This window comes from Helianthus annuus, chromosome 15 (genome assembly GCF_002127325.2).
Source record: "Helianthus annuus cultivar XRQ/B chromosome 15, HanXRQr2.0-SUNRISE, whole genome shotgun sequence".
NCBI classification, from domain to species: domain Eukaryota; kingdom Viridiplantae; phylum Streptophyta; class Magnoliopsida; order Asterales; family Asteraceae; genus Helianthus; species Helianthus annuus.
The window spans coordinates 67,520,948-67,593,036 of record NC_035447.2 but is presented as its reverse complement, the minus strand read 5'-3'; the positions used below and the strand labels follow the sequence as shown (position 1 = coordinate 67,593,036).

The following is a 72,089-nucleotide window of genomic DNA, read 5'->3' as shown; positions in this document are numbered from 1 at the left end:
ACGAAAGACCGTGAGCCCAGACTCTTCAACAACTGGACTGCCACAACCCGAACCTCTCCGATCAGTCCCAGTTCAGTCACAACGCGCTTACAATGGATCTCATCCCCTGTGTTTCACATGCACGTATCATCACCCGCTAGAAGCAAAATGTCGTTATTGCGCAAATTGCAACTGGTATGGGCATTATACGTCGCAGTGCCGTACAAGACCGTAACCTGGAAGGAAGTCATCAACAACCGCCGTCTCCACAAGTATCCACAACAACGTTATTTTGATCTTAATGTTGTTGTAATAATCCGACTTATCGCTATCATTTCTGGAACTTATTTCATATATCATCGTGTGTGGATTCTATTTCTCTTACAATCGAGCACTATCTAGACGCTAGCACTATGTACTATATTATGTATTTTATCCCTATAACACTCTTAGAACGAGGTACGGTATACGTGCAAGGGACAACTAATCACGGGTGCACACGGGATTATCTTGGTCAGTGCACGAAGATCGTAGTGAAGTTCTAATGGTGCCATAACGTTTAAAAGCACGGTCAAGGCCGTGTCAACAAAGTGTGACACCAAAGCACGGGGCATAAGTAGTAGGGGTGACGCGGGGGTACGCTTTACCATACTACCGAAACTTCGTGAAGAAAGTGCCATGTGGAGTTGGACGTTATTAGACCTATTATACTATTATGGTTAATTTGACACTCTACCATCAATCACAAGGCGTAACAAAACTAAACCGCATCACTGCGAGGCTTCACGTAAGTCCGCGTACACAAATTGCCACATCGATGAACTTAGGTAAGTTCACCCCGAAGAGCAATTGGAGCAACGCGAGACTGGTCGTAAAGTCTAGAACGCAACTTAATCGCAGTTTTGCCGGATCAATCTCGCAATCAAATCATTCGATAAGTGGCTCGAAATCGCAATCGCATCATGTGTTTGTCTAGAAATCTCTAACGCTAGTTGTTGTCAATTGTGTGAACCTCTATCAGCTGGTGTGGATCGCCTATTGTGGATTCGCTAGACGAGTATCGAGAATCACTCGCCGCCTTCCACTCTTAACGCGCCTCGCACCTAATCCACCAACTCGATACTCTTATCATGGTTCGCTATTACTTATCAATGCACGCATTCTACGTGTCATGTTAGCGCACAAGACCTCGCTTCACGAGACGAAACTAACAAGGTTGAAACATGGTGATGTTTTGACCATATTAGTTGACTTTGTGGAAAAAGGCCGTGTGGGCTAGCCTTAGTACTATTCGTGGTGTAATCAGTTCAATCAATCGTCTATCACTCGCAACGCAACAATCGTCGCTTATCAATCTGTTGAAATCTATTGTCTATCGATGTTCGAATGTTACTTGGAAGTCATCGCAGGTGGTGTAATGTTAGGGTGCATGACATTGCTTCACAAGATAAAACTAATATGAAAACATGGTGTTTGTCATATTAGCAAGTCTTGTGGAAACGTGCCATGCGAACTTCGTGTGGAATTAAATCGAAATCTCATTTACCCGAATCAAAATCGTGTCATTCGTTGCCCAACCAAGCATACCATATCAGCGTTGTGCGACCGGACTACTCGCACCCGCTGCCTACGCTTGGTTTGCATCCAACTTATTTCTATTCAAAACTCGGTCTAGCACCTCATCGCTAGGATCAAGGGAATCGAAATTCTATCTGTGTCTTATCGGCACACATGACACTGCCTCATGAAACAGAGTTAATATGGGTAAAGCATGGTGGATACGCCGCTGGTACTTCCTATATATAAGTGTTTTAACCATATTAACGAACTTTTATGGGAAGGTGCCACGTGGGGCCCGATGTAAGTTATTTTTCCATAGTATTACGGATAACCTATTTTTATAAAATTTTTACTAAAACCGTTGGACAAATGAAATTCCTGACAACATGGAGAAAACATTGAATCAGTTTGGCTCCGTGCCCAATGAAAATTTCATAAGTCCAATTCTTTTCTTAAAAACCTTTGCAATGACCGACAGGAATCTTCCCGAGAACGAGGGTTCGGCAGTCGAGTTCCGCTCGAACCCACGTTGTAGGAAAGTTTTCTTAAAACTCATTTTGCCACCTGATTCTTTTAAAATGTAAAAACTCAAAACCTATTATCAACTAACAAAAACCCTCCCCATAGCGCTGGGGTGGACATCGATACAGTCAACGCCGCGCCATGAGGAGATTTTTCTTAATTAACTTCGGAAATTAATCGAGTATTGGTAAGTTTAAAACGCTATAAAAATTGCTTTTTGTATGTGTTATCACTTCTAAGTAATCGAATCGCATGCTCTCTCTATTTTCACTCGCCAAATCGTAATCGATCGCTCGTTATCTAGACGCTAATAAACTCTACTCTCAAACGCATCAACCCTTACGACCCTACTATTGGATTAATTTCGGGACGAAATTTCCTAAAGGAGGGGATACTGTAACAACCCGCACCTTCGTGCGTTGTTACTACTCGACACACTCGTTACGCCTAGCACCGGAGATTCGGATCATAATGAAATCATACCAATTTTATCGCTAAATCGAAGTATAATCGAATAATTACGCATATTCTATCGCTATTACAAACCTATTTTGCATAACACTCACGATGATGTCGAATATGGGCCTAAACTACCCTTCTCGATGAGCGTGAGGTGTCAAAATGTGAGTAATCAACGCTAACGAGGGTTATCGGGTGAGTACTATGACTCTAACCGTCATGACGATGATGGCAATATGAGTAAGTGGTGCCCCGATAATCATTGTGGCACATCACATCGAAGAACGCACTCGAAGGCACGCGTAACTCGATCACCGCACTGTGAATGATAGGAAGTAACAATGCAATAAAGCTAGTCAATCAATAATCAAGCTAATCAAATCAATCATCAAACTCAAGTGTGGGGATTTTAGTACTTTTTATACGTGTGTGTGTGCCTTATGTGTTACTTGTGCATGTTTACTTTTATGTTAAAGTGTGTGGTGAATCAATCAAAATCAATCAAGACTCAAAGGTGAATCAAATTCAATGGAAATCGAACCCGAAATGGTTGCAAGGATGCTCGTATGTTAGATATAGTAGTTGAGACTAAAAGTAATTTGATTAGGAATTCTATCATTCTCAAATCATCGTACATCGAAGTCGAAATATCAAAAATCGTCGCGAAACACTCAAAACCAGGCAAGCCGATCGAACAGGGCAACCTGATCGAACAGGCTAGCCGATCGAACAGGGCAACCTGATCGAACAGGCTAGCCGATCGAACAGGGCAACCTGATCGAACAGGCTAGCCGATCGAACAGGCTGTTCGATCGGGCAGCTGCTCGATCAGGGATGCTGTTCGATCAGCTGACCCTTCCTCTTTTGGAAGCCTATAAATAGGGCTGTCCTTGTCAAACTTTCCACTTTTGGAAAAGCTCTGACCGACCAGCCTCTTCTTCTCACTAAATCTCAGATTTCTCTCAAACCGGTAAGTATTACGCTCTAATCCTTGTACGTCTTTGTTCATTAATCGATTCTACATCTTTCTATCTTTCAAAACTTGGATTTCATCCATGAAATCACCAAGATCTAGGTGTTCTTGGGTGATGTCATCATGTGTTCTTCAAGAACACTAAGTTTTGGCATCACTCCACCATGAATAACTTAGATCTAACCGATTTCCACATAAATAACCTAAAATCTACCAAAGATCTTAACATTTCACGGTGGAAAAGGATTGGAAGATGGGTTTTCATCTATCTTTCAACTCTTTTACACTCAAAAAGGTGAAAACGAGACTTGAACCGATTTACAAATCAACCTAAACAAACACATGGTTCAAGGTTCGGGTTTTACCGAGAGATATACCGATTTCGGGTAGAACGTTAAACTTAAGTTTCAAACCGCCTCTGGCCGAGCTTGGGTGATTCCTGCTCGAGTCAGTAGACTAAGTAGGGACTTCAGCTTTGTGGTTCAACTCGTAGTCAAAATATCTCTAAAACATCAACAATTAACGGGAATAACCAAGTGTTAAGTGATAGGTTAACCGAATCGAGTAGCTGGCCGAACGGCTAGGCTGTTCGATCGAACAGCCCAACCGAACGACTATGCCAGCCGATCGACTAGGCTAACCGATCGACTAGCACTTAGTCCCACAAACTCATGAAGTGTAATATTGACAGAGTTCTATTCGATCGATCAAGCCACTCGATTGTGATCATTACTACTCGAATCATGAGATACTACACTTCAAAACACTTAGACTTTTCGAAACATTGGAATGTCACCCGATCGAGCATGCCAACCGATCGAGTGACATATTTGAAAACAATGAAGTGCTAGCCGATCGGTTGGGCTAACCGAGCGAACAGCTGTTCGATTGGCCAACTTGAAAGGTAGTACAAACCATCATACACGAACACATCCTTCACATCAAAGGAAGAAACAATCCACTTGAAGGAACCAGCCGATCGAGCCAGCCGACCGATCGAATGGATGTTCGAACGGACTTTCAAACCAATCGAACAGCCCACTCGATCGAACTGCCGTCCGATCGAATGGCCTACTCGATCCAAGTACATTGTTTACTTTTTCCGCGTTACTCATAGTTGTGTTATCGAACTATTCAGGCTAACCTATTCTCAGTGCTCCTTTCAATCCACGACCAACCACTGTGAGTATACTTGACCCCTTTTATCGAATTTTGGGTGTAACATACGTTCCATAAAAACCAAACTTATCAAACGAATGATTTAATCGGACTATTTATCACTTGCGAATAACTGTTTGCATAGATATACGTGATGCTAGTACATGTATGCTAGGACTTATACTCGTGACGTCCCACCAAGACTAGTATAGTACTATTTCGCCCGACGGGGTCTAGTTATGCCATCAAGAGTCGAGCATCGAGGACTTAGCTGGTAGTATCAGTTTTGTGAGTATATATGTCGTGTATTACGTTTATGCATGTGGAAATTCGCAGCACTTTTAATCTATCATACTACACATATCAAACCTGTATACTCGCCAATACTTTTGTATTGACAAAGTTTTAACGTATGTTGCAGGTTTAGCCGAAGTATACATCAAATCAAGCTAGGAAGTCTAGAAACTCATCTAAAATCTAGGTTGTCGGATTTGAATTGTTCGAGAGGACAAGAAATCTGTGATAACTTACGTGATTGTATTGTTTGTTAGTATGGGATGACAAATGTAATAAATATTATCGCAATATAGTTGTTATGGATTCTCTTGAGCAATCTGATTCGCCTAGTGCCGCGCCCCGATGATTCCGCCGTCGGTTGGGGTGTGACAAAATAGGTAACCACTCTCTTCACCCTTAGAAAACTTTTTTTTTTTTTTTTTGGGTGAGTTTAGGTTTATACTTCAGATTTTCTAGTCAGTTTTGGGTGAGTTTAGGTTTCGGGTTACAGAGAATTTTTAACCGTCCGAAATCATAAACAATGATTTCAAATCCAGTAAGAAAAGTTGCAAAGCCAGCAAAAATAAGTATTCAACCACTTGTATCTGAAGGAGATTGAACTGAGTTTAGGATATAGTTTTACAATAAAGATGCGAATGAAAATACTTAACGTCAAATCAAACATGACTCGTTGTGACCCTTGATGATCATGGTCACGGACCGCATATTCAAACTTTCTAAGCAGTGGCGAAGCTTGAGATTTCCGACTGGGGGCGGAAGTCACTAAACCTAAAAATTTCTACAAAACTGGGGGTCAAAAACGTATATACCCAAAAATTTCTATACGAAAACTACATACTCTCCACTATGGGGGGGGGCTCCCACCCCTTAAAAGTTTCGCCCATGTTTCTAAGGTGTTGTTTGTTTTTGAAAAGGTATGCAGCATGCGGACCATATCTGCAAACATCTATAGTAGAAGATGTGAACCAAACCTCTGCAGTCTGCTAGAAGAAGGTTGTTTGTTTTTTAATGTATGTAAACTTCAAAAATAAACTGGCGGTGGTGTACAGACAGTGGTTGTGGGTGGTGGTGGACGGTGGACGGTGGAGGTAGGTGGTGGTGGTGATGGACGGTGGTGGGTGGTGGACGGTGGTGGTGGTAGTGGCGATAGACGGTGGTGGGTGGTGGTGTTTAACACTTTGCGGACTTTAGAAGATCTTAGAAGTGCCTGGGTCAACTCTGTACCAAGAAGAGCTCGAGCAGACGTTTCTAATGAAACGTTTTCGGAAAAACAAACAGTCTGCAGATGGCATTGTCTGTGTGTGGTCTGCACGACACAGACAGAAGAGCCTACACAATTTTTTTTTAGAAAAGCAAACACCACCTAAATTTCTAGGGCTCGTTATGTCAATGTCGGGTATCCATCAATTATTCCTTTTACATGTTATCGAGAACTTAAGATGTATCAATCATGTTTTTCTACAATAAATCTTCAATAAGAGACCGTCATAACTTTGTGTTTATAAATTGCATATATGTTTTGGGGGAAAATCAGTTAAAGATAAAAGGAAGATAAAAACCAAGAATCAAAAGAAAAAGAAGCTTAAAGACCAATAATTTTCATCATTTCAAATGGGCCCTTAGAAGCCTTCGGTCTCAATTATGTCGGAAATGATTCAAAAATTAGTTGCAGACTTGCATAACTTCAATTGTGGGTTGGATTCCCCATGTTTTGCAAAGTTTAGAGATTCTTGAATTTTTATAGGGATTCTTGATATTTAGGCACATAAATTTAGGGATGCAATGGCCGGGTATTGGTAACTCTATACCCAAATCTGGTTGTAAAATCATGTCTCATTCCCGCCTCAAATTAGGTAATTACCCGTTGGATATCGGACATACCTAAGGATATCGGCTATACCCGTTAATTAGTTAAAAGATACCAATTGGGATTTTTAAATACATGTCTTTTCTACTAGTATAATTATTTGTATAATTTTTATTTATATAACAACTATTATAAATTAAAATATACATCGCATACATATAAGTTTTATCATAAATAAATAATAATATTATAACTTTTATTTAGCTTTTTTTTATACTTCACAACAAACAAAATATAAATAACGTTCTGAAATACAAATTCCAAAAGAATTTTTCTCATATGATATGAAACTACTAAAATAAGTCACTAACAGATAAGGGTTAAGGAAAACAAAAATATAAATAAAAAAAAAACTTGGGTATATGATAAGGTATATAGTTCGGGTAAATTGATATGTGGTTTCGTTAATTGGGATGGGTATCACATAATACCATACCCATCTAATTCCCGTGAAAGTTTTCAAAACTAGTCCCATGCCCGCCAGGCAGAGCCGTCCCCGAAAACTCTTGAAAAAATTTAGGCCTCAGGCGACGAAAAGAATCGGGCCCAAAATTATGGTTAAGGGTAAATGAATTACAAAAATAAAAACTTATTGATGGAGCAAAGACTTGAACTTGAGACCTTTGCATTATTTTGAGATAGTTTTTGCCACTACACCACCAATATTTTTTACATAATGGACAGATGAATATACTATATATATAATTTAATAATTATATAAAAGCTTATAAAGACAATTCGGGCCCTTTGAAATTTTGGGCCTCGGGCGTCGGCACGGGTTTTCCGGGCCCATAACCGGCCCTGCCGTCAGGCTTCGGGTATACCCATCCCATATGTGTCAGGTTTCAGGTATATCCGTCGGGCTCGGATTTTTTTGCCATCCCTACACATATAATCACTAAACTCAGATTCTTTTTTTCAATGCTAGTTAGAATCGATTAAAATAAAGGGTGGTTAAAATCTTTCAAAGAAAAATTGACAAGCCACAAAAACTAGAGTTTTGAGAGATTCTTGAAATTTAAGCACAAATTCAAGAAACACTAAAACATAATAATTCATATTTTTAACTTTCTTTGTTAGCAAAATTTGACCGTCGACAAAACATCCTCAATAGAGGTTTGTTAGCTCACAGACAGCATACGTGGAAAAGCGAGAGGCGGCAGTGTTGAAGGATAAAGGAGCTAGCAGCGTCCGTGTAGACAGGCGGCTTGTGCAGAAGCAAGCTCACTATGTGTGGGGAGAGAAAAGAGAAAGGTCCACGGGAGAAGAGAGGGCTACGGTGTTGTCCCTTCGTTCGTAAGGACTATTGATACAAACTGCGGAAAACTTTTTAGTCAACATGGTTAGAGTAATGGAGGGGTCACTGTTATACCGAAGGCCTAGTGCCATTAGGTGTTTGACCCCACCAAGGTGGGCAATGGAAACCGTCAGCTGCTCGTCATCGCTAACTTCCATTCCACCCCATCTACATTGATTATTTGCAAATACTATACCCTGAACTTTCTACGTTTTCCATTTCAAACCCGACTTGATGTCCCTCACCGTCGTCGTCATCTACTTCATATGTCATGGGGCACAGTGTTGAAGCTTGAGATTTCCGACCAGGGGGTCGATAACGTATATACCCAAAAATTTCTATAAAATCAGGGGTTGAAAATGTATATACCCAAAAATTTCTATACGAAAACTACATACTCTCCACTGCTGAGCGAAAAGTTTAGGGGTCGGCCGTCCCCTCCCGCCCACTAGAAGCTGCGCAAATGACGGGGCACTTTTATAGGTTTGCTGTGGTATGTGTTTTGGTGTTCCCAGTGTTTATAAAAAAAATGTGAACTTTAATGGAGCTTTCTGGGCCCACCCTTTGTTACTACCAACTGGCCCATATCCACAATATAAGAAGTATGAATTTGCACAAGAATAATGACCCACTTTCTAATTCTCCCCATCGAACAAATAAGCAGCCCATTTAAACATCAAATTTGTTGTTGATTTGCCATCATTCTGCCAGCCCAATGTAATAATACCATGGTGCCCCATTCACTACAAAAACATTCACAATGTATAATTAGGTGATGTCCCGCCCGCGGGGCGATGGTCGAATAATTCTCAATCAATTAAAGACACACTACTATAATTTTGTCAGTAAAAAAACTAAAACGATGATAAGACCATTTTTTCCGCTCAGGGCAAAACTGCAATTTTCAGGACTAATGAGCGAGTGTTAGGCACCTCCTTGACACGGAAAAAAATTAAATCGAGTCAATCAATTAAAAAAAAGTTTTCTACTTTTGCGAAAAAAAATTAAACGATGGGAAAACGTAATTTTGAACTGAGGGCGAAATCATAATTTTTATTCAGGGATAAAATCGTAAATTAAATGGACCAATGGGGGAGTGTAAGGCAGCTTCCGGCATGACTATAATTTTACACTGGGGAAAATTGTAATTTAACCAGGAAAACAAAAAAACGATGGAGAAAATGTAAATTTAATTTGTGGGCAAAATCGTAACATGGCTATGAGGGAAAAAACTAATGGGAAAACTGTAAATTTAAACGGGGAAAATCGTAATTTTGAACCGAGGGCAAAATTGAATTTTTTTGCTGGGAGCAAAAGCGTAAATTTATTTTTAAGTCGGCGTAGAAACATAACTTTGAACTGATGGCAAAATCGTAATTATAAGGGGAAAAAACTAACTGCAAAACTGTAAATTTAAACGGGGCGAAGTCGTAATTTTGAACCCAGGGCAAAATTGAAATTTTTAAATGGGAGCAAAAATGTAATTTTATTTTTAAGTGGAGGCAAAAAATTAATTTCACACTGATGGCAAAATCGTAATTTTAAAGCGGGATAAAATCGTAATTTTGTTGGGCCAATAAGATAGTGTCAGACAGCTACCTGGCACTATTACCTCCACTCCCCATCTCACCAAATAGGTGAAAACAACTATTGCCGCCATGTATATGTTGAAAATGAAAATGAAAATGCCTTATCTTAATTGGAAGACACAATACATCCAGAGCAAATTCTTCCCATTTTGACTTTGACTATTCCTGATCCCAACCTTGCAAGCTTGATGTTCAGGCTTCATCCACATGTTTTCAGTTAATCCCAGAATTCACACCTGGTTACCGGTCGGTGTAGTATTTTTCTCACGCAATACAAGTGTTAACTAAAATTGGAAGCTGTCAAACGGGTTGAACGTCGCTCAAAGCCTAACGCATACAACAATTTAAAGATTTAGAATTCATAATTGTAAATATATAGTTTCATAACAAGAAGTAACACATTAATATTTCCTTAGAAAGAAAAGTCCAAAAAAGCATTTGCAAGTACTTGAACAGGTTTGTTCTGGCCCGTACTAAAAATGACCCATTACCAGTGGCGGACTTAATGCATACCGAGCCGTAGCACGGGCTACGGCTCAACTTTTTATCGGCAGTGTAATTTTTTTTTTTCGGTTTTTATACCAAGGATACTTCTGAACAGCTACGAGGACATCTCTAAAAAAGTCTATAATCCCAAATGAATTGAAAATAATAAGTCCAATTGTCCAATATGTTAGCACAAATTAATCGAAGATTCTAAATAATAAGCCCAATTGACCAATATTTTAGCCCAAAATAATAAAATAAGTCCTGAAGTTTTAATGCACGACAAGGATACCAAACGTCAATCATCTTTCTCAATTCTCATAAAGGATGATTTTTGTAATTTACTCTTTATTTATTGTCGTTTTTTAATATTGTATAATTGCACGGTAAATTTTTTTTTTTGTGATACCCCTGATTCAATGGGCTAGTTCCGCCAGTGCCCATTACCCAACCCATTTAACCCTCTCATATTTGACACACCTCTTATGGAATATTGAAATATGAATTACACCATAATATGATATAACAGACTAAACTGAATTCTTTATTCAGCAAGAGAATTATAAGCTTACTTCTAGACTTCCAACCACCAATGCAGACAGAATATGGAGAATTCAGTCACATAATCGAACAATAGAAGATATTATGTGAGTTCAGTGATTTTTTATTGTTACTTTTTTTGTTAGAAAACGTTGAAAGTTGTTTTAAAGTGAGATAAAATGTCAAATTATTCTAGTTTTTATTTAAGTAAAATATTTTATGCATTTTTATTTTAGTTTTTATTTAAGTTAAAAAGGGGTAGCGACGCAACTTGTTGCCCGTTTACCTTCTATGTCGATGTAATTTCCATTTGGAACCCATTTTAAACGACGTTAATTGTGTGGCTTTTATAAAACCATTCAAACTGAATCAAATGTGGAATTACAAATTCATATTCGATTTATTGGACTCGAACTTGAATTCTTGATAATCCAATCTAATTTAGTCGTATTTCTAATTTTTTGAATTTGAATCAAATTCTAAATGGCGTCCACGTCATACCAATTCATTTTAGTGATATAAGATTGAATTTCTTATATACAAATATTTATAGTGAACTTCACAAGTAGAAATATAAATGAAGATAAGTATATTATGTGTGTTTAAAAGTATTGTTTAATATTTTAAAATTGACTAACTAATGTCTATCAAATAATTCACAAAATGTTGGTTTAGTTTATTAAGAATCTATATCGTAGTAATTACTAAAATGTAAGTACTAAAAATGATACTTTGATAACTAAAATCAAGTTTTATTTTTCATATTTTAATGAAACATATGCTATTAAAACACTTAGGCTAAAGGGTGTGGGGGACATGAGTTGGGTTATTAATGAGTTGGCTCTGAGTATTGTTCAACTAGGCTAATTACTCACCGAGTAATCTCTGTCTAGGCGAAGTATTTCTCGAGTACTCTTAAATCCGACTAAGGAGTGACCAAGTGGTGTTTAATGAGTTTTCAATTAATTGTTTATCATAAGTTTAGGGCTAAACATGTTCAAGGCAAAAGTCGTATGTCAATAATTAATCGGTGGATTCGATTATAAGAACACTGGTTTTTACACTATCTAAATTCTCATCAAATGTTTTTAATAGTAACTAGTGGTTTCGATGACGCACGTTGCGTGAGTAGCATTAGTGTCTTTGCATAGCATACGTACGCCAGCTTAACATGGGCGTATTCCCAGCCATGTACATGCATATTTTCAGCCCTCTATGGTTGTAACATTAACCCCTGTACAACGACGATTTTCCAGCCCTGTATGAGCGTAAACTCCATATATAACAACCCCTAAAACAACTTAATACAACTTTTATTTTAGCAGATTCATGTTTAAAAAAATGCAACTATAAATATGTAAAGATCACATTTGATAGCTAATGATTTACAACACAGTTTAATAAAGTTAACAAATTAAAATTCTTCAAGTATATCATAACCATCCTTCAAGAATAAATCCAAGTAATTTAACATGTAAGCATAAATCTAAACGTTATGTATACTTAAATTGTTCATTTTGCTTGACGTTCCATTAGTGTTTGCATCTATTCCCAAGAAATCTTTTCCATTTTCTATGATCATATCAAGTAACTGCAACTATAATCATAGAAAAAAGTTAATCAGAATAAGTGTAAATAAAATGGCGTCTAAAATTTCTATGGATGCGCTTATGCTCCTTGAAGTTGTACATTTTAAATAATAAGATGTGCGTATATTCAAATAAACATCTGGTACCTTTTGAATCCGAGAAAAACAGATTTCAAACAAACTTGGTTCAAGAAGAAACTATGCAACTACACAAAACATCATTTGCCACATCATCCGAGAGCCGACAAATCATAGGTCCTGTTTTATCCATTGGTTTCACAAGAAAAAAAATCATCCCCACTGGACAAAACTTCACCAAACACCATATTAATATCCCAAGATTGTTCAATATTTTTGTTTGGATGCTTTCCAAACACTTCTTGAAGATTGACCATCTCTAAATCTAACACGCCTAGACTGATTAGGTAACATATTATTCACAGCTCGTCTCGAGCCCATTTGTGTGTTTGGACCTTGTGTATGATAGTGAGAATAACCGTTGTATTTTCCAAACAGTCTTTTAGAAGATTCGTGAAAGCCGTTATTATAACAACATCTTAAAGTATCCACTGAAAGTGTGAAAGCCGTTATTACAACTTCTTAAAGTATCCACCGAACCATTCTCTTAGGCCATACACTTGATTCTCTAGAGTAACTATACCATCACGCGATCCACCCTTAAAAGCTTGTAAGAACAATAGATTGTTTAATTTATATTCAGGCACCACTATGGGTTTTTTGATCCATTTACATCATAATTACAATATAACTTCAAAAGGCAGACACAAATGTTACCGGTTTTATTCGATTTTTAGAATTTAATTCCCTATTTATAATATCCTAAGTTTTAACAACCCTAATAAAAGTTGTCCTCAAACTTATGCATAAAGCTTGATTATCAAAAGCCCTTTCTTCACAAAAGTCAATAAACAAAAAGTTCAACATATTGAACTACTAACCTAAATTCAACAAAATATACAATAATACAATAAAACACATCAAACTGTTGTACCATTGTTAAACCAACAATGCCATATCAAAACATCACATAAGCTAAAAATTTTACCTCATTAATAGCAATCATCTGACCATTACTCTCCTTCACCTTCTTCAGCTTCCTCAAATAATACCTAATTTTGACCACCAAAAATCAACCAATTAACATCCATAACCAACACCTTCACGTGACATTAGAACACAAAAGAGTTTATTAAAAAATATTGACTAGAACTTGCTCTTAGTACGAACTTCATCCGGTAGATCTTCGGATTCCCATCACTCTCGGTCGGTAAACCTCTTCCGACAACCTGAAATTGATGATACTTCAACAAATAAAACAAAAAAAAACACAATTATTCACCGTTTCGGCAAAAGAATTCGAAGAAAATATTCAATTATTTGATCTACGAATAGAATTTCAACAATAAAGATGTACGATTATTATTAAAGAGTTAAGATTTGCCATTTAAATTTACGAACCTTGTAGCTCATTTTTCCGATTTAAATTGATTGCTCATTTTTCAGCTTTGTTTTCCACCATCGGAGTTGTAAACAATAACCATCGTATGCCGCCACTACGGACCGTCGGTTGCAGTCGCTGTTGGGTTCAATAGCGTATACTAGTCGTACGCCGCCGATACGGACCGTCGGTTGTAGTCGCCACTGGGTTCAATAGCCGATAACCATCGTACGCCGCTCCTACGGACCGTCGGTTGTGGTCGTCACCGGTGTCACACCCCAACCGATGGCGGAATCATCGGGGCATGGCACTGAGCGAAACAGATTGTCCAGAAGTTTCCATAACAATTATCATTACCAATCAATTTAAAATAACATGTCCCATACCATGTCTCAAAAGGCAAATAAATTATTACAGACAAAATCTAGGAAATTAGTTATGTTCCGACAATACAGATTCAAATTGTACAGACAACTATTTGTTGGCCTCTAGGACCTTATTCTAGCCTCGCTTTCTTAGCAGATAAGCATTCTAAACACCTGTCACATACGTTAAAATAAAGTCAATACACATAGTGTAAAGGCGAGTATACAAGTTTGATATAGCATATAGAGTTCGAAATAGTTTACGCATAACCAGCACGTACACTGAGGAAAACGAAACATGTTAGTTATCGACATGAACCTATCGATACCAATGACTGCGGGTTGACTGCCCAACGCAGTTCGTAATACATGATCACCACTGTAATCCATGCAAATAATTGTCCTTAACAACCCCCGTATGAACGGGTGCTGAGTCCAAACTATAGTACTATCGTCGTTAAGGCAGGTAGACAGCATTCCATGTGTAAACATAACAAACAGGCATTCATTAAATCACGTATAACATGCGGTAACGATTAGAGTTTAAAGTATTGCGCAGTGTATTCGATTGTGATTTTGTATAAGTAACGTATGTAACACCCAAAAGTGCGTAAAGCAAAAAAGGATTGAGTATACTCACAGCGGTTGATGGATTGAAGGGAGCGCTTAGAGAGTAGGGTTAGCCTGATCAGAACGATAGCACAACGATAAGAGATGCGTAAAACAATACAAGTGTTTGTGGGTCGGATAGCTGTTCGGTCGGATGGTAATCTGGTCGGACGACCGATCGTGCAGTAACAATCTGGTCGGACAGTTATCCGGTCGGACGGTACTCCGGTCGGATGACTGTTCAAGTGGATTGTTCCTTCCTTTGAGAAGGATGTGTTTGTGTACGATGGCTTGACTTTTGAAGTATTTGTTGTAGCATTTTGAAAACATTGAAGTATCCCTACCCTTCAGGTTGGTCGATCGGACGGTCGTCCGATCGGACGGCAATCCGATGGGTTGACACTTCAGTGAGAACAAGTTCTCAGCAGGATGTCACTCGATCGAACAGCAGTTCGATCGGGTGGCATTCCTAGTGCATTGAACATGTTGAAAAATCGATTAGGTGTTAAAGCCCAAGTATCTCATAATCCGAAGGGGTAATCCGGTCGAATGGTAGTCCGATCGGATAACAATTCGTTCAATACTCAAACTTTAGATAAAGATGATTAAGTGTGGGACCCAAAGTGTCAGCCATTCGGATGGCCAGTCGCTCGGATGGCCATCCGTTCGGATGGTAGTCCGGTCGGGTAGCACTCCATGCTGGTCATCCCATTCATCTTTCACTTGGCCGTTTTGATTATTTGTAGTTTTATCGAGACGCTTTGACAACGCGTTAACCAACAGAACCCTATCTCGACCCCAGTAACCCGTCCGAACATGAATCACCTAAGTTTGATTAGTTAACCGGTTCAAGACGGTTGTTCTTGGTTAACCCGAAATCGGTGGTCTCGGGAGTAGAATCCAGATCTCGATCTAGCACATCACTGGGAATGAGTGGAAGACTAGATCAATGTCTGATTCTATCCATCAACCGGATTTAAGGAAGTACAAGATTTAGGACGAGATCTTACCGGATCTGAGAGATATCAAAGAAAAGGTGGGGAGCACGGGCTGTTCGGTCAGAGAGTTGCCAAAAGTAGAAAGAATGAAAGTGACATGGGTATTTATAGGATTCCAAAAGAGGAAAGAGCTGGCCGGTCAGATGGCATCCCACCCGGTTGACAGCTCGGTCGGATGGCGATCCGGCCGGCTGCATCTGGTTCGAATACCTGGCGCGACGATTTTTGATATTTCAATTTCGATTGCGAGCGATGCGATGTGATGGAGTTTCCTAATCAAATTACTTTTAATCCCAATTACTCATATCTCGCGCTATCTCTTCTCCACTAATTGTCATACTATATTGATGTGCGTTAAGTGTGTTGTATTTTTAGATGTATATTTTAAGCCATTTTTACACTTTTTAGCCAAGTTTTAAATTTATAAAACACGATATTTACTAACACTAAACACACATATGGGCAAGTGCACCCATCGTGGACGTAGTATAGTGTTGGTAAGATACCGAGGTCGTCCAAGGACACAAGAGCTTTTAGTACCGGTTTATCCTCAACGTCTAATCAATCAAAATGTTAGAAAAAGGTTTTTAAACTAAGAAAATAAAAATAACTAAAATACTGAAAAAAATAAAATAAAAATAAAACAGATAGACAAGATGAATCACTTGGATCCGACTCGTGTATAGTGTAACCTTTGATTATTTTCGCACTTTTGCACTTGTTTAAGAGATTATCTTAGTTATTGTAGTAGGCCCCTCTTTTGAAGGCGACGTTACCCTCAACCCAGTAGTTTGAGTCAGCAAGGATACAATCCTAAAGGGTCGGATTATTGAAAGATAATTAATTAAGTTACTAATGCATAATGTGGTAGGCCCCTCTTTTGAAGGCGACGTTACCCTTGGCTAAGTAGTCTGAGTCAGCAGGGATACAGTCCTAAGTAGCCGGGTTAAAGTTTTAATAGTAGTTTAACTTATGAGGGGATCAAAGAGTTTGGACCCCCGCCATCCAATACCTTTGGGTATTGAAGGAGGTCCTACTAAATTTGATCCAGGTCCTTTGCAGGATCTATACACTGAACAATGGCAAGACTCTTACCAAACCGTTCCCTTAACCCCCGACCAGGTACCCAACATACCTCCATATAAACCGTGGAGATATGAATGGTGAAAATCATTTATTTTATATAGACAGTAAAATAATGCCAAGACACCACGGACAAATGATAAGGAAGAATCACCTTCAACATAAGAAACTAGTAATTAAAGTCATTAATACAAGACCAATTAAAAAGTGCAAAAGATTAAAAATAAAAAGTATTACACTAAACACTTGTCTTCACCAAGTGATGTAAGAGACTTAGGCAAACATGGCCTTTGATTGTCAAGAACTCTTACGATCAATCTTGGATCCCGAGACGACTCACACACTCTGCGATGGACAATGGATGATGGTGTTATGGTGGTGGTGGGTGGTGGATGAAGTGTGAGAGATGTGGTATGCCAAGGGATGAGTTGCAAGAGCTCCAAACACTCCTATTTATAGGTTGAACAGAAGCTCGGGCACGGCCCCGTGTCCGTTGGGCACGGCCCCGTATCCATCTGCGTCTCTCTCTTCATTAATTGTAATTCGCAATTGCAATAAATGCGTCTGCAGGGAGTTGACCACGCTCCCGTGTCCGCTGGGCATGGCCCCGTGGTGGGCAACAGAAGCTTCTATGGCTTTGTCTTTTCTGCTGTCCTTTGGGCACGGCCCCGTGCTCACTGAGCACGGGGCGTGTTCAGTCTTCTATCTTCTTTGTTTTGCTTGGGGAGATGCTGTCGGGAGGTCGGGCATGCCACTTTTGTTCCTTTTCTTGTATTTATGTTAGATTTGACTGTCTTTTTGCTTCTTTTGTTACTTTGAGCTCATTTAATCCTGAAAATACAAAAGGAAGACAAAAGCACACTTTTTCCAACATTAGTACTAAAAAAGGGTTAGTTTTAAGCTACAATTGATGTAATTTATATGTTCCAACATTAGTACTAAAAAAGGGTTAGTTTTATTTCTATTTATTTACAATCCTATTCGTCATGATTTATTAAAAACGTTTCATAAGATAAATTACTTATTAGGGCATAACATACCTTTTTTTAAAATTCCATTTATATACAAGTTCACATACCTCACGGGGAATCACTCAACACTCGGCCAAAGGTGTATTTTTAGTGAATCACTCGAGAGCGGCAAGGAACTTACTCCTACCATAAGCTTGCCAAGAAATCAATCCTCCTCCTTTTTAACTATATACCTTTGTAAATATCAAGAGGACTTTTTGGGTGAAGGGTTAGGCTTGGGCTAAAGGTGGTTGGTTGGGTTAGTGGTTAGTAAAAGGGCGAAAAGCGTAACAAACGTCGGTTTTTGAAAGACTTTTTATTTTTCACATTTTTATTTTATTTTGATGAACCATTTGTTTCAAACAAAGTTATTTTTGATGAACTTGTTTGTTTGTTTGGTTTCATCAATATATATATATATATATGTATATATATATATATATATTTAAGGAAGAGTCATTAGAAAACCGAACGTTGTTACTAAAAGAAAGGATTAAAAGTAAAAAGGTTTAGGTGGGTAAAAAGGGTGATTGTTTTGGGTTAGGAAATGAAAAGGTTTAGGCTCAAAAGGGTTAACTAGGGGGATTTTGGGTAGGTGGTAAAAAAAATGAAAAATAATGGTGTAGAAAGAAAAAGGGTTAGTCGTAATGCCTCCATCATTTACTTACTTGGGTTTAAGTTGGTAAGGACCGGGAATGTATTGTTGTGGCAAGTTCTAGAGTCATACGAACCAAGCGGCTATTCACACAAGAAACGAAAATTGAGCATTTAGTGTAAAGATATGTATTTGTATGCTCGATAAAGGCTCAAAACTCACTTTTGTGGGAAAGGGTTTTTATGTGATCAAGTATATGTAATCAAATTTTAACTAAGTTTGTCATACCGTTTCATAATTTTCTTATGTTGGTTCTTTTTATCACGACGCTATCGGTTGTAAACTTGTAAAAATATAACCTTGTTAGAACTTGAATTCCCAACTTAAACTTAGACAAGTAAAAAAATGAAAATTTTTGAAAAAAAATTGGGGTGATTAGCGGTTCCAATAGAGTTTTTTGTAAGGCTTGTTATTAGGACTTGCAAGATTCAAGGTTTTAGCACCCCCCCCCCCCACACACTTAAATTACACATTGTCCTCAATGTGTCCCAAAAATAAGTTTTTAGGTTGATTGAGTGTGTAAAATGGTGTTAAAAGCAAAGTTTTATGTTACTGGCATCCTGGGCACGGCCCCGTGTTCAGGTGCCAGTGATAAAAATTAATGAAAAGAAACAGAAGCCTGGACACGGGGGCGTGTTCAGCGAACACGGCCCGTGTCCAGTTACCTGAACTGGGCAATTTTCTGCGGAGTGTGCAGCACGGGGCCGTGTTGGGCGGACACGGCCCGTGCTGAACTTACTGTAATGAAGAAATTATCGTCGGATGGCCCTGTTTCGTGCGTGGGGCGATGTTTCTCATTTCCCTTGTTATCCTTCACCATCACGAGTGTGTTTTATTCCTGCAAATTAAAATTAAACTAAAAGACTAAACTAAGGATAGTTCCGCGGAATGCCTCCGTGGTGTGCCACGTTTATAAGGGTCCTTGGCTAGACCCAAAGTGAGGCTATATGTTTTCCGAGCGGGATGTTTTGCATCCCATGTTGCACCGTCGGAGAGCCTCATCCAAACTCGAATCAATAACCTTCATGTAATTTACCGGGTCATCGTCCTCTACTCTCTTTCCAACCCCAAACTTCACTTCCTTATCCCCATACTTCAAAGTAAGTGTTCCGTCATTCATGTCTACCACTGCTTGTGCGGTGGCTAGAAATGGCCTCCCTAGTATGAGGGGGACTTCGGTGTCTTCGTCCATATCTAGTATGACAAAGTCGGCCGGGTAGACGAAATTGTCGACTTTGACCAATAGATTTTCAGCGACACCTTGCAGGTATTGACGGACCTATCGGCAAGTTGTAAACTCATCTTGGTAGGGCTCGTTTTTCCTAGGCCGAGTCGTTTGAACATTGATGCGGGCATGAGGTTAATGCTAGCCCCAAGGTCGGCTAGTGCATTACGAATGGGGGATTCCCCGATCGAGCAAGGAATTGTGAAGCTTCCGGGATCAATCTTCTTCTGGGGGAGTTTATTGAGTACGAGGGCGGAGCATTCTTCGCCTAGGTTAACTAATTGCAATGATTCAATTTTCCTTTTATGAGTGAGGAAGTCCCTCATGAATTTTGAGTATTTAGGCATTTGAGTTAGGACTTCTATGAAAGGAATATTAACATGCAATTGTTTTAGTAGACTTTCGAATTTTGCGAATTGCTCATTGGTCTTTTGACGAATTAACCTACCGGGGTACGGAACCGGAGGAGCCTTGGTGGGCTCTTGAAGTAGAGGGGAAGCCTTATCTTGTTGGGGCGGTGTTGTGCATTTCTCAGTTGGTGGTGGCGGAGTGATGTGTGTAAAATGCAACATATAAAACACATCAATTAAGGCATAAAACTAACCCTTTTTAAGTACTAATGTTGGAAAAAGAGTGTTTTTGTCTTCCTTTTGTATTTTCAGGATGAAATGAGCTCAAAATCACAAAAGAAGCAAAAAGACCACTAATTCTACCATAAATACAAGAAAAGGAACAAAAGTAAACTGCCCGGACCCTCAACGGCACCTCCCAAGACAAAGAGAAGAGAACAGAGTCTGAACACGCCCCGTGTCCAGCGAACACGGGGGCGTGCCCAGGAAGCAGCAGAAAAGACAAACCAGTAGAAGCTTCCATTGCTCACCACGGGGCCGTGCCCAGCGGGCACGGGGGCGTGTTGAAAGTACAGCAGGCGCATTAATTGTAATTCGCAATTACAATTAATGAAGAGAGAGAATGTCAGACGGGCACGGGGCCGTGTCCAGCGGACACGGGGCCGTGTCCAGCGTTCTGTTCAGCCTATAAATAGAGGAGCTTGGTTTCATTCTCTCTCATCCCTTGGCACACCACCTCTCTCACACTTCATCCACCACCCATCACCACCATAACACCATCATCCACCACCATCATCCATTGTCCATCGTAGAGTGTGTGAGTCGTCTCGGGATCCAAGATTGATCGTAAGAGTTCTTGACAATCAAGGCCATGTTTGCCTAAGTCTCTTACATCACTTGGTGAAGACAAGTGTTTAGTATAATACTTTTTATTTTTAATCTTTTGCACTTTTTATTTGGTTTTGTATTAATGACTTTAATAACTAGTTACTTATGTTGAAGGTGATCTTTCCTTATCGTTTGTCCGTGGTGTCTTGGCGTTATTTTACTGTCTATATAAAATAAAAGATTTTCACCATTCATATCTCCACGGTCTATATGGAGGTATGTTGGCTACCTGGTCGGGGGTTAAGGGAACGGTTTGGTAAGGGTCTTGCCCTTGTTCAGCGTTTAGAGGTCCTGCTTGGGACCTGGGTCAAATTTAGTAGGATCTCCTTCAATGCCCATAGGTATTGGATGGCGGGGATCCAAACTCTTTGACCCCCTCATAAGCTAACTACTATTAATACTATAACCCGGTTATTTAGGACTGTATCCCTGCTGACTCAGACTACTTAGCCGAGGGTAACGTCACCGCCAAAAGCGGGGCCTACCATAATTTGCATTAATAACTTAATTCATTATCTTTCAATAATCCGACCCTTTAGGATTGTATCCTTGCTGACTCAAACTACTGGGTTGAGGGTAACGTCGCCTTCAAAAGAGGGGCCTACTACAATAACTAAGATAATCTCTTAAACAAGTGCAAAAGTGCGAAAATAATCAAAGGTTATACTAATACACGTGTCGGATCCAAGTGATTCATCTTGTCTATCTGTTTTTATTTTATTTTTATTTTTCAGCATTTAGTTAGTTTTTATTTTTCTTAGTTTAAAACATTTTTCTAACTTTTTGATTTGGTTAGACGTTGAGGATAAACCGGTATTAAAAGCTCTTGTGTCCTTGGACGACCTCGGTATCTTACCAACACTATACTACGTCTACGATGGGTGCACTTGCCCATATGTGTGTTTAGTGTTAGTAAATATCGTGTTTTATAAATTTAAAACTTGGCTAAAAGTGTAAAAAGGGCTTAATTATACATCTAAAATATATACACACCGACACGCATCAAGTTTTTGGCGCCGCTGCCGGGGACACAAGGATTTTAAGAAAGTTAGGAATCAACGGCCTAATCATCTTTTTATTTTTCTTTAATTTTTTAGGATTTTTTTTAGATTTTTCAGCTTCTGCAGAGCTCAGCACGGGGCCGTGCCCGCTGAACACGCCCCGTGCTCAATCATTGGAACTGGCAATCCTGTTTTATATCAGACAGTAGGCTGAACACGGGGCCGTGTCCACTCAACACGCCCCCGTGCCCAAGATTCAGTTGCTGAAAACAGAACCGTTTGATCCCGGCGGTTGGTAACTTCTGATACAAACATGAGTAATAGTGATTCTTTTTACTTTCGGCACTCTTATGGTTTGTGGTGTCAAATATGTGGAGGCGAACACGAGGAATTAAAATGTTTCTTCCTCACTTATAGGCCACACTATATAGACCCACCAATTCCTTGTAACCTTAAGAGGGGCGAAAGTAAAAATAAACACTATTTCTCCCTCGAATGCGCCCAACCAGATATTCTAGGAGATATGCTCCTTGACGAGCTATTTCAACTAGAAGAACTACTTCTAAATTGGTCAAAAGAACTTAGGAAGGATTTCTTAGATCCATCCCAAGATGATGACCATGAGGAAATGTTGGAACCGCATTCTGACAACCTCGTTGCTCCCAAAAATACCTTTCTTCCTAAACAAGACGTGGACGATAGTCGTCCCTGTGCCGATTGTGCCGTGAAGGACTCCCCATCGACCTCGTTCGGTGCATACATAGACCTGAGCGATTCGGCATACACCTTCTTTAACGAGAGCCCGGGAAAGGGTTGGACTTGTCCACCTAGAATGAAAATAGGAATTACCCTCACCGACAACCTCTTGCGTTCTCGCCTTAGTATAGGACAATTAAGGTATCTTAGGCATTTTGGGGTTGTTCCAACAAGTCAGGAGCCACCCGATAAAAAAATTAGCTCCTTAAAGACAAAACTTCATAAATCAGCTTTCCGACACGGGGCCGTGCTCAGCCAACACGCCCCCGTGTCCATCAAAAGATTCCCTTCTGATTATGACGTCAGAATACGGACAAACTGTGTCAGAATTTTCTCTGCACACGGGCTGTCATTTTCTATAAATGCAGCCAAAAATCCTGCACATTTGGACCAACTTGGGGGCAGAGATTTGAAGGAATCTTCTCTCAAACAATCCTAGGTAAGTCTAAAAGAAGTTTCCAACAACCCATCTTGTCCTTTCCTCTTCTAGACATTTCCTTCTTCTTCATCTTTCTTCAAAAAACCACCATGAGAAATTTGAATTTTCAATCTTTATGGTAGGAAATAAGGAATTTTGGTCATGGAATCTTGGTAAAAACATGTTATGTAACATTGTTTAGAGTTATTTACTGTCAAAAAGCTTGCATAAACCCAGAAAATAACTTAGAAGACCAAAGTTCCTTGCTCCAAAAATTCTGCAGAAAGATGAACACGGGGCCGTGCTCAGTGAGCACGGGGCCGTGTCCAGAAGCTGTTTAGTCTTATAAACTATTTTTGGTTTATTTTTCGTAGAATGGCGAGTGAAAACAGCGAAACATCATCCGTTCATTCCTCAAACAGCCGAAGGGGAAGGAGGCCCTCCGTTGAAGCCACACTTGTGCACTACGTGATAGCACTAAGAGAGGCTCTCGACGAAATGACGTCCGTAGAGGAGGTCCTCATTGACCGTATCAACGATCTTACAATGGGATTGGAAAGCAGCTTCCAAGAGATTAACCTTTTGCACCAAAGGTTAAACATTTTGGTGGCACCTCCTATGGAACCAGTCCTTCCACAACAAGACTGGAACTCAGCACTCGGTATTAACAACCCTACCGGGTGGGGAGACATCCCCGCGGAACCTCCTATGGAAATCCCACAAGAAGTCCCGGCGGAAGTTGAAACTCCTCAAACAAATGCAAACGAGCCTTCCTTCCTCCTTCCAAGGGAGGTAGAGGAGTGGCTTGCCGACATATGAGGAGAAACGCATCCGAAAGGTGGAGCTCTACAAAGCCTTATCTAACCAAGATCAGTAGATTCTTGGAAATTTTGCTAAAATTAAAATAAAACATAGGGCTAGAACTCCATAAGCTTACTATCTATGTAACTTTTATCTTTATGTATTATCTCTCTATTAGCAATGTTATGATGGTTTTTATGATTTATGGACTAATGGTGGTAATGGATGAAAAAGGGAACGAGAAAAAATGAAACCATGCAGAAGAACAGAACAAACCGACAAAAATCTCCATAACAGAAGGCTCCACACGGGCAGTGCCCAACCAACACGGCCCCGTGTTGAGCCCCCTGCAGGAAATCACCCAGTTCAGGTAACTGGACACGGGCCGTGTTCAGCGGACACGCCCCCGTGTCCAGGCTTCTGTTTCAATTCTATAATTTTTGTTACTGGCACTTAACCACGGGGCCGTGCCCGGTCAACACGGGGCCGTGTCCAGAGCGCCAGTAACACGAATCTTTGTTTTTAAACACACTTTTACATATTCTAATCAACCAAAAACTTTATTTTTGGACACATTGAGGACAATGTGTAATTTAAGTGTGGGGGGGATGCTAAAACCTTGGAATTTTTGCAAAATCCTAAAACAAGCCTTACACAAAACTCTATTGGAACCGCTAAACACCCCAAATTTTTTCAAAAACTTTTTCATTTTTTTTTATTTTATTTACTTGTCTTAGTTTAAGTTGGGAATAACAAGTTATAAAAGGGTTATATTTTTACAAACTTACAACCGATAGCGTCGTGATAAAAAGAACTAACATAAGAAAATTATGAAACGGTATAACAAGTCTAGCTAAAATTCGATTATATATGCTTGGTCACATTAAAAACCCATTCCCACAAAAAGTGAGTTTTGAGCCTTTATTGAGCATAAAAATACACATATTTAGATTAAATGCTCATTTTTCGTTTCTTGTGTGAATAGCCGCTCGGTCTTTACAAATCTAGAACTTGCCACGACGATACATTCCCGGTCCTTACCAACTTAAACCCAAGTAAGTAAATGATGGAGGCATTAGGACTAACTATTTTTCTTTCAAAACCATTATTTTTCATTTTTTTTTACCTACCCAAAATCCCCCTAGAAAACCCCTTTGAGCCTAAACCTTTCATTTCATTACCCCCAAAACAATTTTTTTTTTACCCACCAAAAACCTTTTCATTTTTTTTCACCTTTATTTTAGTAACAAACTCGGTTTTTCATAAACATACCCTTTATGTGACAAAAAAAAAAAAAAAAAAAATTTGAGGAATAATGAAGTCAAAAACAAACATAAGCTACAAAAAGCTTGTTTGGAGAAATACTTCAAAAATAAATGTCACCAAAAATAAGGTATTTTACGAAAACCGACACTTGTTACGATTTTCGCCCTTTTTACTAACCACTAACCAACCACCCACCTTTAAACCCAAGCCTTCACCCCAAAAGACCTCTTGATATTTACAAAGGTAAAAAGTTAAAAAGGAGGAGGATTGATCGCTTGGCAAGCATATGGAGAATGTAAATCCGTGCCGCTCTCGAGCGATTCACTTAAATATACACCTTCGGCCGAGTGATTGAGTGATCTCCCGTGAGGTATGTGAACTTGTATATAAATGGAATTTTAATAAGGCATGCTATGCCCAAATAAGTAGTTTATCTTATGAAAAGTTCAAAATAAACCATGACGAATAAGATTGTAAATAAAATAAAAATAGAACCTATACAAACCTTGGATTCCCGACACTCTAGGACAAGTTAAAAAAAAAAAAAAAAAAAAAAAAAAAAAAAAAAAACTTCTCTTCTACCTATTCCATTTGGGAGTGTAAGCCACATTAAAAGAGTTTTGCTTGAGGACAAGCAAAAGTTCAAGTGTGGGGGTATTTGATGTGTGTAAAATGCAACATATAAAACACATCAATTAAGGCATAAAACTAACCCTTTTTAAGTACTAATGTTGGAAAAAGAGTGTTTTTGTCTTCCTTTTGTATTTTCAGGATGAAATGAGCTCAAAATCACAAAAGAAGCAAAAAGACCACTAATTCTACCATAAATACAAGAAAAGGAACAAAAGTAAACTGCCCGGACCCTCAACGGCACCTCCCAAGACAAAGAGAAGAGAACAGAGTCTGAACACGCCCCGTGTCCAGCGAACACGGGGGCGTGCCCAGGAAGCAGCAGAAAAGACAAACCAGTAGAAGCTTCCATTGCTCACCACGGGGCCGTGCCCAGCGGGCACGGGGGCGTGTTGAAAGTACAGCAGGCGCATTAATTGTAATTCGCAATTACAATTAATGAAGAGAGAGAATGTCAGACGGGCACGGGGCCGTGTCCAGCGGACACGGGGCCGTGTCCAGCGTTCTGTTCAGCCTATAAATAGAGGAGCTTGGTTTCATTCTCTCTCATCCCTTGGCACACCACCTCTCTCACACTTCATCCACCACCCATCACCACCATAACACCATCATCCACCACCATCATCCATTGTCCATCGTAGAGTGTGTGAGTCGTCTCGGGATCCAAGATTGATCGTAAGAGTTCTTGACAATCAAGGCCATGTTTGCCTAAGTCTCTTACATCACTTGGTGAAGACAAGTGTTTAGTATAATACTTTTTATTTTTAATCTTTTGCACTTTTTATTTGGTTTTGTATTAATGACTTTAATAACTAGTTACTTATGTTGAAGGTGATCTTTCCTTATCGTTTGTCCGTGGTGTCTTGGCGTTATTTTACTGTCTATATAAAATAAAAGATTTTCACCATTCATATCTCCACGGTCTATATGGAGGTATGTTGGCTACCTGGTCGGGGGTTAAGGGAACGGTTTGGTAAGGGTCTTGCCCTTGTTCAGCGTTTAGAGGTCCTGCTTGGGACCTGGGTCAAATTTAGTAGGATCTCCTTCAATGCCCATAGGTATTGGATGGCGGGGATCCAAACTCTTTGACCCCCTCATAAGCTAACTACTATTAATACTATAACCCGGTTATTTAGGACTGTATCCCTGCTGACTCAGACTACTTAGCCGAGGGTAACGTCACCGCCAAAAGCGGGGCCTACCATAATTTGCATTAATAACTTAATTCATTATCTTTCAATAATCCGACCCTTTAGGATTGTATCCTTGCTGACTACTGGGTTGAGGGTAACAGAAGCTTCTATGGCTTTGTCTTTTCTGCTGTCCTTTGGGCACGGCCCCGTGCTCACTGAGCACGGGGCGTGTTCAGTCTTCTATCTTCTTTGTTTTGCTTGGGGAGATGCTGTCGGGAGGTCGGGCATGCCACTTTTGTTCCTTTTCTTGTATTTATGTTAGATTTGACTGTCTTTTTGCTTCTTTTGTTACTTTGAGCTCATTTAATCCTGAAAATACAAAAGGAAGACAAAAGCACACTTTTTCCAACATTAGTACTAAAAAAGGGTTAGTTTTAAGCTACAATTGATGTAATTTATATGTTCCAACATTAGTACTAAAAAAGGGTTAGTTTTATTTCTATTTATTTACAATCCTATTCGTCATGATTTATTAAAAACGTTTCATAAGATAAATTACTTATTAGGGCATAACATACCTTTTTTTAAAATTCCATTTATATACAAGTTCACATACCTCACGGGGAATCACTCAACACTCGGCCAAAGGTGTATTTTTAGTGAATCACTCGAGAGCGGCAAGGAACTTACTCCTACCATAAGCTTGCCAAGCAATCAATCCTCCTCCTTTTTAACTATATACCTTTGTAAATATCAAGAGGACTTTTTGGGTGAAGGGTTAGGCTTGGGCTAAAGGTGGTTGGTTGGGTTAGTGGTTAGTAAAAGGGCGAAAAGCGTAACAAACGTCGGTTTTTGAAAGACTTTTTATTTTTCACATTTTTATTTTATTTTGATGAACCATTTGTTTCAAACAAAGTTATTTTTGATGAACTTGTTTGTTTGTTTGGTTTCATCAATATATATATATATATGTATATATATATATATATTTAAGGAAGAGTCATTAGAAAACCGAACGTTGTTACTAAAAGAAAGGATTAAAAGTAAAAAGGTTTAGGTGGGTAAAAAGGGTGATTGTTTTGGGTTAGGAAATGAAAAGGTTTAGGCTCAAAAGGGTTAACTAGGGGGATTTTGGGTAGGTGGTAAAAAAAATGAAAAATAATGGTGTAGAAAGAAAAAGGGTTAGTCGTAATGCCTCCATCATTTACTTACTTGGGTTTAAGTTGGTAAGGACCGGGAATGTATTGTTGTGGCAAGTTCTAGAGTCATACGAACCAAGCGGCTATTCACACAAGAAACGAAAATTGAGCATTTAGTGTAAAGATATGTATTTGTATGCTCGATAAAGGCTCAAAACTCACTTTTGTGGGAAAGGGTTTTTATGTGATCAAGTATATGTAATCAAATTTTAACTAAGTTTGTCATACCGTTTCATAATTTTCTTATGTTGGTTCTTTTTATCACGACGCCATCGGTTGTAAACTTGTAAAAATATAACCTTGTTAGAACTTGAATTCCCAACTTAAACTTAGACAAGTAAAAAAATGAAAATTTTTGAAAAAAAATTGGGGTGATTAGCGGTTCCAATAGAGTTTTTTGTAAGGCTTGTTATTAGGACTTGCAAGATTCAAGGTTTTAGCACCCCCCCCACACACACTTAAATTACACATTGTCCTCAATGTGTCCCAAAAATAAGTTTTTAGGTTGATTGAGTGTGTAAAATGGTGTTAAAAGCAAAGTTTTATGTTACTGGCATCCTGGGCACGGCCCCGTGTTCAGGTGCCAGTGATAAAAATTAATGAAAAGAAACAGAAGCCTGGACACGGGGGCGTGTTCAGCGAACACGGCCCGTGTCCAGTTACCTGAACTGGGCAATTTTCTGCGGAGTGTGCAGCACGGGGCCGTGTTGGGCGGACACGGCCCGTGCTGAACTTACTGTAATGAAGAAATTATCGTCGGATGGCCCTGTTTCGTGCATGGGGCGATGTTTCTCATTTCCCTTGTTATCCTTCACCATCACGAGTGTGTTTTATTCCTGCAAATTAAAATTAAACTAAAAGACTAAACTAAGGATAGTTCCGCGGAATGCCTCCGTGGTGTGCCACGTTTATAAGGGTCCTTGGCTAGACCCAAAGTGAGGCTATATGTTTTCCGAGCGGGATGTTTTGCATCCCATGTTGCACCGTCGGAGAGCCTCATCCAAACTCGAATCAATAACCTTCATGTAATTTACCGGGTCATCGTCCTCTACTCTCTTTCCAACCCCAAACTTCACTTCCTTATCCCCATACTTCAAAGTAAGTGTTCCGTCATTCATGTCTACCACTGCTTGTGCGGTGGCTAGAAATGGCCTCCCTAGTATGAGGGGGACTTCGGTGTCTTCGTCCATATCTAGTATGACAAAGTCGGCCGGGTAGACGAAATTGTCGACTTTGACCAATAGATTTTCAGCGACACCTTGCGGGTATTGACGGACCTATCGGCAAGTTGTAAACTCATCTTGGTAGGGCTCGTTTTTCCTAGGCCGAGTCGTTTGAACATTGATGCGGGCATGAGGTTAATGCTAGCCCCAAGGTCGGCTAGTGCATTACGAATGGGGGATTCCCCGATCGAGCAAGGAATTGTGAAGCTTCCGGGATCAATCTTCTTCTGGGGGAGTTTATTGAGTACGAGGGCGGAGCATTCTTCGCCTAGGTTAACTAATTGCAATGATTCAATTTTCCTTTTATGAGTGAGGAAGTCCCTCATGAATTTTGAGTATTTAGGCATTTGAGTTAGGACTTCTATGAAAGGAATATTAACATGCAATTGTTTTAGTAGACTTTCGAATTTTGCGAATTGCTCATTGGTCTTTTGACGAATTAACCTACCGGGGTACGGAACCGGAGGAGCCTTGGTGGGCTCTTGAAGTAGAGGGGAAGCCTTATCTTGTTGGGGCGGTGTTGTGCATTTCTCAGTTGGTGGTGGCGGAGTGATGTGTGTAAAATGCAACATATAAAACACATCAATTAAGGCATAAAACTAACCCTTTTTAAGTACTAATGTTGGAAAAAGAGTGTTTTTGTCTTCCTTTTGTATTTTCAGGATGAAATGAGCTCAAAATCACAAAAGAAGCAAAAAGACCACTAATTCTACCATAAATACAAGAAAAGGAACAAAAGTAAACTGCCCGGACCCTCAACGGCACCTCCCAAGACAAAGAGAAGAGAACAGAGTCTGAACACGCCCCGTGTCCAGCGAACACGGGGGCGTGCCCAGGAAGCAGCAGAAAAGACAAACCAGTAGAAGCTTCCATTGCTCACCACGGGGCCGTGCCCAGCGGGCACGGGGGCGTGTTGAAAGTACAGCAGGCGCATTAATTGTAATTCGCAATTACAATTAATGAAGAGAGAGAATGTCAGACGGGCACGGGGCCGTGTCCAGCGGACACGGGGCCGTGTCCAGCGTTCTGTTCAGCCTATAAATAGAGGAGCTTGGTTTCATTCTCTCTCATCCCTTGGCACACCACCTCTCTCACACTTCATCCACCACCCATCACCACCATAACACCATCATCCACCACCATCATCCATTGTCCATCGTAGAGTGTGTGAGTCGTCTCGGGATCCAAGATTGATCGTAAGAGTTCTTGACAATCAAGGCCATGTTTGCCTAAGTCTCTTACATCACTTGGTGAAGACAAGTGTTTAGTATAATACTTTTTATTTTTAATCTTTTGCACTTTTTATTTGGTTTTGTATTAATGACTTTAATAACTAGTTACTTATGTTGAAGGTGATCTTTCCTTATCGTTTGTCCGTGGTGTCTTGGCGTTATTTTACTGTCTATATAAAATAAAAGATTTTCACCATTCATATCTCCACGGTCTATATGGAGGTATGTTGGCTACCTGGTCGGGGGTTAAGGGAACGGTTTGGTAAGGGTCTTGCCCTTGTTCAGCGTTTAGAGGTCCTGCTTGGGACCTGGGTCAAATTTAGTAGGATCTCCTTCAATGCCCATAGGTATTGGATGGCGGGGATCCAAACTCTTTGACCCCCTCATAAGCTAACTACTATTAATACTATAACCCGGTTATTTAGGACTGTATCCCTGCTGACTCAGACTACTTAGCCGAGGGTAACGTCACCGCCAAAAGCGGGGCCTACCATAATTTGCATTAATAACTTAATTCATTATCTTTCAATAATCCGACCCTTTAGGATTGTATCCTTGCTGACTACTGGGTTGAGGGTAACGTCGCCTTCAAAAGAGGGGCCTACTACAATAACTAAGATAATCTCTTAAACAAGTGCAAAAGTGCGAAAATAATCAAAGGTTATACTAATACACGTGTCGGATCCAAGTGATTCATCTTGTCTATCTGTTTTTATTTTATTTTTATTTTTCAGCATTTAGTTAGTTTTTATTTTTCTTAGTTTAAAACATTTTTCTAACTTTTTGATTTGGTTAGACGTTGAGGATAAACCGGTATTAAAAGCTCTTGTGTCCTTGGACGACCTCGGTATCTTACCAACACTATACTACGTCTACGATGGGTGCACTTGCCCATATGTGTGTTTAGTGTTAGTAAATATCGTGTTTTATAAATTTAAAACTTGGCTAAAAGTGTAAAAAGGGCTTAATTATACATCTAAAATATATACACACCGACACGCATCACGGAGCCTCCGCGGGACCCACAGTACGGTTTCTTAATGTTATGAGATGAACTTGTGCTTTTGGGTTTGTTTCGGTATTACTTGGTAACGCGCCTTGTGGTCTCTTGGAGAAATTTTGAGCTAGTTGATTTATTTGTTTTTCAATGTTTTGTATACTAGCTTGTTGATTTCTAAAATTTGATTCCAATTGTTGAAATCGATCCGAGTTTTTCTTTTCAGTGTCGGAGATGAGGCGAGATATAGTATCTTCAAGCCTTTCTCTTCCACCTTGTTGTTGAGGGAATGTTTGCGACTCATTTCTTGGTTGTTGAAAGTTTGTTCGTTGGCTTAGACTCTGTTGGTTACTACTATTGTCGGGTTCTCTCCAACCAAGGTTAGGGTGGTTACGCCATCCTTGGTTGTAGGTACCGTTGGAGGACCCGACGCCTAGGTCTATTATCAATGTAGTTTACCGACTCTGTTTGAGCATCTGTTTCTTTCATACAACTCCAATTTTCATGTGGCCCACCACACCCTTCGCAAGCCATTACCAAGACCGTTTTTGTCATTTCTAACTTTTTAATTTTTGAAGAGAGGGCCTTGATTTGGGCTTATAAAGAAGTGCTTTCATCAACCTTATGGGCGCCCGGGGCAATAGATTTATTGCCTCGGGGAGTGTGCCACTGAAAATTGATTTGAGCAATTTCCTCGATTTGATTGTATATTTCATGTGGGCGATGATTACCTAAAAGTCCCCCGGAGCTAGAGTCAAGTGTTTGTCTCGTGTGTGGCAACAACCCATTATAGAAAGTGGATACTTGTTGCCATACCGCAAGACCGTGATGGGGACACTTTCGCAATAGCTCCTTGAACCTTTCCCAAGTTTCATATAAGGATTCCCCATCCTCTTGTGAATATGTATTAATTTCAGTCATTAATTTAGCCGTTTTAGCGGGAGGGAAATACTTATATAGAAATTTTTGGGCTAGTTCATTCCAGGTGTTTACCGAACCAACTGGGAGGGCGTTGAGCCAAGCTTTTGCTCGGTCTTTTAGTGAAAATGGAAACATTCGGAGGCGGATGACTTCATTTGATGCTCCATTGATCCGAAAGGTATCACATATTTCTAAAAAATTAGTAATATGTAGATGGGGATCCTCGTCCGCAAGCCCATGGAAGGTTGCGGAGTTTTGAAGCATTTGTATCAAATGTGGCCGAAGTTCGAAGTTGTTGGCTTCAACATTCGGTGCATTGATAGCGGCGCCGAGATTACCCACGGTGGGTCGTAGGTAATCCATGAGGGTACGTTGGTCCGCCATTGGAAGTGGGTCCCCAGAAACTTTCCCTTGGTTTTTAGCTTTAAGTCTTTTTCTGAGAAAGCGTTCGGGTTCTTCTAGAGGTTCTTTTATGTCTTTATTAGAACTGGAGCTCATACACTACGTAGAAGGTTCAGATGTGGCGTCTGCTTCCAACTCCTGCAATAAAAACAGAAAAGAATGTTGGTCAGAAAGTTCACCACGGCCCAGTGCTCAGTGAACACGGCCCGTGGTCGGAGATACAGCGATTGTTTTCTGGATCCCTGTTACTGGAAAGTTGGACACGGCCCCGTGTTGCACCGACACGGCCCCGTGCTCAGCCCTCTGTAACTCGGAAAATAAAAACTGCCAGTGACACTGCTGGGCACGGCCCGTGTCCGACCAGGCACGACCCGTGCTGAGCTCTGCAGAAGATGAAAGATTAAGAAAATCCAAAAAATAAAAAGAAAATAAAAAAATGATTAGGCCGTTGATTCCTAACTTTCTTAAAATCCTTGTGTCCCCGGTAACGCCGCCAAAAACTTGATGTGCGTGAAGTGTGTTATATTTTTAGATGTATATTTTAAGCCCTTTTTACACTTTTTAGCCAAGTTTTAAATTTATAAAACACGATATTTACTAACACAAAACACACATATGGGCAAGTGCACCCATCGTGGACGTAGTATAGTGTTGGTAAGATACCGAGGTCGTCCAAGGACACAAGAGCTTTTAGTACCGGTTTATCCTCAACGTCTAATCAATCAAAATGTTAGAAAAAGGTTTTTAAACTAAGAAAATAAAACTAACTAAAATGCTGAAAAAAAATAATAAAAATAAAACAGATAGACAAGATGAATCACTTGGATCCGACTCGTGTATAGTGTAACCTTTGATTATTTTCGCACTTTTGCACTTGTTTAAGAGATTATCTTAGTTATTGTAGTAGGCCCCTCTTTTGAAGGCGACGTTACCCTCAACCCAGTAGTTTGAGTCAGCAAGGATACAATCCTAAAGGGTCGGAGTATTGAAAGATAATTAATTAAGTTATTAATGCATAATGTGGTCGGCCACTCTTTTGAAGGCGACGTTACCCTTGGCTAAGTAGTCTGAGTCAGCAGGGATACAGTCCTAAGTAGCCGGGTTAAAGTTTGAATAGTAGTTTAACTTATGAGGGGATCAAAGAGTTTGGACCCCCGCCATCCAATACCTTTGGGTATTGAAGGAGGTCCTACTAAATTTGATCCAGGTCCTTTGCAGGATCTATACACTGAACAATGGCAAGACTCTTACCAAACTGTTCCCTTAACCCCCGACCAGGTAGCCAACATACCTCCATATAGACCGTGGAGATATGAATGGTGAAAATCTTTTATTTTATATAGACAGTAAAATAATGCCAAGACACCACGGACAAACGATAAGGAAGAATCACCTTCAACATAAGAAACTAGTAATTAAAGTCATTAATACAAAACCAATTAAAAAGTGCAAAAGATTAAAAATAAAAAGTATTACACTAAACACTTGTCTTCACTAAGTGATGTAAGAGACTTAGGCAAACATGGCCTTTGATTGTCAAGAACTCTTACGATCAATCTTGGATCCCGAGATGACTCACACACTCTACGATGGACAATGGATGATGGTGGTGGATGATGGTGTTATGGTGGTGTTGGGTGGTGGGTGAAGTGTGAGAGAGGTGGTGTGCCAAGGGATGAGTTGCAAGAGCTCTAAACACTCCTATTTATAGGCTGACCAGAAGCTCGGGCACGGCCCCGTGTCCATCCGCGTGTCTCTCTTCATTAATTGTAATTCGCAATTGCAATAAATGCCTCTGCAGGGAGTTGACCACGCCCCCGTGTCCGCTGGGCATGGCCCCGTGGTGGGCAACAGAAGCTTCTATGGCTTTGTCTTTTCTGCTTGGGCACGGCCCCGTGCTCACTGAGCATGGGGCGTGTTCAGTCTTCTGTCTTCTTTGTTTTGCTTGGGGAGATGTTGTCGGGAGGTCGGGCATGCCACTTTTGTTCCTTTTCTTGTATTTATGTTAGATTTAGCTGTCTTTTTGCTTCTTTTGTTACTTTGAGCTCATTTAATCCTGAAAATATAAAAGGAAGACAAAAGCACACTTTTTCCAACATTAGTACTAAAAAAGGGTTAGTTTTAAGCTACAATTGATGTAATTTATATGTTGCATTTTGTGCACATCAATATCAACATACAATCATCCTTATTTCGTATTCGTTTTGCGATTGCTATTCGATTGCGATCGAGTTCGATTGAGATTTGATTGATCATCACACATATCATAAATAAACACGCACAAGTAACACATAAGGCACACACACACGTATAACAATCACCAAAAATGTGATATTCGAGTTGCGAGCGCGATGCTGATTAGATTAGTTCGATTAGCGTTTAAATATCTTTATCGCATTGTTACTTCCTATTGTTCAAAGCCGTAAATCGTTTCGTAGCGATAAATATACATCAATTACTGCGATTATAATTAATTGCTCCACATAATACAACTAACGGAAAACACAAAATAGACTAACTATTAGTCAAAGAAGTCAAAAAAGGAATTGAGCAAAGAGAGACAGATTGCAATTAGCAATCTTTTCCTCCTTTGACTTCAATCTTTGACTTTGACTTTGACTTCCGAAACACTAGGGTGTTACAGCCTCCCCTTGTTTAGGGAATTTCATCCCGAAATTAAGCCGAAGCCGTAACAAACAACTGTGGGTACTTCGCCCTCATGTCGCTTTCGAGTTCCCAAGTGAACTCTGCGCCTTGTTTGCCTTCCCATCGGACTTTCACGATAGGAATGCGCGAGCGTCTGAGCTGCTTGGTTTGGCGTTCCATGATTTCGACAGGCTTTTCCACGAAGTGCAGTGTTTCGTTTATTTGGAGGTAATCGAGAGGTACAATTAAATCATGCTCAGCCAAGCACTTTCAGAGGTTTGACACATGGAAAGTCGGGTGGACATTACTAAGTTCCTCCGGTAGTTCGAGCCTGTAGGCGACTTTTCCGATCCTTTCCAGAATCTTAAGAGGTCCAACATATCGAGGCGCTAGTTTCCCTTTCTTGCCGAATCTGACTACACCCTTCCAAGGTGATACCTTTAGGAGCACGTAGTCGGCAACGTCGAATTCAAGGGGCTTGCGTCATCTATCGGCGTAACTTTTCTGTCGACTTCGAGCTTTCAACAAGTTGTCTCGAATTTGGAGGACTTTGTCAGTCGTTTCTTGCAATAGCTCAGGACCGTTTAATTACGAGTGACCGATCTCGTGCCATACAATAGGCGATCGACATCTTCTTCCATATAAGGCCTCGAATGGTGCCATCTGAATGTTGGAATGATAACTGTTGTTATACGAGAATTCGACTAACGGCAGGTATTTATCCCAATTACCACCGAAGTCTATGACACACGAACGGAACATGTCTTCAAGAGTATGGATCGTTCTCTCAGTCTGACTGTCGGTTTGAGGGTGGAATGCGGTACTCAGATTAAGCATAGTACCAAGAGCAACTTGAAACGTTTCCCACAGTCGCGAGGTAAACCGAGCATCACAGTAAGAAATGATGTCGCGAGGCGTCCCATGATTACATATGATCTCATCGGTGTAGATTCGGGCTAATCGTTTGACCTTGTAGTCTTCTCGTATTGGCAAAAAGTGGGTTGATTTGGTCAAACGGTCAACAACCCAGATGCTGTCGTGGCCTGATGACGTGTGCGGAAGCTTGGTTATGAAGTCTATAGCTATACTCTCCCACTTCCACATAGGGATTGGGGGTTGTTCGAGTAAGCCAGAGGGTCTTTGATGCTCGGCCTTGACCCTTGCACAAGTCAGGCACTTCCCAACGTAGAGAGCAATGTCCCTTTTCATGCCCGGCCACCAGTACTTATAGCGAAGATCCTGGTACATTTTATCGGCACCAGGATGAATAGAATACCGGGATTTATGGGCTTCGTCCATCAAAATCTTTCGCAAATCGGTCCACTTAGGGATCCAAATTCGGTCCAGAAAATGGAAAACCCCATTGGATTTACTTACGAGCTGAGCTCTATCGTGATAGATTCTCTCCTTCTTCAAGGTGCGTTCATTAAAACAGGCATGTTGGGCTTCGCGGATGAGAGTTTCGAGATCATATTGGGCTTGAGTATTGAGGATGCTGAGCAAATAGCTCCGTCTGCTGAGAGCGTCGGCAACGACATTTGCTTTGCCTGGGTGATAACGAATCTCACAGTCGTAATCGTTGAGAAGTTCTACCCATCGGCGTTGACGCATATTAAGTTCTTTCTGATCAAAGATATGTTGTAGACTCCTATGATCGGTGAAGATCGTACACTTGGTACCATACAGGTAGTGTCGCCAAATCATTAACGCAAAAACAACCGCGCCTAGCTCGAGATCATGGGTTGTATAGTTCTTCTCGTGGACTTTGAGCTGACGAGATGCGTAAGCTATAACCTTGTTCCGCTGCATCAGAACACAACCAAGACCAAGGTTGGAAGCATCACAATAGACAATGAAGTCGTCGCTTCCGTCGGGCAATGTGAGAACATGAGCATTGCAAAGCATGTGCTTGAGGGTTTGGAAAGCAGACTCTTGTTCGGTTCCCCAAACAAAAGGCTTGTCTTTGTGCGTAAGAGCGGTAAGCGGCACATCGATCTTTAAGAATCCTTCGATAAATCGTCGATAATAGCCCGCTAGTCCGAGAAAAGAACGGACTTAAGACGGGTTCTTAGGTGTAATCCAACTCTTAACTGTTTCAATCTTCGCGGGATCGACATGAAAACCTTGACTATTTACGATGTGACCCAGAAACTGAACCTCCTCTAGCCAGAATTCGCACTTGGAGAACTTGGCATAAAGTTGATTCCCCTGGAGTAGTTCAAGTACCAAACGTAGATGTTGCGTGTGTTCGACTTTCGATTTGGAATAGATCAAGACATCGTCGATGAACACGATGACGAAACGGTCTAGAAATGGCTTACACACGCGATTCATCAGATCCATGAAAACCGCGGGTGCGTTGGTCAAACCGAAAGGCATAACAACGAATTCATAGTGGCCGTAACGAGTGCGAAAAGCTTTTTTGGGTATATCTTCCTCCTGAATGCGTAGCTGGTGATAGCCTGAGCGTAGATCGATCTTCGAGAAACACGTAGCACCTTGTAGCTGATCAAACAAATCGTCAATGCGGAGCAGGGGATAGCGGTTCTTGATGGTTAGCTTATTCAATTCCTAATAGTCGATGCACATCCTGAACGACCCATCCTTCTTTTTAACAAAAAGGACTGGCGCGCCCCAAGGAGAGGTGCTCGGGCAAATGAAGCCTTTCTCAAGTAATTCCTGAAGTTGATTCGAGAGTTCACGCATTTCGGACGGCGCGAGTCGGTAAGGAGCTTTGGCAACAGGGTTGGCTCCAGGAATGAGGTCGATACGAAAGTCGATATCACGACTTGGAGGCAGTCCGGGGAGATCCTCAGGAAAAACGTTAGGAAATTCTCGGACCACTGGAACGTCTTTCACTTCTGTCTTTCCTTTCTTTTCCTTCTCCGCTACTACAATGTTAGCCAAGAAAGCTCTGTATTCCTTGCGGAGATACTTGCTAGCTTGGACACACGACATGAGCTTGAGACCCTTTGAAGCAGTTTCACCATAGACACAGAATAAATCACCATTCGCGAGCGAGAATCGGATCATCTTATCGAAACACACAACTTCAGCGTGGTTTTCGCGAAGAAAGTCCATGCCTACTATGACGTCAAAACTTCCGAGTTGCATCGGAATAAGGTCGATTGGGAAGACGTGATTGTTGAGCTCAAGAGTACAATCACGGAGAACAGAATTAACGGCGACAGTTCTTCCGGTAGCGACTTCAACATCGAATGTCGAGGGGAGATGGGAGCGCTTACGACTAAGGAGCTTCTCGAATTCGAACGACACAAAGCAATTAATCGGCTCCAGTATCAAACAAACACGATGCATGAATACCATTCACAAGGAGCGTACCATTGACCACGTTGTTGTCTGCCTGGGCTTGGCGCGCATTGATGTTGAAGGTTCGGGCGCGCGCTGCTTGCTGTTGCTGCTGCTGTGGCTGCTACTGCTGGTGAGGCTGCTGCTGCTGCTGCTGGGGCTCCTGTTTCACCACCCTGTTCGGGCACATGTTCGCAAAGTGGTTGGGATCACCACATGCGAAGCAGGCTCTGGTGTTGATCGCGACTGCCTGAGCCACTTGATGGCCTTGCGGGGCTGGGAGCAGAGCTTGATGAGCAGTGGCAAGAGCTGCGGAGTTGCGGGGACTAGTACGGCAGTTGGCAGTGAAATGACCGTACATGTTGCAGTGAGCGCAGAAACGACAGGCAAGACCCACCGGATGATGATATGAGCATGTCGGCCAAGCCGGATGGGGGCCTATGTATGCACGCTTAGCAGGCGGTGCATGAGTGATTGGAGCTGGGCGGTGGTGGGACTGCTGCTGAGCCAGTACGGCTTGCAAAGGAGCAGCAGTGGTGGTGACAGCACAATTCTTGTTGCTGGAGCTGCTGTTGTTGTTCTTCTTCCTGCGGCGTGAGGACTTTGATGATTGAGCGGCGGCGGTTTCGGAGGATGGTGAGGTGGTAGCTTGATGCAGAGACTTTGAAGCTTTATCCCAAAAACCAGCTTTTACCCGCTTGTCGTTGATTTCAGCGGCAAGCAGATAAGTTTCTTCGATCGTTGCTGTTTTTGCGGCATGAACAAAGTCAGTAACACAGTCGGGTAGAGCTCGGATGTACTTCTTAATCGCCATATCAGACGCCTTCACTTGATCGGGGCAGATGATGCTGAGCTGCTTAAAGCGAGCAGTCAGGGCAGCGTTGTCACTCGTCCTCCAGCTTTTGGCATTCATGGGGAGGACAGAATTCATCCATCATGATGGCTTTCAGCTCTTCCCAGGTCAGCTCATAAGTTGCATCATTCCCGTGTTTGTTTCGTTCGGCCGTCCACCAGTCTAGAGTGCGGGACTGGAAGACGCCGGTTGCGTTTAGGGTACAGAGATTTTCAGGACATCCGCTCTGGCTGTTCGAGTGGATTGTTCCTTCCTTTGAGAAGGATGTGTTTGTGTACGATGGCTTGACTTTTGAAGTTTTTGTTGTAGCATTTTGAAAACATTGAAGTATCCCTACCCTTCAGGTTGGTCGATCGGACGGTCGTCCGATCGGACGGCAATCCGATGGGTTGACACTTCAGTGAGAACAAGTTCTCAGCAGGATGTCACGCGATCGGACAGCAGTTCGATCGGGTGGCATTTCTAGTGCATTGAACCTGTTGAAAAATCGATTAGGTGTTAAAGCCCAAGTATCTCATAATCCGAAGGGTAATCCGGTCGGATGGTAGTCCGATCAGATAACAATTCGTTCAATACTCAAACTTTAGATAAAGTTGATTAAGTGTGGGACCCAAACTGTCAGCCGTTCGGATGGCCAGTCGCTCGGATGGCCATCTGTTCGGACGGTAGTCCGGTCGGATAGCACTCCGTGCTGGTCATCCCGTTCGTCTTTCACTTGGCCGTTTTGATTGTTTGTAGTTTTATCGAGACGCTTTGACAACGCGTTAACCAACAGAACCCCATCTCGACCCCAGTAACCCGTCCGAACAGGAATCACCCAAGTTTGATCAGTTAACCGGTTCAAGACGGTTGTTCTTGGTTAACCCGAAATCGGTGGTCTCGGGAGTAGAATCCAGATCTCGATCTTGCACATCAATGGGAATGAGTGGAAGACTAGATCAAGGTCCGATTCTATCGGTTTTGAGTGCATTGAGTGTAAAAGAGTTGAAAAAAAGTTAGAAACCATCTTTCAATCCTTTTTCATCATGTTTTTGTTCAGATCTACAAGAGATCTTTGTTTATTTATGTGAAAATCGAGTAGATCTAAGTTGCTCTTGGTGGATTAAAGCCAGAACATGAAGTTCCTAAGAACGCCAGGATGACATCATCCTAGAACACCTCAAATCTAGTGATTTCACGGTTAAAAGTTAAGATTCAAAAGATAGAAAGGTGTAGGAGTGCATGTAGATTAAGGAAGTACAAGATTTAGGACGAGATCTTACCGGATTTGAGAGAAATCGAAGAAAAGGTGGGGAGCACGGGCTGTTCGGTCAGAGAGTTGCCAAAAGTAGAAAGAATGAAAGTGAGATGGGTATTTATAGGATTCCAAAATAGGAAAGAGCTGGACGGTCGGATGGCATCCCACCCGGTTGACAGCTCGGTCGGATGGCACATCGACCGGATGGCAGCCCGGTCGGATGGCGATCCGGTCGGCTGGTATCTGGTTCGAGTACCTGGTGCGAGGATTTTTGATATTTCGATTTCGATTGCGAGCGATGCGATGTGATGGAGTTTCCTAGTCAAATTACTTTTAATTCCAATGTAACACCTCGAAATTTTTGCGTCCAATAATGTGCCGACACGTGTCCTAAGTTTACACGTGGCATTAATATTAAATAAAGGACTAATGTTGACAAACCTTGAAAGTATATAAATTCAAGGGTTATAAATGTCAAACAAAGATAAATATACTGTATAGTATCCCTAAACGATGCTCGTACCTTCAAACGAATAAATCACGGATCGTACGGAAGCGGAACGCAGAAGAAAGTGAGAAATTACAAACCACAGGGGTTAACTGTGTCAACATGTTTAATTATACCTCTGAGTGACCCTTTAACGTTCCCAAGGCTTCGTAACAGTATTATACGCTCACTAGAATATACTGTAAAAATTCCGCGAAGTTCCGTTTTAAAACGAGAGAGTTATACTCAAATTCGTATGAGAAGGGTTAAAAGCGTCAATAATGAAAGTTAAGGCTTTCTGAATAATTAATAAACTAACCGGGGACTTAATAATGCGGGTAAATATCACGAGGTCCCTAGTTGTAATTAACCGAGGGCCAAACCGCAAAGTTACCCCTTCAAACCCGAAAGGTCAGGTAAATCATTACGAAAGATTTCGTTATTAATTACCAGATTTTGTCATCATTACAAAAAGATTTAAAAATCCTGAAATTCTAACCTCAGGCGGCCCGCGTGAAGTTTAGGGTTAAGTTGAGGCGGGCCGCGAGCCTCCTCTTTTTCTCGCCTGATTTTTAAAACTCAGGCGGCCCGCGTACAAAAGCATGGATTCCCCCATGCGGGCCGCGTCAGGCGCCCAGATGCAGAAACATGCTTAACTTGGCTGTTCAGCCTTCCAAGAGCCATGATCTGCATTTAAACACCTCCAAATGACCCCTAAACGACCCCTAACACTAAGGACAAGTGTTGATCAGTTGTGGTGTGTGCTAGACTTTGTTGTCAATAAATTGTGGTGCTTGAAACCACTATATAAAGCCTAAGTTGCAACCATAAGTTCACACCCCATCATCTGCATCATTTGGTCATTTCTGGAGCTCCAACTTCCTCTCAAGTGGTCACACTTGGTGCATAGGACCTCAGTAAGTGTTCCACTCCTTTCCCATTTGAGCTTTAACTTAGTTTTAGCTTAAAAGTCGATCCGTCGTAACTAACGGTCGACTTAGCGATAACTCACAAATGATTCAGTGAATTGTCGAATCAAGAATGGTTATTTGTTGGTAATTATGTGGGTAATAAACCTCTAAAAGGGTTCCCACTGATCACCACTCTAACTATGTCAAATGTCGAGTCAAACGTGCACCCAAAAAGTCAACAGAATGTCGTTTTGACGAATCTTGCATAATCTATAATGTATATACTATGGAACCTGTTTTGATGATCATAAAACATGATATTAAGTATATAAACTTGTTTGCGCTCGTTTGAATCGACCATTTGCTATATTAACCCGGTTCGGAGCCGAATGTCGCAAAAGTTTGACTTTTGCATTGACTTCAGTTCTGACCCGTTTTAGTAAAGTATAGGTATGCCTTAGGACTCTCTTAGGACCAGGTCACGTGATGGTATAACCCTCTGTGACCGGTTCATCGTTTGTCCGAGTCTTTTACGCATTTCCGTTAATCGCCTAAAAGTTGACCGTAACGCCCTTTTTAAAATAAAACGAGTATTTCGGACACGTGAACGGACCATAACCTTGCTCACTAAATTATAAGCATGTCCTTAAAGTCTCACGTCAATCCGAGGTCTAGAATAAGAGTTATGCTAAATAGCGCAATTAAAATAAACTTTTGTAATAAACGACGCAATTAGCATAACACCTATCTAAGCCAAGATTTTATCACCGAAACTTTTACCCACTGTTGTAAAATAATATTTTGGGAATTTTAAAGATTTTTAATTATTTTTAGCCTGCTCATAACCTACGGTTATGGCTATGGGTCGGTAAATACCAAATACGCCCTTTTTGGCCATAAAATGAGTTCTACAAGGTCTTTTGACCCGATTCCAGTTGCTACTAATTTTAAATAATAAATAAAGTATTTTAGACTTTATAAACTGTTCGGGAAACTCAGATTTCCTGTAGAACTCGAAAAGCTCTTTAAAAGTCTTTAAAATGACCGAAAAACCCCTACGGGGCATAATGTTAACTTAAACTCGTTACGGGCATCACGGAAGGTATCCTAATGATACCGCAACCTCTTTAAGGTATATTGACTTAGGAAGCAAGCGTAGGACTCTCACGGTTACCCGTTACGCCTATTGCATGCACGGTTCGGCTTATGTAACTAGTTTACATAAATTAGCCGATACGGGTCAAACCATATCATTTCGACCCCGAAATCCAGAATGTGAATATTAAACCCATATAAAACAAGTCTCCAGACTTGTTGGGTCAGAATCACATTCCATTCACGGTTTTCGCCTTTCCGCGCGATTAAACCGTATCTATCTTTTGAAACCAACCGGTCTAGGCTACGGCTAATATAAAGACCCGTTAGGATTCTAATAGGTTATTTTGAAAACCTTCGTTCCAGAATAAGGAGCCCCAGTAAAAGATATCGGTGATTTAATTGATTAAGGAATATACATTGCAAAGGTAAATACTTTTAACTTATTTTCCCTTATACGGGCTTGGGATACGGTATTTTAAATATACCGCTTGGTCGGGTGTAGAAACCTTTTAATCGGAGATGACTAAATTGCATAATCCCGTTTTAATCTGTGTTGATTGATAACAAATAACGTTGGGGGTTAATGACCGTGTCCTGGATATCCTTGGCTCATTTTAAAAAGTGAATGGCCACGACGTAAGCACAAGGTGTAGGCAAAACACCTCCTGTTGCATATGTATAACGTATACTCACTCGTGAGAGTATTCTTCTTGTGAGATTATATTTGTGGTGTGTCGATTAATCTTGTCCGGCTTGTATTGTATAATCACCGGCCCTAAATGTTGGACAACCATGTAAATCGGATACAAGATTTTTATTAACAAAATTGTCCCAAGTATAAAAGATTAATTTTGCCTTTGGGCATCTTAATCAACGTGTCAAAATACTTTGTGCCTTGTGCATTCAAATCAATTTTCCCAACTCTTTTCAAAGGAGTCGGTTGAATGTATTTACCAGTGTAAACTGACGTATTTTCCCCAAAAAGATTAAGTGCAGGTACCTAAACGTAAATTGGCTGGTATTAGCTCCCTAGCGTCATGATAAGTCTCGCAAGCTTGATTGCAGTATCTGATGGAACAATATTTTATTATTATTTTGATCCGCTGTGGACATATTCGACTTCTGTAATACATTTGATATTACAACCAGAGGTTGAAGTATATATTTATCTTTAAGCTTCCGCTGTGCATTATATAATTGTGTGGTTTGACTATATTGTTGCCAACATCGTCACGGTAATCCCCCACCGGGCCCACTGGTGAGACACATGGAAATCGGGGTGTGACAGGTTGGTATCAGAGCCAACATTGAGTGAATTAAACACTATCCTACTGTGTTTAATCTCAGTGACACAATTGCACATACTTGAGTCTAGACTTAACATAGGATTACTCCCGACTCTAATCTGAAATTTATTGCTTCCAATTATTTTTATATATTGGATACGTCGCCAAGAGAAGAAGCCGTAATAGGAGTTCTCCACACCCGGGGTCCTGAGATGCTGAGCTTCGTACCGCGAAAAAAATGAAACGAACACCCGAGGAGAATGCAGTCAAAAATAATAATAAAGAAGAAACTCCTCTTATTAAAAATCGTTTTCTTATTAGTCCCTATAAGGACATAATTATCCTTCAGTCCTTACGGGCCATGCAAATTTTCATATAAGACAAAAGGCAGTGGTGGTCTATGACTCCCTGTCAGAAAAAGGTAATGAACTAGGTTCAAACCTCAAATACTTTGATTCTCTGAAATCATAACATATAAATTATATATGTCCGTGTGACTAAGCCTTTTGTGCTATTATTAAATGCCTCGATCCCAGACGATCATGGCTTATAAATTAAACTTGTCCACGAGACTAAGCCTTTTGTGCTATTATTAAATGCCTCGATCCCAGACGATCATGGCTTATAAATTAAACTTGTCCACGAGACTAAGCCTTTTGTGCTATTATTAAATGCCTCGATCCCAGACGATCATGGCTTATAAATTAAACTTGTCCATGAGACTAAGCCTTTTGTGCTATTATTAAATGCCTCGATCCCAGACGATCATGGCTTATAAATTAAACTTGTCCACGAGACTAAGCCTTTTGTGCTATTACTAAATGCCTCGATCCCAGACGATCATGGCTTATAAATTAAACTTGTCCGTGTGACTAAGCCTTTTGTGCTACTACTAAATGCCTCGATCCCAGACAATCATGGCTTATAAAACTTGTCTACGCGACTAGACCATTTGTGCTAATATTAAATTATAAATTAGGATTTATGATAAAATCCTAAATAAAAATAAATATCCTTCCTTCCCTGCCAGTAGGCATTTTTTAAAAGGAATCTTAAAGGTGAAATCTAGCCTACGCGGCCAAGAGGGTGAAACCTACCCAAGAGATTCAAACCCTTGTTAACACCTAAAAACGTGTTAGCACTCCTGACAAATGTGATTCGATAAAATCACAGCAGTCATCCTTATATTGGATTCTTCCAATTTTCTTATCTAGTCTAGTGATCTTGAGATCATGGCTTGTGTCATCCTATAGAATGATCACGTTATAAACATCCAATAGTGATGAAGTGCCTACGGGCTAAACTTGTTGTCCGATAAGACAACGACAGTGGTGGTCTGTGACCTCCTGTCTGAAAGTGTTGGACCAGGTCCAAGCATAATGGTCGGTAGGATCCATACGATCTCGACTAATAGCATCTGAGAAGATGATCATATTATAACCATCCCTCAGAAGGGAAATGCCCACGGGCTATACCTATTGTCCTAAAAGACAAAAGACAGTTGAAGTCTACAACTCCCTGTCAAGAGAAGGTAATGAACGTGATTCAAACCTTAAATGCCTCGATTCTCTGAAATCATGGCTTACAAAAATTTAGAATTGTCCTTGTGACTAGGCCTTATGCGCCACTTCAATATCCTTAATGTTTTATAACTAGGATAAATTAAAATGGAAAATACTAATTAAATATAACTAACAAGTTAACCAATATGGTTTATATTACCATGGTTGATAAATCGTCAAAGATGATGATTCCATAATAATCTCTGAATAAATCATTGTTAATATTTATGTAGCAATCAAGCTACATGGCTGGATTAGATGAAGCTAACAGTCACTTGAAGGGCAACAATGATGCTACCAGAATTAATGTAACTGGAGCAGAACTGCAGGCAATAATAGATTATGCTGTTACTCGAGCTCTTGATCGACAGTATGATGAACCAAATGATACCCACTCCAAGACTCTATCTATGGCTTGTAATAAGCCCACTCCTAAAACGCATGAGTCAAGGGAGGACGATGTCCATGACTTGTCAAATCAAAGGAGTATTCCGTCTAGACAAGTTGTGTTTCATCAAGAGGCATCAGTTAAGACCTGTTCATATAAATATTTTGTCTCCTGCAAGCCCAGAGACTTTACAGGAGAAAATGGGGCCATCGATTGCATGACATGGCTTGATGAAATGGACGCTGTTGTTGACATCAGCGATTGTGCGGAGCAAGATGTTGTGAAATTTGTTTCACAATCATTTAAAGGAGAAGCGTTGGCATGGTGGAGGTCATTACTCCAAGCCACGGGGAAGATTCTACTCTACAACTTATCTTGGGGCCAATTTGTTGCATTAATCAAAGAAAACTATTGCCCTCAGCATGAAGTAGAAAAGATAGAATCGGACTTCCTGACGTTGGTCATGGAAAATTTGAACTGTCAGGCATACGTGACAAGTTTCAACACTATGTCCCGCCTAGTCCCTTATTTAGTCACCCCTGAACCTAAACGCATAGCGCGTTTCATTGGAGGCCTAGCACCAGAGATAAAAGGAAATGTCAAAGCATCTAGGCCAACCACATATGGGTCCGCGGTGGACTTATCCCTATCTCTCACCTTAGATGCAATCAGATTTAAGTCCGTTAAGGCTTCTAGCGAGAGAAGAAGAGAAAGAGAGGAGGAGAACTCTCATCAAACTAACAAGAAGAAGAAGGGAAGCTCGGAGCGTGGGAAAGATTCTGAGTTTGGAAAGAACTCGAGTCCGCCTGATAACAAACCCAAATGCAGTAACTGCAAAAAGCAACATTTTGGAAAATGTACAATCAACCCACGTGCTAAATTGTGTGGAATTTGCAAGACCAAGGGTCACAGAACCTTAGATTGCAAGGGGTTAAAGAACGCCACATGTTACAATTGCAACGAGGAAGGGCACATCAAAACCAGCTGCCCAGAGCTTATAAAGAAGCCGGGAGAGGCCAGGAAAATAAACGCATGAATCTTCAGGATGAACGCCCAGGGGATAATGCAGTATGATATATATATAGCAGGTACCTTCCTTATCAAACAGTATGCAGAAATTAATTACCACTGGCACATATAACTCTATAATGAATAATGATTGTTGAGAATTATTGTCTCCGTCTGATAGAACTCCTATCGTTTAATCCGAGATGAAAAATTTGTCGTTAATACTTAAGAAAACACTCCAACGAATCCTAGATTGATGTCTGTATCTATTAGGAATCGCTCTTTTCTAATATCCTTATGGCAAGCTTTCGAGCTATCCAAAATTCATCAATATAACAAAGACGGATGTGACATTTTGATCCCCTGTCAACAAGATGATGAATTAGGCCCAAACCTTAAATGCCGTTGATGGTCCCTCGTGACCTAGGCTAAACATAATGAATATATATTTAATAACATTCATTGAGAATGTTAGTACTATATTAACCAATATGGTCTATAAATGCCATGGTTAATATATGTTAAAGCCATCAGGATGAAGAATAGCAGTTGATGGATTGCGACTAAGGAATTGTTTTATTGGTGTTAGGAACCCACATCGAGTATGGCAAACTCGGATAAGACAACAGTCAATCGCGCCATTGATGACGCAACGCATGCTAATGATGCTGAAATTGTAAGCCTTAGAATTTCCAAGGATGTTCTTCAGACCATGATAAATGCAGCCGTTAGAAAAGCTGTGAAGAAGGCTGTGAAAAAGTTAAAGGAGCCCCTTGTGGCTCGGTCCAAGTTTTACCTAGGACCACCTTTCCTTACTCCTAAGGAGGATCTTGTTCATGCCTCTGATGCAAAGGATGAACTAAAAAGAAAAGGGGACGTAGACAACTCCCAGAGTTCCAAGAAAAAGAACAAACAAAAGTCCGACCAGAAACCAGAATGTGAGACCTGCAAGAAGCGCCATTATGGGAAATGCAGGTTCGAACCAAAATCTAAATCACAGCCCAGGACTTGTGGAATCTGCAAGTCTAAGGGACATGAAACGTTGGACTGCAAGGACATGAAGAATGCCGTCTGTTTCGGCTGTAATGAGAAAGGCCACATCAAGACTACGTGCCCTAAAAATGTCAAAGGAAATGCGGCGGAGGAATTAAAGCCAAAAATTGAAGACGCCTAAAATGCCTGAGCTAGTCCATAAATAATGGCAACAGGTATATTCCTTGGCATTTTATCAGTAATTTAAATACTAAGAGTTTATTTTGGTTCGGATACCAGTAAATTCTTCATAAACAGTAATCTTAGAGAACTTTTATATTAGCCACAAGGTATAAATCATCGAGAAAACCTTAGTAACCTATTCTTCTAGTATCGACAAGGAATCCTTCCGAAAAATCTAAGAGTCCTCTTTCTTCGCATAGAGTACAACAACATATGTTATTTTTATTTTTCTTCCTTCATTTTTCTCTTTTCTATCGCCTGCGAATGCCAAACTATGTTTGATAAAAGTACCATATGAGGATTGGCGTATCCTAATGTGTCCCATAGATTATTTCCATGCCTGATCAGTATGGAGGTTTAATACATGGAACCCCTGAGATATCCCAATGGTTATATTGTACTAGAGTCGACTAGTAGTATTCAAGGAAGATATCCAAAATATAGTTATCTAAATAAATATTCCCTAGTAACGGAATATGAGGACTCATAACATAAATATGTGTCACTTGTTTGGCACAAACAATAATGAATGAACTGGAGCCTGAGATATGAAAAATCTCGGTAGTCTCCCTGTATCTAGATTATCTTCTCTTAAGTTTTCCCTGCTTACCTCCTGGAAGGCAGGTAGAATTAATTTTAACATCCCGCTGTGGGCTGGAGTATTACGAAAACTCCATAATGCTTATAAAACAATCGAAACCTTGATTAAGTAGGATTTGAGATATAGGCTCATATAGCCTGACTCAATATTCAGAAAGTTTTATGTTATTAAATAAGAAAGACGGTTCATATTGCTTATATATTAGTGACCGCAACCCTAATTAAGCAAAAACTGAGAATTGCCATAAGATGCCCAGGATCTAAAGGCAATTTATTGGTGGATAGGCTTGAAAAAGTCTGTAGCCGCCCATGTAGCAAAGTGCTTGACTTGTGCTCAAGTCAAGGCCGAGCACCAAAAGCCATCTGGCTTGCTACAACAGCCTGAACTTCCCGAATGGAAGTGGGAATGCGTAACTATGGACTTCATAACCAAGTTACCCAAAACCAGGAAAGGAAACAATACAATATGGGTCATAGTCGATAGGCTGACTAAATCAGCTCATTTTCTACCCATCAAGGAGACGTATAGCTCCGATATGTTAGCCCAACTTTATGTTGATAAGATTGTAGCCTTACACGGCATACCTGTGTCTATTATCTCCGACAGGGATACTAGATACACATCTCATTTTTGGAAAAGTTTCCAGCAATCTTTGGGCACGCGTTTAAACTTTAGTACGACTTACCATCCACAGACGGACGGTCAAAGTGAGCGTACTATCCAAACGCTAGAGGACATGCTTCGTGCATGTGCGGTCGATTTAGGTGGTAACTGGGATAAAAACCTACCCCTGATCGAATTCTCCTACAATAATAACTACCACACCAGCATAAAGGCTGCGCCTTTTGAGGCATTATATGGTAGGAAATGCAGGTCGCCTGTTTGTTGGGCGGAAGTAGGAGAGGTTCAATTATCAGGACCAGAGATTGTTTTCCAGACAACGGACAAGATTGTCCAGGTCCGGGAACGTCTCAAGGCTGCCCGTGATAGGCAGAAGAGCTACGCTGATCCAAAGCGTAAGGATTTTCACTTCGAAGTGGGTGAAAAGTTATTACTTAAGGTATCACCCTGGAAGGGGATGATGCGTTTCGGCAAGAAAGGCAAACTGAGTCCGAGATACATAGGACCTTTTGAGGTCATTGAACGAGTCGGATCAATCGCCTATAAGTTGAACTTGCCTGAAGAGCTCAATGGAATTCACAATGTGTTCCACATCTGCAATCTCAAGAAGTGCTTCGCCGACGAGTCGTTGGTGATTCCACACACAGATGTGCATATAGATGAGAGCTTAAAGTTCATAGAAAAACCTTTGTCGATTGAAGATCGACAGGTGAAGAAGCTTCGCAGAAAGCACGTACCGATTGTAAAAGTCAAATAGGATGCTCGTAGAGGTCCCGAACATACGTGGGAAGTCGAAGCTACAATGAAAGAAAAAATACCCCTATTTATTTGAGTAAATCTCGGGTCGAGATTTATTTTAAGGGGGTGAGGATGTAACACCTCGAAATTTTTGCGTCCAATAATGTGCCGACACGTGTCCTAAGTTTACACGTGGCATTAATATTAAATAAAGGACTAATGTTGACAAACCTTGAAAGTATATAAATTCAAGGGTTATAAATGTCAAACAAAGATAAATATACTGTATAGTATCCCTAAACGATGCTCGTACCTTCAAACGAATAAATCACGGATCGTACGGAAGCGGAACGCAGAAGAAAGTGAGAAATTACAAACCACAGGGGTTAACTGTGTCAACATGTTTAATTATACCTCTGAGTGACCCTTTAACGTTCCCAAGGCTTCGTAACAGTATTATACGCTCACTAGAATATACTGTAAAAATTCCGCGAAGTTCCGTTTTAAAACGAGAGAGTTATACTCAAATTCGTATGAGAAGGGTTAAAAGCGTCAATAATGAAAGTTAAGGCTTTCTGAATAATTAATAAACTAACCGGGGACTTAATAATGCGGGTAAATATCACGAGGTCCCTAGTTGTAATTAACCGAGGGCCAAACCGCAAAGTTACCCCTTCAAACCCGAAAGGTCAGGTAAATCATTACGAAAGATTTCGTTATTAATTACCAGATTTTGTCATCATTACAAAAAGATTTAAAAATCCTGAAATTCTAACCTCAGGCGGCCCGCGTGAAGTTTAGGGTTAAGTTGAGGCGGGCCGCGAGCCTCCTCTTTTTCTCGCCTGATTTTTAAAACTCAGGCGGCCCGCGTACAAAAGCATGGATTCCCCCATGCGGGCCGCGTCAGGCGCCCAGATGCAGAAACATGCTTAACTTGGCTGTTCAGCCTTCCAAGAGCCATGATCTGCATTTAAACACCTCCAAATGACCCCTAAACGACCCCTAACACTAAGGACAAGTGTTGATCAGTTGTGGTGTGTGCTAGACTTTGTTGTCAATAAATTGTGGTGCTTGAAACCACTATATAAAGCCTAAGTTGCAACCATAAGTTCACACCCCATCATCTGCATCATTTGGTCATTTCTGGAGCTCCAACTTCCTCTCAAGTGGTCACACTTGGTGCATAGGACCTCAGTAAGTGTTCCACTCCTTTCCCATTTGAGCTTTAACTTAGTTTTAGCTTAAAAGTCGATCCGTCGTAACTAACGGTCGACTTAGCGATAACTCACAAATGATTCAGTGAATTGTCGAATCAAGAATGGTTATTTGTTGGTAATTATGTGGGTAATAAACCTCTAAAAGGGTTCCCACTGATCACCACTCTAACTATGTCAAATGTCGAGTCAAACGTGCACCCAAAAAGTCAACAGAATGTCGTTTTGACGAATCTTGCATAATCTATAATGTATATACTATGGAACCTGTTTTGATGATCATAAAACATGATATTAAGTATATAAACTTGTTTGCGCTCGTTTGAATCGACCATTTGCTATATTAACCCGGTTCGGAGCCGAATGTCGCAAAAGTTTGACTTTTGCATTGACTTCAGTTCTGACCCGTTTTAGTAAAGTATAGGTATGCCTTAGGACTCTCTTAGGACCAGGTCACGTGATGGTATAACCCTCTGTGACCGGTTCATCGTTTGTCCGAGTCTTTTACGCATTTCCGTTAATCGCCTAAAAGTTGACCGTAACGCCCTTTTTAAAATAAAACGAGTATTTCGGACACGTGAACGGACCATAACCTTGCTCACTAAATTATAAGCATGTCCTTAAAGTCTCACGTCAATCCGAGGTCTAGAATAAGAGTTATGCTAAATAGCGCAATTAAAATAAACTTTTGTAATAAACGACGCAATTAGCATAACACCTATCTAAGCCAAGATTTTATCACCGAAACTTTTACCCACTGTTGTAAAATAATATTTTGGGAATTTTAAAGATTTTTAATTATTTTTAGCCTGCTCATAACCTACGGTTATGGCTATGGGTCGGTAAATACCAAATACGCCCTTTTTGGCCATAAAATGAGTTCTACAAGGTCTTTTGACCCGATTCCAGTTGCTACTAATTTTAAATAATAAATAAAGTATTTTAGACTTTATAAACTGTTCGGGAAACTCAGATTTCCTGTAGAACTCGAAAAGCTCTTTAAAAGTCTTTAAAATGACCGAAAAACCCCTACGGGGCATAATGTTAACTTAAACTCGTTACGGGCATCACGGAAGGTATCCTAATGATACCGCAACCTCTTTAAGGTATATTGACTTAGGAAGCAAGCGTAGGACTCTCACGGTTACCCGTTACGCCTATTGCATGCACGGTTCGGCTTATGTAACTAGTTTACATAAATTAGCCGATACGGGTCAAACCATATCATTTCGACCCCGAAATCCAGAATGTGAATATTAAACCCATATAAAACAAGTCTCCAGACTTGTTGGGTCAGAATCACATTCCATTCACGGTTTTCGCCTTTCCGCGCGATTAAACCGTATCTATCTTTTGAAACCAACCGGTCTAGGCTACGGCTAATATAAAGACCCGTTAGGATTCTAATAGGTTATTTTGAAAACCTTCGTTCCAGAATAAGGAGCCCCAGTAAAAGATATCGGTGATTTAATTGATTAAGGAATATACATTGCAAAGGTAAATACTTTTAACTTATTTTCCCTTATACGGGCTTGGGATACGGTATTTTAAATATACCGCTTGGTCGGGTGTAGAAACCTTTTAATCGGAGATGATTAAATTGCATAATCCCGTTTTAATCTGTGTTGATTGATAACAAATAACGTTGGGGGTTAATGACCGTGTCCTGGATATCCTTGGCTCATTTTAAAAAGTGAATGGCCACGACGTAAGCACAAGGTGTAGGCAAAACACCTCCTGTTGCATATGTATAACGTATACTCACTCGTGAGAGTATTCTTCTTGTGAGATTATATTTGTGGTGTGTCGATTAATCTTGTCCGGCTTGTATTGTATAATCACCGGCCCTAAATGTTGGACAACCATGTAAATCGGATACAAGATTTTTATTAACAAAATTGTCCCAAGTATAAAAGATTAATTTTACCTTTGGGCATCTTAATCAACGTGTCAAAATACTTTGTGCCTTGTGCATTCAAATCAATTTTTCCAACTCTTTTCAAAGGAGTCGGTTGAATGTATTTACCAGTGTAAACTGACGTATTTTCCCCAAAAAGATTAAGTGCAGGTACCTAAACGTAAATTGGCTGGTATTAGCTCCCTAGCGTCATGATAAGTCTCGCAAGCTTGATTGCAATATCTGATGGAACAATATTTTATTATTATTTTGATCCGCTGTGGACATATTCGACTTCTGTAATACATTTGATATTACAACCAGAGGTTGAAGTATATATTTATCTTTAAGCTTCCGCTGTGCATTATATAATTGTGTGGTTTGACTATATTGTTGCCAACATCGTCACGGTAATCCCCCACCGGGCCCACTGGTGAGACACGTGGAAATCGGGGTGTGACATCCAATTACTCATATCTCGCGCTATCTCTTCTCCACTAATTATCATACTATATCAACATAAAATCATCCTTATTTCGTATTCGTTTTGCGATTGTGATTCGATTGCGATTTGATTGATCATCACACATACATAAATAAACACGCACAAGTAACATATAAGGCACACACACACGTATAACAATCACCAAAAATGCGATATTCGAGTTGCGAGCGCGATGCTGATTAGATTAGTTCGATTAGCGTTTAAATATCTTTATCGCATTGTTACTTCCTATTGTTCAAAGCCGTAAAGCGTTTCGTAGCGATAAATATACATCGAGTTCTGCGATTATAATTAATTACCCTACATAATACAACTAACGGAAAACACAAAATAGACTAATTATAAGTCAAAGAAGTCAAAACAGGAATTGAGCAAGGAGAGACAGATTGCAATTAGCAATCTTTTCCTCATTTGACTTCAATCTTTGACTTTGACTTTGACTTCCGAAACACCGGGGTGTTACAACCGGGTTCAATAGCCGGCGCCCTAGAGCCGCCTCCGCTCCAACAATGGCGTTTTTAACCATCTAAACCCTAACGCCGTTTGAATCACCGCCATTGCCGGAATCCACAAACCCCGCTGTCCCTCTCTCCCATCTCTTCTCCGATCTCCCTCTATCTCTCCTCTGGTTCTCACCTTTTTTGCGAGCGGATTTCAAAAATAAGATGTGGAAAACTTGTACACTCACATAAGAGCCACCTGCAATACTATTAGATCTAACGTAGTGGGGGGCTATGCCCGTACATAGCGCCGGGTAACACCGCCACAAGGGGCGGTATGAATGCAAAAATGAGGTGGGGCGAGATATATAGCGGCGTTATGTGTGTGTTTGTTTGAATTTTTATTTATTTTTTATTTTCTGGTTTTCCCCTCACTCACAAACATATATACATACATATATTTAATGCTCTGTTTTTGTGTTGCAGGTATATCGAAGAAGAAGGAAGACAAGGAAGAAGGAAGAATTTTAGGGTTTTGTTTTTGATGAGCTTTGGGCTGGGCTCAAAAGGTTTTGTGGTTTTATTGAGTCAAGAAGCCCGGTTATTATAATTTGAGTTAATTAGTGTAAGGTTTTTTTATTTATTTGATTTTAACGCTTTTTTTATTTTATTGTAATGTTTTTTTATTTAATTAAATGGTTTTTAATTTTATAAAGTTAGAAATTAATTAAAAAACGAAAATTAATTAATTGAGTAATGATGAGGTAGGAGTTTTATGAATACGGGCTCTAGTAACATAACGCCTCATAAAGCCCTTGTGTGACGTGACACGACACATGTCGAATAACGCCCACAAAGGGGCTTTATGACTACAGATAGCCTTAAAACCATATAGATCCAAATGAATGGCTTGGATTTACAAATCCACTATTCATTCACTTGCTGTATTAATAGATTTAGATTAGATTTAGATTAGATTCTCACCTTTAATATATTAACGAAACAGAAAATCATAAAAATTCAACAACTTATTATTATTATTATTATTTTAAATTTAATTATAAATTTTGTTTTCTTCCCGTTGTCAAGGTACGTAATTTGTTGCGCGATTAGCGGAACCGCGTCATATCCACTTTGTTTACTTTCCGGTTCCTAGAAGTTGGATGTAATTACATAAACCACCCAGAGGTTTGATATTAGTTACATAAAGCGCTCAGAGATAATGACATGATTATATATTCATGAGACATGCTTAATTTCGTTAAACTAATAAAAATATGCATTCAATTGCACAACCGGAAATTACATCGAGATAGAAGGTAAACGGGCAACAAGTTACGTCGCGAGTTATTTTTGAATAGCAAAACTAACTCTTTTAGAAACTACATCCGTAGATCGCGTGATAATAACATTACTATGCATGTTCTTAAGATTAAATCTTACAACTAAAACATTTTTAGCGTATACAGGGGCGGACTCACATAGAGTGGGTCGGAGTTCCCGGACCCCAAAGTTTTTAAAAAAAATTAGTAGATTTGGTATATTAAATCGTATAATGACCTCATAAATACAATTAGGTTGACACCATAAAAAGGAAAGTAAACCTAATGTAGTGGTAAATCTCTCTCTTTACCAACAAGAGGTCATGGGTTCAATCCTTGTATAGCTCATTTTCCTGTTTTTTTAAACCTAGTTCAAACCTCGCTATGACCCGAACGAGGACTGACTCGAAAATTTTAACGTTTTGTTATGAAAATTTTGAACACCGAAATAAATGGACCCCATTGAAAAAATCCTGAGTCCGCCACAGAGCGTATATGTTCTTAAGATTAAATCTTACGAATCTCCTATCTCTTGTTTGGCCATCATGGGTGTCAAAGTTTGGTCATTAATTGACACCTTTGTATATTGAGGGACAGGGTTGTAACTTAATTAAATCGGGTCAAAAAGGAAAAAAAAAATTTATTTATATCATTATAAAAACCTCGAACATGTGCTGAGGAGAGGTGACGGTTGGGACTTGGGAGGAGTAACTCAAGAAATCTAGTTGCTTTTAACACCCACTTAAAGAAGAAAGAGATTGGTAAGTGAGATTTTAACCCACAATCTAGAATGTTGATCATGTGTTGTTGATATCAAAATTAGATTATGAGTAGAACATGGGGATTCATGTTTATCTTAGTTGTAGACCATGATGCATGTTTTGGGATTTTTGTGGTTATGTCATAAAGCCTATTTGGGGGCGTTATGCGACAAGTGACACGTCACGTCATAGAGGGGTTTATGAGGACTGAGGTGTTATATCAATAGAGTCCGTAGTCATAAAACCCCTAACCATCATTACCTAATCATTAATTTTTATTTTTATTAATTATTTAAAAAAACACATTTCTATTTTTTTCATTTAATCTCTAAATTATATAGAAAAACACTTTTATTAAATTTTAAAAAACATTACAATAAAAAACAATGCATTTATTAAATTTTAAAAAAACATTACAAATAATTCCTCAAAGATTCCTCCGCTTGTAATTATCAAACCCCAATTCCTCTCTTTCTCTCCCACCATCTTCCATAACATTTCTAGGGTTCTACAATGGTTTCTTCCAAATCCAACCACTATGCTCCATCAAACCACCAAAATCACCTCCTAATCGATCCAACCTGTACATACACACACAATTGTAAGTAATTGTAATCAATTGTAACGTAGATGGATGCGTATCAACCGATCAAAAGAAGCGGATCAAGCTTGCAGTTCCTGAATAATCCGTTTGAAGACACTACGTATACGAAGGTGTTCGTTGGAGGACTTGCATTCTGGGAGATCAAAAGGATATGGATTTGTAAGTGTTTGTGTTTATGAGTTAGTTTTGTGATTAGGTGTTTTTGATATATCATTCTCCTAGCGCCGGCACTATGGGGCGCTATGGTTCATTCTTGGGTGATATACCGCCCCATTACACATACTCTTAGTGTTTCTGAGTCATATATACTTCCTTTGTTGCAATTATACTATTGGAAATGCTTAAAGTAAAAAATAATCACATGCATAGGTCCACCCATTATACTATTGATGAAGCTAATATATAAGTTTGTTATGGATTACTATGATGTTAGCTTATATACTAGCTGTGGTAGAATGTATTTTAATGCTTTGATAGGTTTGTATGAATTGTGGAACATATTGGAACGTTTGCGGTTGATTTGAAAGAAGAAAAACGACAACAATACACGGATTGAGGTATTATACGCAATCTGCAGATGAAATACGCCATCGGGGTCACTATATTCGCGGTTGATTTGAAAGAGCAAAAATGGCCCAAAGAGCCTTTGTTATAACTTGGGCACTAGTTCTTCTTCACTTGTTCGCAAAGCAAAAATGGCCCAAAGAGCCTTTGTTATAACTTGGGCACTAGTTCTTCTTTACTTGTTATAACTTTGAGCCCAACCCTTACCAACCCATGAATTTAATCTTCCTATACTAATAAACAAAAATCTTTTTTGGACACGTGTTACTCTCTGGTGCCTCCTCCCTTTTAATAATAGTATTACATATTAATTTTATACACAAAATATAATATAATATTAATTGGGTTATTAGATTTTATCATCTCTAACTATTGGATATTGGCCGCTACCACCCCCAACTATCACTTTGATGCCCATCACCCCCAACTTAACACTTTGTGTGTTCTGTCACCACGTCGTTAATTGATCACTAACTTTTGATCCTGTTACTACACTCCTTGGGATTTCGTAGGGATCTTGGGAAGGTTTTAGGGATCTTAGGACACCTCCAACAGTATAGTAATATGATCAAAAGTTAGTGATCTGGTGACAAAACATACTAAGTGTTAAGTTGGGGGTGGCAAACGTCATAGTGATAGTTGGAGGTGGCAGCGGCCAATGACCAATAGTTAAGGGTGATAAAATCCAATAACCTATATTAATTAATATAGTTAGAGATAAACATCTACATTCAAATTTAATTAACAATTATCTATAGCAAATATAAATGTATCAAATAATATAATAAGTATAATATTATTTAATATAGTTAGAGATCAAACGTACACCCTCTGTAAAAAATTCAAAAGACCTTTTGTAAGGTTAAGTTGTCTAAGTTCTCACACCTCGTACAAGTTTTTATTTTACCCTAACCATATATATTTGTTCAGATAAAGTATATTATTTGGATATAAACAATAATTACTAATAAAGTATAAATCACATGTGCAAGTAACGAAAATATAACTGTTCTTTTATTTTACTAATTTATCTAAATAAGTCATTTCATTAATAAGGATTATATACAAGTTTATAATTTACATGTTTCACCATTCAACCTGTGTAATACACGGGGTTGTAAGCTAATTATTTAAATATGCACAAACTATGTTTTTATATGCAATATAAGACTTGGTTGTCTGAATATAAATTATATGAAATATCTAAAAAGGGATAACCACGTGATAAAATAATTTAGTCATTTTTAAACTAAAAACATACTCCCATAACACTATATGGCGTGAAGGCGTTTGAAAATGGGGTGTTATATGACATATGAACGAGATATAAGAACATGTCAGAAATAGGGTGTGGAGAAAAAAGGGGAGGTGTGGGACGGGCGTGGAAGTGTGGTGTTATTCGACACGTGACACAATTTTTTTATTGTTAAATTATATTTAAAAATTATATAAAATGTATTTAATTAAAGAAACATTAAATTAACAAATAACATTAATAATTAAACATTACATAGCTTAAAAATTAAAAACATTTCATAATTTAAAAAAAAAAACAAAAAAAAAATAAAAAAAATACATAACTTAAATAAAACCTAAAATTAAACATTAGTAAAATAAAAAAAAATATTATTTGCCACGCTGAAACGTGTTTGAATTCGTGGTTGTAGCCGTGCTTGAAGTTGATGAAGGCGACTTGTATGATGTCGTCCTCCCCAAGATCACCACCCGCATTTTCCATCACAGTGTGCATAGTCTCGAATCTTTCTACATCCAAACGGATAGTCCTAAAACGAGAAGAAAACACATCCACGGTTCGGGTGGCGTCACCCCTATGGACGCAAAAGTGTTGGAAAATTCTCCTCCAAAACGGGCCACTTGAGCGATTACACGGCGTGTAGTGGCCAAGCGCTTCGACCCACGACTCGCATGACGCGATATCTTCTTTTTCAGTCGACGGAATCGTTGCCATTTTTTGAAAATTTTGTGAGAATTTGTTAAAGAAAGTTGTGAGAGTTTGTAAAAAACGATAGAAACGGGGTGATTTATATGGGAGATGGTAAATAATTATGGAAAGTAAAAAAAAATTAATACCTGACGGTTGCACCCCAACGGACACATCCCACGGCCTATCACAACGTTCCATGTCCATGCAGATGGAAGCTCCATGCCGGTGGATCAACGCCGATAACACCGCCATGTACGGTGTGGGGGTGTGCAGCATGGAGTGGTCTAAACACCACAAATCCACACTCACTGTTTAGTCTAAATCCCATTGTTTTATTTCACTTCAGTTAATCCTTTCTAGCCTCAAAGAATCATCAAAAGTTAGGTCATCGACAACATAGTTATGGGAGTTTACCTGCCTGACCCATTATACTATAAAATTTAATAGGGAGTTAATTGTCAAAATCGTCCCTGAGGTTTGGGCAGGTTTGTCATTTTCGTCCAAAATGACACTTTTGTACCAAATTGCCCCCAACGTTTGTAACTTTTTGTCATTTTCATCCAAACCACTAACTTAGTTTATTTTTCTGTTAAGTTGAGAATATTTGGATGAAACTGACAAATATAAAACCACAGGGACGATTTTGGCAATTTACCTCAAACTCTTTTAAATTTCTTTTATTTAATTAATTTTGTTACATATATAATAAAAAAAGAATATACATGCAATTTTTATATGAAAAAAATAATAGCTTTGTCACATAATTTTTATAAATTTTCATCCAACCACTAACTAAGTTAATTTTTCTATTAAGGCGAAGGATGTTTATAAACTAAGACAGAAATTAATTTCTAATTTTTTATATAGATCAGTTTTATAAAAATAAATTCTACTTAAACCTCTAAATTTTATAAAACTAAAATGCTGGTGACCTTATTGAAAAATGTCAAATAAAAAAAATCTTATCATATGTACCAAGTTTGTAATTTATCTTCTACTCTTTTAAATTCGCTCCTAAGGAAAAACAGAAGCCAGTGCCCCCCCCCCCCCTAATCAAACAACGTATCGTTACCAACCCAAAAAATTACCCACCAAATTGTAATTATAATGCTATGAACCAAAAGTTTCTTTACTCAAGCCACTCAGAATAAGTATTAGTTAGTTACCCTCATAATCTTAATTAAAGAAATATTTTATTTCTACCAACATATTTCCTAGGTGCTCAACACATTTAAAATATATGTAACGTTTTACAATTTTTTTCTATCTCTACAACTGATAAATACTAAAAGTTGTAATTGATTGTTATGTGTTGCAGAACAATGACGTTTTCTCTTTATAAAACTGATTTATATAAAGAAGCTGTAAATTAATTTCTGTCTTAATTTATGAAATTTAAAACATCCTTCACCTTAACAGAAAAAATAAACTGAGTTAGTGATTTGGATGAAAATTTATAAAAATTATGTGACAAAACTATTAATTTTTTTTTCTAAAAACTCCATGTATATTCTTTTTTATTATATATGTAACAAAAATAATTAAATAAAAGAAATTAAAAAGGATTTGAGTAGATTGCCAAAATCGTCCCTGTGGTTTTATATTTGCCAGTTTCATCCAAATATCCTCAACTTAACAGAAAAAATTAAACTAAGTTAGTGGTTTGGATGAAAATGACAAAAAGTTACAAACGTTGGAGGCAATTTGGTACAAAAGTCTTATTTTGGACAAAAATGACACACATGTCCAAACCTCAGGGACAATTTTGGCAATTAACTCTTTAATAGGATTTGTAACAATACAGAAAGAAAAAACAAAACCATGTTTTGACAACAAAATACCGCAACCTTTTTTTAGCATAAAATTTAATAAGATATGAAATTTCATAGGATTTCATAGAACAGCTACAACTCTTCCATAACATTGTCATAAGGCTTGTAACATCTTTAGCTGCTTGAAGTAACGCAGTGTTCCAAGACTCCATTACCATTCACCGCCCCCCCCCCCCGGGAACTTAGCAGATTAGACATATAGCCTGCTATGATGGTGTGCTGAAAGGACCTCCGCACAAGGCCCGTGATTTTCGAGGGGCACATGATTTTTCTTTTAAATTCGATATATATATATATATATACACACCCACCCACCCACACCCACACATACAAATGTTATTTTTTTTAAAAATTGTAAACATATACCAATTCCAATATAGGCTCATTTACAAATATTTTTTAGAGTGAATTTCAAGGATTGTCCTTTATCTTTATACCTATTTTCAGGTGTCGTCCTTTATGTTCAAAGTTGACGAGTTTTGTCCTTTATGTTTTCATATCATACACGTTTTGTCCTTTAGACCTAACACAGTTAGTTTTTCCAGTTTAATTTGGTCATGTGCTTTGCACATGAGGGCATTTTTGTCAATTCAAAGGTAAGTTCAACGGCAGATTTACAGCTCAAAGCTTCTGCAACCTTTAAATTGACAAAAATGCTTTGCACATGACCAAATTTAACCGAAAAAATTAACTGGGTTAGACTTAAAGGACAAAACAGGTATGATATGAAAACATAAAGGACAAAACTCGTTAGTTTTGAACATAAAGGACAACGCCTGAAAATGAGCATAAAGATAAAGGACAATCCTTGAAATTCACTCTATTTTTTATGGTTTATAATTTAGCCACTTAACATTAGGTTTATTGGGCCCAATACTAATATGATTATAAAAAGTAAATTAATAAAACACAATTCTTGGGCGGCAATTGATGTTGATCATCAAATTCCTGGATTTTGAAACGATGCTCAGCTTCTGCCGAACATAACTAGTGATTCCGAGCTCAGATGGGCGAACAATGATTCCGAACATAACCCAGTGATTCCGAACAAGAACAAGTGAACAACATCGGACACAATGATACCGAACATAACTCAGAACAAGAACAACATCAGATTTCAGAAGGTTCGTTTAGTGTTATTGTGTTAAACTGTTAATTCTCTATAATTTGTATTGAATCGAGTATTGATTAATTGTTGTGAGTATTGAACTATTGATTAATCATTGATTTATTGTTGAGTATAAGAGCATTCATTGATTTCATTCTTCATTCTCGAACAACCGAACAGGCACATAACATCAGAATTCAGAAACTATGAAACAACATCAGAATTCAGAATTGATCGGCACAGTGAAGGTATTTTACTATTGTTGTTACTTGTTAATTCAGAAAAGAACTTCGATTATTCTTGTTAATTGAACATCGATTCTTGTTAGTTGTCGTTAATTCTCGATGATTTTGTCATTTTCGTACTTGCATTGTTTAACAAATACTACAATTTTGTCATTTTCGTAATTGCATTGTTAATCATTAAGGCATAAGGGCACATTTTTTCGAACTCGAATAGGGTACATGAATTCTTAGAGACGCTTCACTTAGACAATTCAAAATCTCATAACCTTTAATTTGTTCAAATTCATTTCATGACATAGCCATCTCATGACCATTTGCCTTTACCTTTACATTCATAAAACTTGTTAGATCAACATTTCCATTTAAAAACTTTTCCTTTAAACATAACTCTTACCATGGAACACATATTTGACAACATTGTGGTAGAGGCCAAAACATTCATAAACATTTCCTAAACCTTTGTTCATATCAAACCATTTCTATTTACTTTGAGTATTCTTTGAGAAAGCTCAACTATTGCTTGAAATCTTGCATTTACCTTTAAAAATTATTCTTAAGCATGCATACTATACCACCCAAGGTGTCTTAGGATTCACTTGTACAACTTTTCGTCACTTTTCACATAGGCATAGTTTTCACTCCACTTCCACATTTAACTAACTAATGAACGCATTTCGCCTATTACACATTTTGTGTGACTTATCGTGTAAAAGATGCCCTTTTCGCACCATGCTATCAAGCGAAATCTATATAAATGAAATCTTTCTTTTGCACGAAATGCATTACATTTCGTGTCATCTTATAATAAGCGGGAAGCCACATGAAATATACTTATTGAAACCTTGAAGGCCCATCGATGGCAGTTGTTTATTCTTCATATATGCTCTTGTTCAACGTCTAGATCCTAACTTTTATGTTGGAATATTGTAAGGATTGACCCATAACGTCATTACACTTTAGTGTGATTCTTACCTCCTTTTGTGAAATCCTTAACCCAGGCTTAAAACTTTCAACGAATGACTTAAACCAACCCCTTCACACACCATGAAAGCATGTCAAGTTCTTATCTTTGGTTGAAGCATTGGTTAAAATGCCAAATCTGTAGGAAGTAGGTTCACTTTTTATTAAAATATATTACAAAATATACAACAACGATACTCTTCTTATTTGTGGGAAATTCTTCTAGTACAATACCGATTACATAAACTAAATAAACAAATGTAAAATATAATTTAATTGTACCAATCTTCATTCAAGTCGATATCTTTGGAAGAATTACAATCGCACCTTCTTGTTCGAAACTCTGCTGCATGACAAGTAAAATATCGTTGACGGTTTTGGTTGAGGATCGTGTTTGACACGGGGCCCTTAAAACAGATTTCTCGCCTCCTCTCAGACGGTCTGTTTCCAGGATACAACAACCGAAGCAGTAGTTGTACTGCCGGAGATGGCTCTCATGCCCGAGATTACACTAGGTATGATGGTGTTCTTGTTTAATTGTAGGAAATTATGAAGTTGTAAAGGATTTCTTGAGATTACTCACTCTCAAGTTGCTGAATTTTGGAGAGTCAAAAGTGTGTAATTCTCTCTTATCCAAGATTATGAACTACCATGTTCATATATACACACATTAAGATTAATGTCATTTTAATCTTGTAATAAAACAAGACATTCAATTTGTAATAAACAGGATATTAATCTTGTAATTAACAAGACAATTAATCAGATTTTAATCTCTAATTAAATGGACTTAAGTGGTTAGTCAAAAAACGGTCATATTCATCATGACACGATTTAAACGGTTTGAAACAACTAGTTTGACTAGGTCCAACCAACTCTTCTATTATTGTTGCAAACCTGCGAGCGCGCCAGAACTGATCTGCTAGTCCGCGCCACACTACAAGGATCTCACGCCATGCCATATGGAGCCGCGTGCCACACGGATGCCAGGACGCCACCTGGTCAAGCGTCATCCATACCCGTGCGCCAACTGCACTCTTCGCCCTAGCCAACGATGTGCGCCATGCATCGAAGGAGCTCGCGCCGCATCGACATGCAACATGTCATGGCATCCGCCTACGCTACCCAATGGTGCGCCATAAGCGGACCCGCCATGTATCTGACCACGCACTCATGGGCAAAAATACAAAGGTGGTGTGCGAAGTTCAAAGTGCAACACATTGGGCCTATAGCACACGTCACGCACGCATATGTGCGGGTGCGATGCACCCTTTAAGTCCCCACTAGTGTTTACCTTTAAGGAAACAATTTACAAGGAGTACTCATCCTTATATACCACTTTAAGTTTTGTCATCATATCTATGTGGAACAAGGTGACAAATCTCAATCCATTTTTTCTCATATTTGTTTGTTCCAAACATACAACTTCAAGCTTCGATATCTCATTCATCTTAGATCTATTTGAACATAGTTTGAACACAAACTCATAAATAATTATTTATACAACACATATATAAATATTATTGATGTCCAAAATATTTAGTAAAAAATATTTAGTGAAAAACTCATTTTCACTAAATTTCCAACAAAATCTTAGAATGGAAATGGTGCTATGATTTCAATTCCATTACCTTTCAATTTTCGTAACAAAGACATTGGTGGTTATCGAAAGATGGTATATAGGGGAAGGATCAACTAAAAAGTGGATTTTTACCTAAGTAGCCTAAGAAGGATTGTGATGATAACATGTGACACTCCTAATAAGTATGAATGAAGGGCATTTTGGTCCTTATAAATAGGAGTGAAAATGATATGTGGCACCCCTTTTGTTTTTTAAAAATACAACAAAAAAATCCAGTACAAAAAAATCTAGCACAAAAAAATCTAGTACAAAATATATAGTAAAAAACATATAGCACAAAAAATTTAGTACAAAAAATCCAGAACAAAAAATTGAGAAAAAAAAGTTCAGCACAAAAAATTTAGCACAAAAATATAGTACAAAAATCCAGCACAAAAAATGTTATACAACATAGAAATACAACACATTTTAGTAGGTTTTTTTAGTAATCATATTTTATTTATCAATATGGTACTCGAATTAAAGATAAAAAGTCGCTCGATTTTACGGTGAAATTTTTATGAAAAATAATGTCGTATAAAAAGTTATGAACGTTTAAGAAATAGGGAGTGGAATATGCATGTGGCTTTCATGTGGAGAGAGAAAGTCTATAAATAGGATTTTCCCAAAATACCCTTGCACTTCTTCTTTCTCCTACACTTTCATTTTAACCATTAATTTGAAAAATGAATGGTTAAGATTGCGTCTCATCCTATTTAGCCAAAATAAACTTTTATTTGATCTTACCCTTATAGGCAACTTCTTTGCGCTCCAAGACATTATTAGAAAATAATTTTTATAATTATGCGATATGGAAAGTTATTATTAGTGTTATTATTTGGTGCTATATTTTTACGGGAAATATAGGAAGACTTATCTCAATTCTCCAAATGACCAAACATATATATCTGAAATAGTCAAGAAAAACTCATGCTCTACCTTAAAATCCTATATACCCCTACCCACTCCCACCAAACACAAAACAATCCTTTTGGTTTACAAAATTAATACCTTGCATATGGTATAGGTGCAAAGGGGGAAATGGATGAAGATTGAGACCCTAATGCATACAGATAGATATATACGTGTTCGCAATATTTAATAGTTGCATCTATTATGGATTACCGTCATATATTTGACTCATAGACAAATTATTTCACACGCCAATAATAATTAGCTACAATTAAGATCCACTATATGATATCAAAAGAATGTTAACTTATGGATAATAGAGAATGTTAAGTTATGAATAAACATATCATATTAATATATACTATATTATACATATATTAAAAATAAAGTCAATGAACACTAATGTTATGTAGGGTAGTGATCCTGTACATTAATCCAGAAGTGTGAGAAGTGTATTATAATACTATATAATACCATATAAACACCGTATAACAATATGTAACACCATATAACACTATGTAACACTATATGACACTATATAACAATATATAACACTATACATTTATCATAGACATGCTATCGGACACACTATATTGTTATATTTGTTATATAGTGTTACATAGTGTTATATGGTGTTAGATATATTGTTATACGGTGTTCATATGGTGTTATATAGTGTTATATATAGCGTTATAATACACTTCTCACACTTCTGGATTAATGTAGAGGATCCTCAATCTACATATACATATATTTTCAACATATACAAACCACATGGTAGGGAATAGTATCACTCTGCCATTGCCTCAAATGGACGGCCACCCCTCCCCCATTGGACCAACCAGTTTATTATTTTATACACACTTTAAAGTTACGCTTTCGCCCTGCAATAGTGTTTCTCTGCCATTGGTTCATGCCTTCATGGCATGGAATAGTATCACACTTCCATTGCTTCAAATGGGCGGTCGCCCCTCCCCCATTGGACCAACCAGTTTATTATTTTATACACACTTTAAAATTACGCTTTCGCCCTGCAATAATATTTCTCTGCCATTGGTTCAAATCGGCGGCGAGCAATACCCATTAGACCAACCAGTTTATTATTTTATATCCACTTTAAAATTACGTTTTTGCCCCCAATTAAAAAATACGGTTTTGTCTCAACTTCAAAATACGTTTACCCTTTTGCCCCGAGCTAAAAAATACGATTTCGCCCTCGGTAACAGTAATGTGATACATATACATATATTTTCAACATATACAAACCACATGGCAGGGAATAGTATCACCCTGCCATTGCTTCAAATGGGCGGCCGCCCCTCCCCCATTGTACCAACCAATTTATTATTTTATACACACTTTAAAATTACGTTTTCGCCCTGCAATAGTGTTTCTCTGCCATTGGTTCATGGCAGGGAATAGTATCACCCTGCCATTGCTTCAAATTGGCGGCCACCCCTCCCCATTGGACCAACCAGTTTATTATTTTATACACACTTTAAATTACGCTTTTGCCCTGCAATAGTGTTTCTCTGCCATTGGTTCAAATCGACGGCGAGCAATACCCATTGGACCAACCAGTTTATTATTTTATATCCACTTTAAAATTACGTTTTTGCCTCCAATTAAAAAATACGGTTTTTCCTCAACTTCAAAATACGTTTACCCTTTTGCCCCGAGCTATAAAATACGATTTTTCCCTTGGTAAAAAAAAATTACGCTTTTACCCTCAGCCAAAATTACGTTTTCACCCTAGTTCAAAATAAACTTTTGTTTTCCCCTCGGCTCAAAATTATGAATTTACACCAGTTTATTATTTTTTACCCACTTTAAAATTATGGTTTTGCCCACAGTTTAAAATTACATATTTGCCCACAGTTCAAAATAAATTTATGCTTTTGCCCCCAGCTAAAATTTACGAATTTCCCCTCGGTTCAAAATTACGATATCACCCTCAATTCAAATTTACGTTTTTGCCCCCAATGCAAAATAAAAATATGGTTTTCCCTAGCAAAAAATTAGGATTTTACCCTCGGGAAAAAAATTGATTTTTCCCTCAAATAAAAAAAAATGACTTTTCCCCCAACTAAAAATTGTGTCAAAAAGCTGCTTAACACTCTTTTTACTTTTTATTTCTAGCAAAACTATAGTACTGTTTTTTTAATTGGGTGAGAATTATTCGGTTATCGCCCCGCAACGCGGGCGGAGCATCACCTAGTTCATATAATGTTTTAACATCTTTTAGTTTATTTTAAAAGTTTCATTATTCCTTTCCTATTCCTAAACTACACTAATAAGTACTAATTACTATATCTCATGTCAGGATTTGAACTCTTATATTTTTTTAGAGGTTTTTGCATATTTCTCCTTAAAAAACTTTTAAATTGCGTATTTACCCAAGCTTAAAATAAAATTGCATATTTCCCCTATATTAACTAATAAAATTACAAATTTACCCATTTTAATTTAATTTATTAAAATTAAATTATACAATGACAATTTTACCCTTAGAATGGAAATGGTGCTATGATTTTAATTCCATTACCTTTCAATTTTCGTAACAAAGACATTGGTGGTTGCATTTATTTCGATTCACAACTGATCGAAAGATGGTATATAGAGGAAGGATCCACTAAAAAGTGGATTTTTACCTAAGTAGCCTAAAAAGGATTGTGATGATAACATGTGACACTCCTAATAAGTATGAATGAAGGGCATTTTTGTCCTTATAAATAGGAGTGAAAATGATATGTGGCTCCCCTTTTGTTTTTTAAAAATACAACAAAAAAATCTAGTACAAAAAAATCTAGCACAAAAAAATCTAGTACAAAAAATGTAGTAAAAACATATAGCACAAAAAATTTAGTACAAAAAATCCAGCACAAAAAATTTAGAAAAAAAAATTAAGAAAAAAAAATTCAACACAAAAAATTTAGCACAAAAATATAGTACAAAAATCCAGCACAAAAAATGTTATACAACATAGAAATACAACACATTTTAGTAGGTTTTTTTAGTAATCATATTTTATATATCAATATGGTACTCGAATTAAAGATAAAAAGTCGCTCGATTTTACGGTGAAAATTTTATGAAAAAATGTCGTAAAAAAAAGTTATGAACGTTTAAAAAATAGGGAGTGAAATATGCATGTGCCTTTCATGTGGAGAGAGAAAGTCTATAAATAGGATTTTCCCAAAATACCCTTGCACTTCTTCTTTCTTCTACACTTTCATTTTAACCATTAATTTGAAAAATGAATGGTTAAGATTGCTTCTCATCCTATTTAGCCAAAATAAACTTTTATTTGATCTTACCCCTTATAGGCAACTTCTTTGCGCTCCAAGACATTATTAGAAAATAATTTTTATAATTATGCGATATGGAAAGTTATTATTAGTGTTATTATTTGGTGCTATATTTTTACGGGAAATATAGGAAGACTTATCTCAATTCTCCAAATGACCAAACATATATATCCGAAATAATCAAGAAAAACTCATGCTCTACCTTAAAATCCTATATACCGCTACCCACTCCCACCAAACACAAAACAATCCTTTTGGTTTACAAAATTAATACCTTGCATATGGTATAGGTGCAAAGGGGGAAGTGGATGAGGATTGCGACCCTAATGCATACAGATAGATATATACGTGTGCGCAATATTTAATAGTTGCATCTATTATGGATTACCGTCATATATTTGACTCATAGACAAATTATTTCACACGCCAATAATAATTAGCTACAATTAAGATCCACTATATGATATCAAAAGAATGTTAACTTATGGATAATAGAGAATGTTAAGTTATGAATAAACATATCATATTAATATATATTATATTATATTATATTATATTATATTATATTATACATATATTAAAAATAAAGTCAATGAACAGTAATGTTATGCAGGGTAGTGATCCTGTACATTAATCCAGAAGTGTGAGATGTGTATTATAATACTATATAACACCTTATAAACACCGTATAACAATATGTAACATCATATAACACTATGTAACACTATATGACACTATATAACAATATATAACACTATACATCTATCATAGACATGCTATCAGACACACTATATTGTTATATTTGTTATATAGTGTTACATAGTGTTATATGGTGTTAGATATATTGTTATACGGTGTTCATATGGTGTTATATAGTGTTATATATAGTGTTATAATACACTTCTCACACTTCTGGATTAATGTACAGGATCCTCAATCTACATATACATATATTTTCAACATATACAAACCACATGGCAGGGAATAGTATCACTCTGCCATTGCTTCAAATGGGCTGCCACCCCTCCCCCATTGGACCAACCAGTTTATTATTTTATACACACTTTAAAGTTACGCTTTCGCCCTGCAATAGTGTTTCTCTGCCATTGGTTCATGCCTTCATGGCATGGAATAGTATCACCCTGCCATTGCTTCAAATGGGCGGTCGCCCCTCCCCCATTGGACCAACCAGTTTATTATTTTATACACACTTTAAAATTACGCTTTCGCCCTGCAATAATGTTTCTCTGCCATTGGTTCAAATCGGCAGCGAGCAATACCCATTAGACCAACTAGTTTATTATTTTATATCCACTTTAAAATTACGTTTTTGCCCCCAATTAAAAAATACGGTTTTGCCTCAACTTCAAAATACGTTTACCCTTTTGCCCCGAGCTATAAAATACGATTTCGCCATCGGTAACAGTAATGTGATACATATACATATATTTTCAACATATACAAACCACATGGCAGGGAATAGTATCACCCTGCCATTGCTTCAAATGGGCGGCCGCCCCTTCCCCATTGTACCAACCAATTTATTATTTTATACACACTTTAAAATTACGTTTTCGCCCTGCAATATTGTTTCTCTGCCATTGGTTCATGGCAGGGAATAGTATCACCCTGCCATTGCTTCAAATTGGCGGCCGCCCCTCCCCCATTGGACCAACCAGTTTATTATTTTATACACACTTTAAAATTACGCTTTTGCCCTGCAATAGTGTTTCTCTGCCATTGGTTCAAATTGACGGCGAGCAATACCCATTGGACCAACCAGTTTATTATTTTATATCCACTTTAAAATTACGTTTTTGCCTCCAATTAAAAAATACGGTTTTTCCTCAACTTCATAATACGTTTACCCTTTTGGCCCGAGCTAAAAAATAGGATTTCTCCCTTGGTAAAAAAAATTACGCTTTTACCCTCAGCCAAAATTACGTTTTCGCCCT

At 38.8% G+C, this 72,089-nt stretch overlaps 1 long non-coding RNA gene and 1 other non-coding gene across 2 annotated transcripts; both read left to right on the top strand.

Annotated features, from left to right (window-relative positions):
• Positions 1-32,433: 32,433 nt before the first annotated feature.
• LOC118487723 lies at positions 32,434-32,540 on the top strand. The gene has a single exon (XR_004882666.1). It is a non-coding gene; the product is annotated as a small nucleolar RNA R71 (small nucleolar RNA).
• Positions 32,541-56,945: 24,405 nt separating this feature from the next.
• LOC110911802 lies at positions 56,946-58,463 on the top strand. The gene is made up of 2 exons (XR_002577387.2): positions 56,946-57,035; positions 57,666-58,463. It is a non-coding gene; the product is annotated as an uncharacterized LOC110911802 (long non-coding RNA).
• The last annotated feature ends 13,626 nt before the right edge of the window (positions 58,464-72,089 follow it).